Source organism: Euwallacea similis, chromosome 8 (assembly GCF_039881205.1).
Source record: "Euwallacea similis isolate ESF13 chromosome 8, ESF131.1, whole genome shotgun sequence".
Classification (NCBI taxonomy): domain Eukaryota; kingdom Metazoa; phylum Arthropoda; class Insecta; order Coleoptera; family Curculionidae; genus Euwallacea; species Euwallacea similis.
Window position 1 is genome coordinate 5,631,357 of NC_089616.1, and position 72,089 is coordinate 5,703,445.

The 72,089-nt window shown below is 35.3% G+C and overlaps 2 protein-coding genes and 2 long non-coding RNA genes across 4 annotated transcripts; 1 reads left to right on the forward strand and 3 right to left on the reverse strand.

Annotated features, from left to right (window-relative positions):
• Window positions 1-6,277: 6,277 nt before the first annotated feature.
• Window positions 6,278-7,661, reverse strand: LOC136410548 (uncharacterized). Its single transcript, XR_010752254.1, has 3 exons — window positions 7,544-7,661; window positions 7,280-7,444; window positions 6,278-6,489 (listed from the first exon to the last, which is right to left on the reverse strand). It is a non-coding gene; the product is annotated as an uncharacterized lncRNA (long non-coding RNA).
• Window positions 7,662-13,423: 5,762 nt separating this feature from the next.
• Window positions 13,424-34,380, forward strand: LOC136410358 (uncharacterized). The gene is made up of 3 exons (XR_010752230.1): window positions 13,424-13,531; window positions 16,134-16,449; window positions 33,486-34,380. It is a non-coding gene; the product is annotated as an uncharacterized lncRNA (long non-coding RNA).
• On the reverse strand, window positions 20,948-22,543 carry LOC136410504 (jerky protein homolog-like). Its single transcript, XM_066392695.1, has 3 exons — window positions 21,908-22,543; window positions 21,344-21,832; window positions 20,948-21,273 (listed from the first exon to the last, which is right to left on the reverse strand). The coding sequence occupies exons 1-3, from the start codon at window positions 22,541-22,543 to the stop codon at window positions 20,977-20,979; spliced, it is 1,422 nt and encodes a 473-aa protein (XP_066248792.1). The 3' UTR covers window positions 20,948-20,976.
• Window positions 34,381-36,250: 1,870 nt separating the features above from the next.
• Window positions 36,251-39,217, reverse strand: LOC136410505 (piggyBac transposable element-derived protein 4-like). The gene is made up of 2 exons (XM_066392696.1): window positions 37,348-39,217; window positions 36,251-36,902 (listed from the first exon to the last, which is right to left on the reverse strand). The coding sequence occupies exons 1-2, from the start codon at window positions 39,003-39,005 to the stop codon at window positions 36,251-36,253; spliced, it is 2,310 nt and encodes a 769-aa protein (XP_066248793.1). The 5' UTR covers window positions 39,006-39,217.
• Window positions 39,218-72,089: the final 32,872 nt, after the last annotated feature.

Sequence of the window (72,089 nt, forward strand, 5' to 3'; positions counted from 1 at the left end):
CTATGCAAGGATTGTTTTTTTTTGTATTTACTTGTGCATATTGTAGAACAGATGTAGCTTAATATATTAATACTCTTGTACTTCAGATCATTGTTCAATGAAAGAGGTTTACTGATAACCAATCATTTTCTTGCAGCTGTATCATTTTCACTTTGAGCCACTGTACTTAAGAGAATGTATTTTCACAATATCTTCTCTTGTCGTTAAATCCCTCTGTGATTGCAATAATGGTGGCGCGTTTTCAATTCTTTTAATTAATATTTTTATTTGTCTATAAAAATAAACATCGCATGGCTGACAAATTGGAGTGCATTTAGGGGGTATAACCTTTAAAGTACATGAAACCTCCCCAGTATCGTTTCCAAATACACTGTGTCCTTTTAGTTGAAAGATGTTGACGATCACGAATGTAGTAAAGAACTATTTTTATTTAATCTTGACAACTACTTAAATAAACTAATTTGACAAGAAGTAACTATTCGCAAATACTCTAAAAAATAATAATAATTGGTGGTTTGCCAGACCTATCTATGACAAAAACCAGATTATAATATACACTGGCCCGCAATAGTCTTGGTACCCTTCTATCAAACGTATATTACTGCCTATTTCTTTTTAACAACTAGTATAATTTTTATTTACACTTTACATATTAATTCATACACTTCTGCTACATTAAATAATATAACTAAATAAAGATATAATTATCGGCATGTTAAGAAAAAAATACATTTTCGTCCGGCGGGCAAAATACAACCTCGCAAAAGTCTTGGTACGAGTAAAAGTATGTTTATTTTTATTTTTGATGATATTGCAAAAAAAAGAAAGAACAGCCAAGGTAGGTCTAAATATGTACATAGTATATTGAAATCAAATTTGTTATCAGTTTAAGTTTACTTCTATTAACTTTAAAATGGCACGAACAGAATTAAATATTAGTGAACGCAAAATTGCAATAAATTTGCATAAAGAAGGAAAATCCTATACTGAAATTGGAAATATTTTGAAAAGAAGTAAATCCACAATTCAAAAAGTTATTAATCGACATAATACTGAAGGAAGAATTCAAAATAAAGTTCGAACGGGCCGCCCACGGAAGTTAACGCAACGAGAGGAAAGATGGATACTCATGGAAGTCAAAAAGAATCCCAAACAAAGTGCTCCAAAAATTGCTGCTGAGTTGCAGCAACAATATGGAAAGATAGTGCATGAAGATACAATTCGTCGAGTATTACATCGAGGTGGTTTTAAAAGTTGTACTCCTCGCAAGAAGCCATATGTTAGTAAGCAGAATAGGTTGAAGAGATTGAAATTTGCTCAGGAGTACAAAAATTCTTCTCCTGACTTCTGGGATAAAGTGATTTGGTCAGACGAAAGTCGATTTAATGTTTTTGGATCTGATGGATGCATAAAAGTGTGGCGAAAGTCAAATACGGCATTGAGTCCAAGCAACACTATTAAAACCGTGAAACATGGAGGTGGCGGTGTCATGGTTTGGGGTTGTATGTCAGTAGCTGGAATCGGTAATATTTATATAATAGAGGGAATCATGGATCATAAAGTGTATCTCAACATTTTAAAGACAAATTTAAAGCAAAGTGCCCAAAAGTTAGGGCTTGCTGAGGATGTTTACTTCCAGCAAGACAACGACCCCAAACATAAGGCATACAATGTACGTCAATGGCTCATATATAATACCCCTCATTTGTTGGAAACACCTCCTCAGAGTCCAGACTTAAACCCGATTGAACATTTATGGAGTGTCTTAGAGTCTAAAATTCGTCAGCACCATATTCAAAATAAAGAATGTCTAAAACGGATTATTTTGGAGGAATGGTCTAAGATAACCGCTGATGTAACAAAAAAACTTGTTCATTCAATGCCAAATAGGCTATTACAAGTTATAAAATTAAAGGGGTACCCAACAGGGTACTAATAATTATATGTACCATAAATATAACTTTACTCTGTTATAGGTACCAAGACTTTTGCGAGGTTGTATTTTGCCCGCCGGACGAAAATGTATTTTTTTCTTAACATGCCGATAATTATATCTTTAATTAGTTATATTATTTAATGTAGCAGAAGTGTATGAATTAATATGTAAAGTGTAAATAAAAATTATACTAGTTGTTAAAAAGAAATAGGCAGTAATATACGTTTGATAGAAGGGTACCAAGACTATTGCGGGCCAGTGTATCTATGACAAAAACCAGATTATAATATATCTATAAATAAACTAATTATTAACAATTAAAAGGGAACAAGTAACTAGTAATGAAGTAATTCAGGTACTCACAATCGGCACCTGACTTAAATTACATGCACCACAACTGTCATGTAATAATGTATGCATGTCATATTATCCCAGAGGCTTACAGGCAGACGCTGCATCAGCAGCCTGGATCAAAGGGTGCCGCTTCGGCCATAAAACAGATAGCGGAGCGATAGAAGTACCAAAGACAATTAATCAGTTAGGGACTTTTTCCGTGTGAGATTCGTTAGATTTGCTTAAACTTTCAACCTGTTAACATCACAGTAATAAAGCCCAAAAATCCAAGAATTTTAAGTCACTAACTCCCACCAACCAAAACCCACAACATTCGTTATAGTAAAATATAACTTGCATACATATATGGTAATGATGGTTTACCTGCTCCAGCCTTTCTCGAACCTCAATGAACCTTTCATAAGTCTCCAAATCAATGAATTTCCTTTTATCAAAATGAGTACCTCCACACTGTACATCGTTTTTCCAACCATATACATATCTTGGCGATATTTTAAGCGTGACGCGCCGCGTGTTTAGAGGCTCTTTAAGGTCCATTTTGAATGAGCTTCGGCAAGAGCAACCACTTTTTCTTTGTATGCTAAAAAAATGTATTTTCGTAGTTCTTTCACCAACTCATCAGCAATAAAACCGTCATCATCTCCTTATGCACCAAGACACTTCGTGCCAAATTATTATTAAAATATATCATTAAGGTAAATAAAAAACACAAAACGAACAAAAATTACCTCTTCATATTCATTGAGCTCGTCGGGTTCACTCTCAGCAATAAGATCCTTATCGTCAATAATTTGTCTTTCATCCAATACTTCTATAATAGCGTTGAAAAACGCCTCCCCCATAGTGAGAGATCTAGACGAAATTGTCGATGAGGGATTTTCAATTAACAATCCTCTGTCTTCTAGTAGGGATTTGCAATATTTAAATGAATTGACAATTTCACTTTTTGTTTTTATACTAATAGACTGTTTAAACACTTCTTCACTAGTTTCATCAGACATGGCGCTTGTTAATGCCATTTGTTGATCAATTCAAGCGGTTTCGAAGATCTAATTCAGGAAAATTTTAGATTTGTCCTTTTTAGAATAGTGTCTAGTCACTGATGATTTCAGGAGTAAAACTGATTTCAAAACGAGTTGATACGTAAATCATGAGTTCCCAATCCCCCTTCTACTGTCCTCCTAGTGACCATAAAGTTACTGCCTTTTGTCGGTATCTAGTTTTTTACCTTTACAACCATCAGATGTTGTTTATAACATCCTTTGACCTTCGGAATTCCCCAAAAACTGTTTTTAGACAATGATAGTTGTTGTACCGATTTACGACAGAGAAAAAAACAAGAGTTGCAATTACAGAGTTAAGCACAAAAGAAAATACCGTGAAAGTACATTCTCTTATATTACATCAACTGTCCTTTAAAATATAAACGTTTTAATTATTGTTTAGGTGCAATAGTATCAGAACCCATAAAGAGAATGAACTTGTATTAATTATTAAATTTTAAAAAAATCATTGGACGTGAGCGGATTCGAACCCGCTGATGGACGAAGTATAAAACAAATACGCCGACACTCATCCCATTCAGCTACGATAGCTCTGCGAAAGACGTCAAAGCGTCCGGTATGTGACTTACGTAAAAAAACTTTAGACCTGTTTTTCTTGTAATCTAAAAGCCATCTGATAAAATTCTTGTACCTGCTGGTAAAGGGGAGTTAACTATATAACATACAGTGGGTAAAATAAGTATTTGCACACCCATGATTTTTTGATTATTTCAATGTATCAATAAAAATTTGATTTTAACAATACACCAATAGATGCTTTATAAATAATTAACTAATCATATGATAATAGAACTCAAAAAATATTGTTAGTGACTAATATAACATTAAATAATATCAAATATCGGACAAAAAAAGTATTTGCACACTATATCCGACTCAAAAAAATGCAGTCGTAGTTTGTGTCTTTATGGAACGAAAATTTATTTTATAGCAACACAAGCAAGTCAAAACTTGTATGATGCGTATGTAATGTTGCATTAGTCGATAAAGGTTTATTTGTAAAAATGTCTCCGAAGAGAGCTGAATTGTCTGAAAGTGTGCGCGCTCAGATTATTTTATTGCGATCTTAACAAACAAGCTACAGGGAAATAGATGATTTGCTGAAAATCATGTTTTCTACAGTGCGGTACGTGATAAAAAAGTATGAAGAAACAGATTCTACCGAAAATAAACCGCGATCAGGACAACCAACTGTCCTCACTACCAGAGAACGGAGGCAAGTTTTAAAAGAAATCTCTATTAGGATTATAATCAGTAATATATTTGAAATTTGTGCCGATGCCGACCGATAAGGTTCCACCCGTAATCATATTTTCTTTACAAACTGCAAGTTTGGCGACAGCCTTATATGATTGCTGGGACAGCAGTATGATAATTGATACTCTGCCTATATTTCTTTTAACTCAACACTTTTGTTTTTTTTAGTTAGTCACAATAAAGCTTCGATCCCATAAACTTGTTTTCTGTTAAAACACTTACAACGAAATCGTACGAAGGACTTTGATTTAACAATCTCCAAAAATCCATTTTCTTCTGCTCAAAGTTTGGCCAATAATATCGCTACAACATCTAACAAAATTGTCAGTGCTCAAACTATAAGAAATATTCTGCATGGTTCCCAGGTTTTTGGTAGATCTCCTAGAAAGAAGCCCTTTATTAGTGAAGCAAATCGCCAGAAACGTTTAACATTTGTTAAAAAATACGTCAATGAACCAATAGAATTTTGGAAGAATGTTATATTTTCCGATGAATCAAAGTTTAATCTATTTGGTTCCGACGGAAAAACATCTGTATGGCGTAAACCAAACAAAGAATTGAATATCAAGAATCTACATCCTGCTGTCAAACATGGCGGAAGAAACGTTATGCTTTGAGGGTGCATGGCATACAGGGGAGTTGGTAAAATTGAATTTATTGAGGACAAAATGAATGCTGTACACCATATAGCCGTGTTGCATCGTAATTATTAAATATAAAAGCGCAGCAAAATTGGACATTGCTGAAACCAAAAGGTTTCAACAAGTCAATGACACAAAGCATACGGCCAGAAAAACTGAAATATGGCTGTTGTATAATGCAAGACGTCGGCTTCTCACACCCCCACAATCACCAGACGTCAACCCTATAAAAAATGTGTGGCATTATTTAAATACTTAAATTCAAAAAAAAGTTACCAATAAAACAAGTTCGAAGAATATCGTAACTGAAGAGTGGGACAAAATACCCGAGAATCTTACTAAAAAATTGGTGAAGTCCATGCCCAGAAGGTTACAAGCAATTATTAATGCAAATGGATTACATACCAAATATTAAATTAATATTATTATGCTTTTCTAATATTTTTTTCGCATTCACTTTGCTTAGACTACCTACTGTGCAAATATTTTTTTGTTGGATATTTAATATTATTTAATGTTATATGAGTTAATTGTTATATTTTTCCAATGTTGTTGTACGATTAGTAGATTACATATATAAATAATTTACTGGAATAATATTAAAACTGAAGTATTCATGATTAATTGAAATAGTCACAAAATCATGGGTGTGCAAATACTTATTTTACCCATTGTATATTAATTTCAAAAAAATCCGTTTGTCACAAATTTGGCATTCCCCTTGTTAGATGAAGTTCATGATGACGAAATACAAAATGGATATATCCAACAGGGTGGAGCTACTGTCCATACTGCCAAAAGAACATTAGAGTTTATTGAAGAGTTTTATAGTGAGAGTCATAAGTCAAGGACTGTGGCGCCCAAGATCTCTCTCAAGACTCCTCTAGATTGTTTTTTTTTCGGAAATTTAAAAAACAAAAAGATTCCATACTCTTGAAGAATTGAAAGAGGAAATCAACAGGGAAACAAATAATGTATTACAGGAACGACTCAAAAATATGTTTAAAAATTTAAAAAGACGAGTGTGTTTGTGTGTTTAAATAACAACGGTGAACATTTTCAGCATCTGTTATAATGTGGTATAACATGTATTATGTATTAGACGTTTCAATCATTTTATTCCTTATTACAAGAAAACAGCATTTTCTTTTAGGTCAGCTTTAGGTTGATTGTAATGGACCATACCATTCTGTAGCTGTCCACAATACTTCTGTAGATGTCTCTCGTAGTCAAGAATCTGTAATAAACAATCATCCGTGGTTAATAATGATTATGATATTTTGTGGATGTTTCTCTAAAAAAGGAAAAGTAACACTTTTATAAATTTTCTTTTCACTTACAAGGTCGATCAAATCATTTTCCGTGCGCTTTTTTGACTTAATAAGGACTCATAAATTGCTATTCATTAATAGATGCAACCAGAAAAAAACAAACATTTGTTAAAAGTGGAGTGCTGATTCAAACTATCAAGGTATGAAAATTTGAAGAAAAATGGTATTCCTACAGCCTTACATGGTCAATAAACCAAGGGAAGGAAATCTTCGGCAAGACAGTGATGATGAAAACCTAACGTAAAATTAAGAAGATAATGTCTGATCTGCAGACATAAAGATATTTTAAAAGAATTAAATATGCAGCAACAAAATGAAAGTGTAGAGGATGAATTGCAACCACAAGGACTTTTTTAAATTGTTACCTGCAACATGAGTTACATCTGCATCTAGTGCAACCCTAAAATCGGCTAAAAAAGTTAAGAAAAATATGTGGTTGTTGGACACCACCATGGACAAAACACAAAGAAAAGGCAAAATTAAGATAGGAAAACAGAAATAAATTATTGGAAAATTTAAAATCCTCAGAAAATGATCCTCTATTATTCAGACAATTCACTATTAAGCCCCATTAATGTCCTTGAGGAACAACAAACTAATGGCTCACATAATCTGATCACCTATATAAATAATTTAATTGCACATTAATTTGAATAATAATAATTAATATGTACATTACATATTAAAATGACTTACCTTAAAAAGACAGCTAGCTTCTCTTCACTTCCAATGGGCCTTGTAACGTTGCATCCTTTGTCCGTTTCATTTTTAATAAAATCATGCACTTTTTTGACCTGATCACTGTTTAGTATAATTTTAATGCATCACGTCTCGAAGTTGCGTCTTGTTTTGCCGCTGACCCTACAGATAAATCGGAATTTCATAGGTAAATAAAACATTTTCCAACAAAAGTACAAACTTTCGCGTAACATAACCATAATCTCAAAGTTTAATGATTACCTCGTTTCCTAACCTCCACGCCGCCTGTGACAAATTTTGTCAGTTGATTTTATTTAGTGAATTTCTTTTTATGTAACTGAACAGTTTAACCAACCGATGCATGGTTGGTTGCCTAAATTATGCGAATGAATAAATGTCTATTGTCCTACCGTCGTGGTATGGAATCACTAGGCGTTTTCCATTGGGTGTCAGAAATAGGATTGCCACACCAAACTCGTAAAACAGGAACGTGATGTGTTTTATTACTAAACTTAGAATAAACTTATTTCTACTGTGTACAGAGTATGATTGTTACCAGTTGGAGTACATGTGGAGGGTGCGAGGCCCGGAAGAGAAAAGAGACCGTTGGTGATGTGATCAACGGTTTTATATGGTTTGGATCGAACTATCCAGAATGTATTTCCGGAAACCGTTACGGAAAATGTTTTCCCGCCGTTGTTTTAGTTCTCTACAGAACCGAGATACTGCTCAGGTTCGCAGTGCACTGTCACTGTCATTATTAGACGAGTGACACTGCACGCGCTGCTGGCTCCGCCACACTATTAATGACTGTATAAATGAACCTGTACTTTCAGTATTCATTATCCCAATCTAGGTATTTTGGAACGACTGAAAATTTTATTAAACAAACTCGTCTCTGAACTGACTTGAGTTGTTATCCATTAGTTTTCAAATTATAAAAAGTAAATTGTTAAATTAAATGATGTGCGCATACGCAAAATCCTGCGCGCAGCAGAGCAGAATAGACCTTAATTTTGCTTTCATCCTCTTGTCGTTTCGCTGTGTTCTTGTGTGTTTGAGACGAGTTGTGTCCTAATTTTCACTGTACAGCAACCATTTTGCGCAGTACTGCTTTTGCATTATAATGGTAAGTAGTAAGTTTAAATAGACGATAGTTTTATTATTTCTGTTATTGAAGATGTTCACACAGTAAACAGTAAAATATGATACGTGTAATTCGTGATCTATTAAATGTATTATTAATTTATTACACATAAAATTTTAAGTAGTACCAAAAATTATCAATCTCTTATTTCTTACAGGATAATTTCGTTACTAAAGTTCCCTGTCCAAGGGTTTTAAAACTTCCAGAAAAAGAGACGAAATTAGCTGTAATAACGTTCTTCAAAAGAAATTGCCTTCCGCATCCCAACGTAAAGGTGCTGAACGTCAAAGAATTGATCTCAACTAACAGACCATGTGGGTATGTGTTATATTGCGAGCACAAATTTCAACCAGAAGACAAGTTATTAGAAGAAGGATTGGTCTTAGGAACAGAAAAACTCGTACATCAGATAATTGAGGAACAAAAAACGAAATGTATGATAAATATTTCTGATTATACTATAGAATTTTTCGATGAAAACAATTTCCAAGCCTCCATTTATCTGCACTGTCAGTGCAGCAAACCAACTTTTTGTATCATTGACAAAATTAATAAGTTAATAATTTAATGGCTATTGGAAACTTGTATATATCAATTAGTATTTAACACGTTCACTGCCACATTTTTTTGTGATTTTGCCCACAGTACCAATTAATTTTTTTTTCGAAACGTTACTGTTTTGCAATTAAATAACGTTAAGTTTGATAGATTAAGATGTTTTATACTGTTCTTACTTATTTTTATTTTTTTCCCTTTCTGACTCTTTAAAGAGTCGGAGGCACTCACATTCAAATGTGGTTCCTGTGTGTCACTTGGCTCTCATAAGAATTGAGAGAAAATGTAAGTTTTTTATAAATATATATAATTTAGAAGTGGAAATAAAATAAAACAAATTCTATACTTATTATGAACAGTCTTTAAAAAGGAACTACATCTAACCTTACATCTAAGTTGTATGAATTACAAAACATAAAATAAATGAAAATTTACAAAAAAAACAAAGAACAAGTAAAAAATATTTTGGCTGATAAAAACCTAATTGGTAAATCAGTCTAAAAATAGTAACTAAGAAATCCCACATTTGATATAACATATAAAACAGGAAATAAAAGGAAACTGTTTGTAATAAAAATGCTAAATATTAGTTAACAAAACAGCATAAATCTTTTGCAAAATTATTTATGCTAAATATCACATTCCAAACAAAATCCTGGAGTATCTGGGCATGTTCGACATTCAGACATAATTTGGGTGCGCTTTCCCTCCTTACTACAAGACCGACATCTTCTGAATGTTTGCTTTTTATTGCCTAAATTCCGTTTTACTAATTTATGTCTTTGGGAAATTCTCACATGAATATCGTTAGCAATTGGAAGCATTATGTTAAGAGGGTAGGTTTTATTTTAATAAAATGCACGCACGTGTTCTCAAACAACTTTGTTCGGGTTAGGGGGTTCGTTCCTCGATTGGCGCGAGTACCACCCTCGTGAATATTTTACAGGATTTCGTGACTCGCGGACAATGAACTCGGGAGTACTTTACAATTCATTTATTGTACTATTGAGCAATACACGAAAGTAACGCACTTAACTGACTTAATAATTCACGCCCGGAGTAGTTGTTATAAATCGGAAGAGGACGCGCGAGGTAGCTGAGGAACTCACAGTGTCCTGGTCGTGATGTTGTTGCACTGAGAGATGATAGATGAGGGAGCGATTTCTATATTTCTAGGTCTTAAATAGTAGAGCTAAGGGCCGGTACTCATAGGCGTACCCCTAACTTGGAAGCAATGGTCGGCTTCCCGGCTACTCATCGTGTTAACGCGCAACGTCCAGATGAATAGCCGATTGGACCTTCCTTGGCCATGCCGGCGGAGCGGCGCTTAAATTGGACCGACATTATAGCTCCGACAGGAGCATTGTTGGAAATCCCAATCATAAAACCACCACCATCTGGGGATGATGGATGCTAACATTGGGAATTCCTTGAATGCACGTGACTATCGCTAAAATAACTTATAAAAAAAGGACCTAGTAATATTCGGGAACTAAAACGGAATTACAAATACATGGGCGTAGCATCGGGTATCTTAATCAAGGAAATAGTCTAATATGACTAACTACAGAGTTAACAGAGTTAAATCAATTTTTTACTTCTAAAAATCAAGGCTTTTTCGAACGCGGAATTTTCCAACTTGCCAAAAGATGGCAAAAGATGGTCACTACATCATTGATTAATATTTATTATTAATATAAATATATTCACTTTGAAAAAACATAAAAAATACGATATTAATTATCGAACAACCCAATAATTTTTACGAAATTTCTAGAGGGCGCTAGTTACAACCCACCGCTTCGGTATATTTGGTCATATTTTTTTATAAGTGCAACTAAGGTCAAATTTTATTCAATGATTGAAAGAGCGTCTATTTTTACGCAAAAAAGGTATTCTTGTTCAATCCCGATATCTCTCTTCGTTTACGAGATTTTTACCTATAAGCTAATTCGTGTCGTGCCATTTCAAATCCTCAAAAACGGAGGTGGCTGTGATTCACTTGCATAGCAACGCATTACTTAGCCATTGTTACTTTAGCTTGTCAAAATAATTAGACTCTTTTCTTGTTATTTGCTCTTTTTAAGTAAAAAATAGTAATTTAAATGTAAAAATGCCAAGACGTAATGACTTTTCCTTTAGTGAGATGCGCGATGTGATTTGTGTTTTTGCTCAAATACATTTTAACGGTCGTGCTGCAGCACGTAGTTATTTTAAATTATATCCCAACCGACAACAACCCAATCACAAATTATTCAGAAACCTGTACAATCGTTTGGGAGAAACAGGCTCTTTTCGCCCTCAAAGCCAAAACAATGATGCTCGAAGAACTATCCCGGTTGAACAGGAAGAAGAAGTTTTAGTACGAATTGCTGAAAGTAAAACATTAAGTACACGCCGGTTAAGTGCAACGATGGGAATGAGTCAATCGTCTGTCTAGATAATTTTACATAAAGAAAAGTTCCATCCATATCATTTAACACCTGTTCAAAATTTGCTCGCTTAAGATTTGCTCGATTTTTGCAAAAGAAACAAAACGAAGATTCAAATTTTTTGAACAAAATTTTATTTACTGACGAGGCAACTTTCACATGCCGTGGAATTTTCAACTGGAAAAATAGCCATTTATGGGATTCTGAGAATCCAAATGCTGTACGAGAAACACATTTCCAACACGAATTTAAGATAAACATTTGGTGTGGTGTAATAGGTGACTTTTTTATTGGTCCTTTCGAACTTCCAGCCAATTTAATGGCCTTCGGTATTTAAATTTTTTGCAAGAACAACTTAATGAACTTCTCGAAGATGTTCCATTATATTTACATCAAAATATGTGGTTCATGCAAAACGGAGCGGCTCCACATTTTTCTCTCCAAGTGCACCAACATTTGAACAATGTTTTTCCACATCGATGGATTGGTCGTGGAAGTGAATTTCCGTGGCTTGCGAGAAGTCCAGACCTCAACCCATTGGACTTCTCAATATGGTCAAGTATGAAAACAATTGTATACAAAAAGACAATTAATACTCGCGAAGAATTATGCCAAAAAATTCAACAAGCAACTGATGAAATCAAGCATAACGTCGATATGCAATTTAGAATAAAAAGATATTTGAGAAAAAGGTTAGTAAAGTGCATTGAGGTGGAAGGTGGTCATTTTGAACAGCTGCTTAAATAAAACTTATTTTTCATTTGATAATGGCTTTTCATTTATTTAATGCGGCAAAATATTTATTTGAAAATTAATAAAACCGAGTTGAAATGGAACGACACGAATTAGCTTATAGGTAAAAATCTCGTAAACGAAAAGAGATATCGGGATTGAACAAGAATACCTTTTTTGCGTCAAAATAGACGCTCTTTCAATATATTGAATAAAATTTAACCTTAGTTGCGCTGTTAAGGACTTTTGGTTATTGTTTCTTGGCGTAGTTTGCTTAGTTAATTTATTTTGTACTTTCATCCCTTAAGTTACGCCCATGTGTATCGATACGTATTTGAAGGATTCCATCTGGGCGCCAGACCATCGTGCCCATCAGGCCATATCGAAGGGCTCTTTATGGCTGGGAAATACGCTATTCGTCAAAGGAAGCTTTCTAAATTAGACCATTGCCGCGATATGCAGTTCGGCGGATCTGCAATACTTCAATGAAAGCGACTTGTATAGGTATTTGCCAGATGGCGGCGATTTATGACCTTAGGCTCGACCATTGCCCGTAAGGGCTTCTGGTATTGGTGCGCCCCTGGTTGGAGTTCCTCGGTTTTAGTACTTAAGGGATGATCGCAGTAATTTTGCTCTCTTTTTTGAACAGTGCTCGCTCTAGACAAGTGATCGTAAACGTAGTTCGTAATCTCCAACTAAGCAAACTCCCACTTCATACTTAGACCAATACTTTACCATTATTTATATAAGTGAAATTTAATACAGTCCACTTTCGTAAATCAAATTGTTGTTTTCGTGGTTTTCGTTTATCGAAGGAACCTCAACATGCACTCATAAAAAAATATGACCAAATATACCGAAGCGGTGGGTTGTAACTAGCGCCCTCTAGAAATTTCGTAAAAATTAAATCATAATCCTTATTTGGCATCTTACAAAACCTAAGTACACCGATTTTGATGTTGATACTATGAAAACACAAAAAGTTATAAAGGAATTTTAAAATAAAATTTTAACTTTTAACACCTTGTAACTCTGAAACGCGCAACATTGGTATAAGGTATGTTGTGTCCAATCGTCATATTTTGGTGTCTCCTATCTCGGGTTTCGTCATGTCCCATTCCCAATGAATCACCGTGTATAAACGAAACATAAAACCTAAAACCTTACAACTTGCGCCATCTCTTGACAAGTGGACGAACCTTTACCTACTATAATTACGTGTTTCTCTTCGACGTATTATGCTGTTTCAGCTGTAGTTGACGTTGACAGTTGACACGAACACGCAAAATATTCCTTGAACAAAAATTGTGAAATTCTTGATTTGTACATTTTGTTATAACGTTACATTTGCATCTTGAAACATCGGCATTGTTTTGATAAAAGGTAATAAATTTGATATTCTGTAGTTTTACATGAATATTTAAGATAACATCTTATTATATACAGTTAGGTGCAGAACTGAGTCAATACTTATAAAATTCGTATTAATGGTGGCATAAACAAAATATCTAACAAGTATTCAAAGGAAGGCTTTTATTTTCAAAAAGTACATTAACATTAACATTAAAACCATACAAAACATTTGCCGAAAATAAATGGGGTACATCAAATAATCCTAAATAACATTGGTTCAGTTTTGCACCGTCAAATTCCAGCCATGAACAAAAACGATACGATCGAGAAACTAGTCGACAAACAAGTAGAAACTCGCCATAAAATGCAGTGTGCAGCTAATATAGACGAGTACGAACCATTTAATCGCATATCCTCCGTTAATAAACATCATAATTCAAAATCTTTAAACAATGAAGCCGATTTCAAAGTTTCAAAGAAAATTAATTGAAAAATCACTGATTGATGGAAGATCCACACGGGAAATCGCATTTCAATTAAATATAAGTCAATCCACAGTACAAAGGGTAAAAAATAAGTGCAAAATTTCCTTAAAAATAAATAAAGGTGGCCAACCAAAAAAGATGTCTGTGCAAGATACTAGAAGAGTAATTAGATATTTGGGCAGTGGTGAAGCCTCTTCGGCCTCCAAAGCAGCCGTGTTGCTGCGAGGGGATACTGGGAAATCGGTGAGCAAATGGACAGTCCAACGAGCTTTACATCAATCCAAACTTGTTGCTGTGGAGAAGAAGAAACCCCTACTTTCTAAGAAGAATATTAGGGCACGACTAGATTTTGTAAAAAGATATGAGGCATGGACCGAGAAGGATTGGATTAAGGTTATTTGGTCTGATGAAACTAAAGTTAACAGATATGCAACAGATGGTCGACATTGGAGCTGGAAACGAGAGGGAGAATCCATGAAACTAAAAGATTTCATTCTGACGGTGAAACATGGGGGAGGAAATATTAAAGCTTGGGGCTGTATGTCGGGATATGGGGTTAGCCCATTGAAGAAAATAGATGGGATAATGAACCAGCACATCTATAAAGCCATTTTAAATGATCACCTAATAGATACTGTTAATAATATGCCTTATCCCACTAGCAAAGTAATTTTCCAACAAGACAACGACCCCAAGCATACCGCAAAATCTGTGAAGGAATGGTTGGGTACCCAAAAATTTCAGGTTTTGCAGTGGCTGGCACAAAGTCCCGACCTAAATCCCATTGAGAATCTATGGGCTTACGTGAAATATCATCTGGTCGACGACTACGATTCGCCACCATCTTCACTTAAAGTTTTATGGGAGATAATAGAAGAAGTATGGGACCAAATTCCACCTGATTTCTGTGAAACACTAACAAAAAGCATGCCAAGACGTCTACTAGCTGTTAAAAAAGCTAAAGGTCTCTGGACCAAATATTAGTGTCAATGTCGACCAAAGTGTTCAATATTAATATTAGTGGAGCAAAACTGAACCAATGTTATTTAGGATTATTTGATGTACCCCATTTATTTTCGGCAAATGTTTTGTATGGTTTTAATGTTAATGTTAATGTACTTTTTGAAAATAAAAGCCTTCCTTTGAATACTTGTTAGATATTTTGTTTATGCCACCATTAATACGAATTTTATAAGTATTGACTCAGTTCTGCACCTAACTGTATGTCGGCGCCATCATAAATTTTGCGATTAGCGAATACCCCTAAATAGACAGACAGACGGACTGTTTGTATTGGTAGGACCCTATGTAATCGATCGGGGTTCTGGTTTTCTCGCTATTCTGTCGACCAAAAACATTCATTATCATTCTTTATGGTATGACTTCCAGGAATCCCGGGAATAAGGGACACACTTGTTTTTAACATGCAAGGGGGGCAAAACGGGGCCAGCGGACAAAAAAGAGGAAAACATGAAAGTTCAGGAAGGGAGGACAGTAATTATCGAGAGTTGAGATTGAGAGGTCTGGTCCAGGATTGTCATGTTTCTCATCCTTTGATTTGATTAACATACGGTCTACCTTTTGTGAAAGAGATCATTGGCACAAGACATTTATCACCATATACAGTAGTCAGTAAATATTCGTGTAAATATAAATTAGTGTAATTTTAGTGACATTCGTTCTTAGTAATAAGTTAGTGGTATTAAGTGACTTTTTCTAGTATTTAATTTGCGACTCATGGCTTCTGGAAGCAACTCGCCTTCGGGTCTTCTGACATATATGTGAGCATTCCTTGCTTATGTTAAGACTATCAAGTAATACCATGTGAGAATGATATGGGGATTAGCCGTAAATTACTTCTAAGATAAGCGTGAGAAAACGATAGAGGGTTGTTTATGAATTCCTTAACATAGGCGAGAGAAAAATTGATGATGGGTCAGGGAATCATGGAAAAAAGCCTGGAATGTGGCTTATCAATGCTCTTAAAAAGGGAGGGATGCGCTTGGGAGTGGATAAGACATGTGTATCGGGGGGCATTCTGGCTTTGATTTTTGACAAGGATTACCTTAAAACTTGCTTTGTTTTATTTTTTCTCATAACGATACTGAAATCTTACATATATTATACTAATTTGGTTTTTGTTTTAGAAAAATGAACATAAATTATTACATGATTCCTTGCCCACGTAATTGGTTGCATCCACTTCAACCATTGGAGAATGAATGTATTGATGAAAATAGGATAAGGCCATGAAATGAATATTTACCAGGTTTTTGAATCCATAATGTAACTGCTTTCAATTTTACATGCAAACTGGGATGTGCATGGCTTGTAAAATTTCAACATTTTAAATCAATACAAGATGGCCTACATCGGCGGATCTTTGACACGTTGGATACATGGAAACCAAGAAATACAAACATCAAGTTATGTAATCTCATGGCAGAAGATGAAGCTAACTTGGTAATTATGTATTCTATAAGATGCCAGTGCGCAAAGTTAAATTTTTATAAAAATGACGAACCCGAATTGGTGAATATCTCGGATTTTCTAAACATTAAAATAGAAAACTAAATAAAAAGTATCAATTTGACTAATGAACTTTTAAACTGTTTGTAGTGTTAATAATCTGTAAGTGGTAAAATTAAATACACGTATCCCTCGAATTACACGGAAGATAGGTTCCGCACAAAATCATGTAAATTGAAATATTAGATTTTGCTAGGTAAAACTGTAAAACAAAATGTGTATAACTCAGTCGTTTCTTTATGTAAAACAAGAGTAAGACATCTTGGAAAACTTAAAATTATACTTTGTTTATAAAACCAGAAATATATTTAGATAATAGGTATGTACTATCGGCCACAAAAGTGGTCGACCAGTTTCAAATCAAAATCGCTTGCGGTACTGTGGGTCGGATACCTTTTTTTGTCACACTTGACCTACATTACTTTTTGTTGGATCCTCCTTTTTGTGTATATACATCAATATTTTGCACAAAAACATGTATTGCTGGCCCAATTCATTGAGACAATTTTATTTTTTGGTATTTTCTCAGTTTATCATTAAGGCGCAATGGCTCCGAATCTGAGCAAAGACATTAAAAGTAATATAGTACTTCTGTAGTATAAGTAATTCTGCTTTTTTCTCTCAATAAGCTAGGCCGGTCTTGGAGTGCCAAGCAAAAAATGCAATTATTATGCCTCAAAAATTTATAATCGTATAGCTTGATTGATAATTAATTTGCCTGCATAACATTTTTGAGTCCCGGTGAACTGGCAATTTTTCAAACAAGGGCGAATTCTATTGAGTACGTTCGGATGCTCGACGAAGTTATGCTTTCTTCTGTTCGTACTTTGTATCCTGTGGCAGAAATGCCTGTCATCAATTATGTTGATGACAACTCTAGGATACATCGCGCAAACATCGTGAAGGACTGGTATCACGAGCATCCAGACATAAATAATCTTCCCTGGCCTGCATATTCACCAGAACTAAACCCCATAGAAAATTTATGGGGCCTAATGGTTCAAAGGTGGCACAATAACAATGAACGTACTACCGAAGATTTGATGGCACATTGCAACCAAATCTGGAATGCGGTTAGAGATTCACCCTTGTGTCAAAACCTTGTGGGTTTAATGGGCCGGAGGCTACAAGATGTCATCGACGCCAATGGGGGAGTAATCCGCTATTAGAATTGTTTATTTTTTATTTTGTCATTTATTTATATAAATTTTAAGTTTATTTCCTCTGGATCGTAGTGTATTTCCGAAAAAAATGTGTCTTGAAATTTTTCCTTTTAACGTACGCATTACAAAAAACGCCGTTTATGTCATCTTTTGTCTAAAGAACTTTTGCGACATAAAAATCACTTGATTGTTAAGAGAGGTAGAAAACAGTCGGACTAGTTAATTTCTAATTCCCAGCAAAATATTATTGTTAATAAAAGTCTTGAAGTTTAGTAAGTTGTTCTACAATGTTTTATAAATTGTTGGTCTTGTTTATAATTGAATTTAACATGTATTTTTTTAGTTTTTATCTTAAACAATTATATAGCCATATCAACTTTTGCAATTTACAAAATTCAATGTTAATATAGTGATGTTTTCATACAATTACTAACCGAATTGATTTATTTGAAATTAGCAGCCTTAAACTATCCTTGCAAACTTGATATTAGATATAAAATTCTAAATTTATTCGCTCGACACAACGTTTTTATTGTGGATCATTTTTTGTGAACTGATAAGGCGCCTTCGCTCGGAATACGCATCAAGCGATTTTGAACCTTAGCATGGTCTACCACTTTTGTGGCCGATAGTACATATAACAAGAAATAAAAAATCAAAAAGATCCTTAGAAAATGAATTGTAAGTTTAATTGCTGGCATCACTTTTGAGAACTGTCAGTCTTTTCTTCTTGATTGGTGTGATATGACTTTCATCACTTGAAATTTCTTGATGGGATTCTGGTTTAATGGTTGACGAATTAGGGAAGATCTCAGATCGACAAGACTTTGTAGTGAAATCTGTAATTAACAATTGCGTAGGTTTTTTTTCTAAATTTTTATAGACCTCATATTGATTTAACACTAAACCTACCAGTATCGGTCAAATTGACCGTTTTCAAACTTTGGTATCATTTACATATGTTTAAACGTTATCGTATCGCTACCAAACTACATGACTTTTTTTAAATGTGCATACAAAGTATTTTTTAGTCCTGTAGTTTCCATTTTTTTTTTCGTTTTCTTATAAAATTTTTGTAGTTTGCCTTACCTACCGTGGTCGGTCAATTTGACCGGTGAAAGAAATGTTGACAATATTACATAAATCTATGCATATGTACATTCAATGCAATTTCCCCATTCTTTGGGATGACCGCCGTTGGCGACGCTGGTTTATGGTCTAAAATATTCCCGGTGAATCCCCGGTGTATGAAAATAAAATAGTCCCGTATTTCGATTTGTCGAATTCCCCCGATGTAGGCTGTAAAACGGTACCAGTGAATCCTCAGTAAACCAATTTATAAAATCAATGCGATATCGAGATCAAATGGACATTGAAAAGAATAGACAGCAGTACTAAGAAAGCATCAAAACTTGTTTGCAAATATTTTCTTCCGTATATAGTGTAATGTTTTCTAGTGAATATTTAGTCTCCAAACATGTCAAAGCGTAACAAAATTATAAAGTACTTAGAAAAAATAACAGACATAGAAGAAGAGTGTTCAGTGTGTGATGAACAAGAAATTTCTGAAACTGAAAAAAACTTGGAATCAGATAACCAGCTACTTACAAGTGAATCAGAGTCAGACAGTGATAATGACGAGGGGGATATTATCAATCAGCATTCGGGGCGAAAAAGGAAGAGATGTTTATTGATATCTGATAGTGAGATCGATGTAAAGGACCGAGGCATTAAAACAGCAGTGGATGGGACAATTTGGGAAGAAATAGACGGAAGTTCCAAACCTGGTAGGACATCAATTTATAATATATTTAGGGATAAGTCAGGTCCAACAGGATATGCTAAACGACATATAATGAAAGGGCAAACAAAAACGGCATTTTCTCTTATCATTGATCACCGTATAATAAATCATATTATAAAATGTACAGAAGAAGAAGCATCTAGGGTTTTGGGAACCAAGTGGGAACTAAGTGCTGCAAAATTAGACGCATTTATTGCTTTGTTGTATGCTCGCGGCGCATATGAGGCAAAAAATTTAGATGTCTCATATTTGTGGAATAAAAATTGGGGACCCGCTTTTTTTTCAAAAACAATGAGCCGAAATGATTTTACTGAAATTTTGAGATTTATACGATTTGATAAAAAGAGCGAAAGAAGTCAGTGTTTGCAAACCGATAAGTTTGCTATGATATCTACAATATGGGACCAATATATTGATAATTCACAAAATTGTTATAAACCTGGTGCATACATTACTGTTGATGAACAGTTGTTTCCGTTAAAGTCAAGGTGTAGATTTACCCAGTATATGCCCAACAAACCAGACAAATTTGGGATAAAATTCTGGTTGGCATGTGACGTCAATAGCAAATATATAATAAATGGTTTTCCTTATTTGGGAAAGGATAAAAGCAGAAAACCTTCGATTCCGCTTGGGGAATTCGTTGTTCTAAAACTGATGGAACCATTCACGGGATACGGAAGGAACGTAACGACAGATAACATTTTAACAAGTATATCACTGGCCAAAAAGCTACTTGCAAAAAAGACTACAATTGTTGGAACAGTCCGTGGAAATAAGAGATATTTGCCAAGGTTGGCCAAAGAACGAAAAGATAAAATGAGTCGATTTTCAAGCAAATTATATAAATCCAATGATGTTACTCTTACTGTATATAAAAGCAAACCAAAAAAAAAGTTCTTATACTAAGTACCGTACATAAATCAATAGAAATTGAAAAAAGTAAAAAACAAATACCGGAAACCATAAGATTTTATAATGATACAAAATTTGGTGTAGATGTGGCAGATCAAATGGCAAAGAAATACAGTGTGAAGTCGAAAAGTTGGAGGTGGCCCCTTCAGGTACTTTTCAATATTTTAGATCTAGCTGGAATAAATGCCTGGATTTTGTATAAAGAAACAACAGGTGAAAACATTTCGAGACAGGAATTTTTGTTCCAATTAGCTTCAGAGCTCGGAGCTGCCTATAAGAACCTACGTGAAGAAAAATTAATACCAAAACCATCTATAAGTTCAAATTCGTCAGTACGAAAAACTTGTCAAATAAAACTTTGTAAAGATTACAAAACTTCGAAAATCTGTTCTAAATGCAAAAAATATGTGTGTGGCAAATGTGTATTTCGGAATCAAATACAGTCCAATCGCGATAGTGTGAACACAAAAAATCCTAGGGTAGTTCATACCAACGAGGGTGTTCACAGAAAAGAGGGTGTAACTAAATAAGTTTTTTTAATAATAGTTTATTAATAAATACCAAACCAAATTATACATTTCAAAGATGAAAGAAATCAGTAATTTTTTTTTGGACATTTTTTTGAGAAATTTTTGCCATTACTGCTTGTTCGAGAATCTTTTTAAGAGTGATTATTTCACTTATATTCATTGAATTTTGATTGCACCATTCTATGGCCATATTTAATGCTCTAATTACATCGGAATGGCTAATTTTTTCAATATGTGTACCACTTTCATTGTCATTGTCGCTTTCATCTGAAGAAACATCTTCCAGACCAACAACTGCTTTCTCGTCTTTAGTCCAGTCTTCCACATCTGCAGCACTGTATTCAGCCTAAAATTACAGTTTATCATTATTTTGTCGACCTCGGAGAAACATGTAATCTCATTGTGTATTAACTTACTGGAGCAATTTCTTGTAACAAATTTATTGTATCCTTAATGGCATCAGGGACAAATGCCTTTTCATTCCTTAACTTTAGCTGTAAAATACTTAGAGGAAGGTTATCTTCATCTTCATTTTCCTTATCTCCATCAAAACCTGAAAAAATGTTTTTCCAGCATTTCTTAATAACTGTTACATCTAATTTATCCCATGCTGCAGACAAATGTAGAATTGCATCTTTTAATGAAATTTTCTTGAGAGCTACCGCTATTGCTTCTTCTGATGATACAATAGAACTAAGCAAGCTCTTTCTATAGTACACTTTGGTGAGCCTTAAAATATTTTGATCCATTGGTTGTAATAAAGGAGTAACATTGGGCGGCAAGAATTTGACGAAAATCATCCCGTCTTCAGTTGTTAGTTCTGTTGCTGGTGGATGGGAGGGTGCGTTATCCAAAAGGAGAATTGCTTTCTGTGGCAACTTCTGAGCACGTAGAAAGCATCTCACCTACAAATTAACAATTTTGGAATATTGGCATAAACAGCATATATCACAATGAACACAAGTGATTTTAACTCTTACCTCTGGTACAAAATGTTGAAAATACCATGTCTTGAAGAGGTCTCCTGTCATCCAGGCATTTTTATTGCTTTTATAAACGACTGGGTTAATAAAATTTTTGAAACACCTTGGATTTTTGGATTTCCCAATTACTAGAGGTTTCAATTTATGACATCCTGAAGCATTTACACACCCCATAAATGTCAGTCTTTGTTTTGAAATTTTTAAACCAGAAGCTGTTTTTTCAGCCAATGCGACATACGTTTTGTCAGGTAATAACTGCCAATACAATCCTGTCTCGTCAGCATTGTAAATTTGGTGACAATTTAATTCATGTTCTTCGATCATTCGTTTTAGGTTCTCTTTGAAAGGATCCACTACATCTGGATTGGATGATAATTTCTCTCCTGTGATTTTTAAAAATCTTATGCCACGACGATGCTTGAATCTCTGCAGCCAACCATCACTAGCTGTGAAAATTGTATTCATTTTTAAATCTTTGGAGAGCAACAATGCTTTTTGTTTCAACATATCTCCTGATACTATTAAATTTTTTTCCCTCTGCTTAAGAAACCAGTCGTACAACTTTTGCTCCAATAGCGGAAATGCTGACTTCTTTAAAGTACATTTTTTCGATGGTTTCAACGTGTGAGTCATAGTATCCATAATCAAAATTTTCTTTTTTTTTATCCCACAAATTGTCGATTTTGCTACTCCGTACTTTTTGGATAACATCGTGACAGACATCCCTTTATTATGCTCTTCCAAAATGTTGGCCTTTTCTCTCAAACTTAAAAAGGTTTTCTTTAATTTACCCATCTTGAGCTGAGTATTTACAGGACTATATTTTCTTCTGATACGTACGCGATTACACATACACACACGACGTACACAATATTTCGAGACACATAAAAAGAAACTTCCCGCAGCAATAAACAAATGTTACACACGATCACTAGAAAAATGCTGAAGTGTTAAATAGGTTTTAGTAACGAAAAAAAGTACGTCTCGTAGTCTCGTCGGAAACCGAATGTCACATAATGTTAAGGACTTTAGGTTATTGCTTCTTGGCGTAGTTTGCTTAGTTAATTTGTTTTGTACTTTCATCCCTTAAGTTACGCCCATGGGCATCGATACGTATTTGAAGGATTCCATCTGGGCGCCAGACCATCGTACCCATCAGGCCATATCGAAGGGCTCTTTATGGCTGGGAAATACGCTACTAGTCAAAGGAAGCTTTCTAAATTGGACCTTTGCCGCGATACGCAATTCGGCGGATCGCAATACTTCAATGAAAGCGACTTGTATAGGTATTTGCCAGATGGCGGCGATTTTATGACCTTAGGCGCGACCATTGCCCGCAATGGCGTCTGGTATTGGTGCGCCCCTGGGTGGAGTTTCTCGGGTTTAGTACTTAAGGGATGATCGCAGTAATTTTGCTCTCTTTGACCAGTGCTCGCTCTAGACATGTGATCGTAAACGTAACTCGTAATCTTCCCAACTAAGCAAACTCCCACTTCATACTTAGACCAATACTTTACCATTATTTATATAAGTGAAATTTAATACAGTCCACTTTCGTAAACCAAATTGTTGTTTTCGTGGTTTTCGTTTATCGAAGGAACCTCAACACATAATATAAAAATGCATCAGGTTCACCCCAAATGCATATGTTTATCTTAAAAAGAATTAATAAACAACATTCCACATCCTTTTCATGCCTACAACCCTTCATTATTTTTCTCACACTTACAAATCTCCAATCACTTTCTTCACACTTACGTTAAAACGAATTGATAAACAAACCCTCATCTTTTATGATCAATGATTTATTATAATCATAAGAGTTGCAAATTTATTCTAAAAATATAAAAGAACAATAATAAATAATAACTACTTGGTATTTATAATAAATGATATGCAATTAATTTATAACACAAGCAAAAACTGAGACAGAAACGTTATAAATGCACTTGTTCACACAATCGAAAGTGCACGCTGTTCACAGTATACGGCGTTCAATGTAAATAATTTCGTGTTCATACCACCGAGCTGTTCATATTAACGCATGTTCACACTACCGCGATTGGACTGTAATTTGTAAAAAATGCAGTGAAGTCGAATGAGTAATATACATTTGTATATGTCGGAGATTTATTAGTCCTTAAGTTAGAATTGTGCCATTAGAACCGATAATAGATGAGGGGCAGACTGACAAAGCCATCTTGAAGATAAAGCATTGTCAAACGAGGTCACTACTACCGACATAATTAAGTGCCCACATGTGGGATTTGTCCACGAGAAACAGGGACTAGCAGGTACTCCCTTTGGGTCTTAAGAACCACCCGATCGGGGAAAGTTAAGAAGAAGAAAGGAACAGTTAGTTAAGAGATAGAAGGGCAGAAGGGCGGTCGAGTAGTAGTGAATTCGTTAGTTTGCCTTTCTACTTTTGCTTTCTAAAATATTATAACGTTAAACATGGAAAACGTTCCTAATATTACCCCGACATATACTATATAAATAATTAAAATTAAAATTTGTTTTTTTTATAAATAATTTCATACGTATATGCATAATATAATATTATTTTTTGTATTTATGTATAGGAAAAATTATGTTTTAGTTTTTTAAAGTTATAAATGTAAATTTCAATAAAGTTCATAATTTTATTAGGTGTACAACTTTGCTTCCGCCGTTTTTGAATAGATGTATGTAGCGGTAAGTAATGATCGAAATAAATAACCCCATGTGGGCATGCAGGAGCCTTGGGCACCTGTTAACATAACCTCATAAAAATATTAGTCTATTTGTGTCTTCATCATAAAGTTATTCGCAATTGAAAATGTCAGTGTACGAGCCAAATTCTCGTCATTTGCGGGAGGTTTTACTTTTCTGCTTCAATATGAAGAAATCTGCTGCTGAGGCTCATCGAATGCTCTCAGATACTTATGGGGAAGCCGCTATTAGTGAAAGGACATGTCGTGAGTGGTTTCAGCGCTTCAAGAACGGTGATTTTCACGTCGAAGACCAACATAGCGGTGGAAGAAAGAAGGTTTTCCAAGATGCGAACTTGGAAGCATTACTTGACGAAGACTCGTGTCAAAGTCAACAAGAATTGGCACAATCATTGGGAGTGACTCAACAAACAATCTCAAAACGCCTCAAAGACATGGGAATGATTCAGAAGCAAGGATATTGGGTGCCGTACGAGTTGAAACCAAGAGATATTGACAGGCGTCTGTTCGCTTGTGAACAGTTGCTTGCAAGGCAAAGACGGAAGGGATTTCTGCATCGTATTGTGACTGGGGACGAGAAATGGGTTCATTACGATAATCCCAAACGCAAAAAGACTTGGGGATATCCCGGCCATGCTTCCACGTCGACGGCCAAACCGTCTATTCATGGTTCCAAAATCATGCTCTGTATTTGGTGGGATCAACTCGGCGTAATATATTATGAGCTGTTACAACCAACTGAAACAATCACAGGTGCTCTTTATCGAACCCAATTAATGCGTTTGAGCCGAGCATTGAAAAAGAAACGGCTGCAATACAACGAGAGACATGATAAAGTGATTTTGCAGCACGATAATGCTCGACCCCATGTTGCGCAAGTGGTCAAGAAATACTTGGAAACATTGAAATGGGAAGTCCTACCCCACCCGCCATATTCTCCTGACCTAGCTCCTTCTGATTATCACTTGTTTCGATCCATGGCACATGGGCTAGCTGACCAACACTTCCGGTCTTATGAAGAAGTAAGAAATTGGATAGAATCGTGGATCGCTTCAAAAGATGTCCAATTTTTTCAACACGGGATTCGTATGCTGCCCGAAAGATGGGAGAAAGTAGTGGCCAGCGATGGACAATACTTTGGATCCTAAAGGTATAATTAGTTTTTTACAATAAAATCGCGAAATTCGGAAAAAAAACGGCGGAAGCAAAGTTGTACACCTAATACATATCTTCAGAAATAAATCAACCATTCTCTGCGTTAAATACTAAAATGGATCATTTCTTTAAACAACGGTCAATTTGACCGAGCGCTGTAGGAATAGGTATACAGGGTGTTAGTGAAATAACTTTCGTAAATTTAACCAGTGATTAAGAACATCATTTTGAACAAAAAAGTTCCTTACAACAGGGGTCGAAAACCTAATAGTTTTTTCAAAAAAAAATGTCAAAGTTGGTAACCGAAAAGCTATAATAAGGTTTAAAATTTGAATAAAATGTGGAAAAATGTACTTGACACATTTTGGTTGTTTGACGCGTAACAAAAAAACTTAAAATAATTCAACAATAACATTGCTAAAAGCAATTGAAAACTTAATTAATAACTTAAGCGGTAAAAAAAAACGTAAGTGGCAACGCCGCACTGAACGTTACCGAGGAAGAGAAGTTTATTTTCGTCAGGGTTGTTTTTTATGGCCCTTATGAGGGTCGCTCACCCACGTTGCGGGTAAAGTGATAAGGCATTGGAATGCGCAGTAAACAGATTGACTTAGTACCTCAATAGTACATGAGTTATGTAACCATCTGCACTTTATCCCATTTTATGTGACATATGATCCTGGGCAAACATGCCTGGCGCCATGGACATGTGGAACCCATTAGTGACCATCAAGAAGAGACAAAAGACAAAAAAGTTCGGCGCATTTACTACGGTAATCGTTATCCAGAAAGAAAACTTCCAGCTCGACAAACATTATGCGAGTTTCCCAAAACCTTCTGGATACAGGGAGTATTGTTTCTTTATATCAAGAACACGAGGTCGACAGAGAAAAGTTGGTTCTGAAGCCGAAAAACAAATTTTAAATCTTGTTCAAGAGTTCAACAAGGAGACCCGGAGTAGAGCATGCATGGACTCAGATGGTGAACATTTAGAACATGTAATGTACCAAAAACAATAATAAATTTGTGTTTTTGAATGTGATGTGAGTGGTGTAAAATGTGTAATGTGTCATGTTAAGTTAATTAAAGATGATAACAATAATTTCAAGGTAAATGGCTTTTCAAAATAATAAAATAAGAATCATACAATTTTTAAATTCCATGAATTTAGGACATTTTATTAATTATGTACTGTAAAATCTATCAGACCCAAAAAAAACGTGTAAAAAGCAAACCCACTTCATGCGGCTACTTAGGTAGGTGTGAAAATGAAATAAATACTAGGCGACGTTGCCAATTTTCAGAAAATGTTTTTTTGATTTTCCAGGGAAATGGTTGTATTTACGACCCCTGTTGTAAGGAACTTTTTTGTTCAAAATTATGTTCTTAATCACTGGTTAAATTTACGAAAGTTATTTCACTAACACCCTGTATAAGAACTGTCGGTAGGTTTAGTGTTAAGCACTTACTAAGATCTCGCTGAAATCGGAGAGCTCGTTCCACATTGGTGTCATAGTGTAAAAAATGATTGCCCAATTTTTTTCCCATTTCAAGTTCTACACTGGTAACTTTTGCTGTGAACGCAAATGGTTTAGATTGCTCTTCATCAGGATCATATTTTTTATCAAGTTTATTTATTTCATGAATCATGTTAACTAACTCATCTTCATTTAGTTCTTCATCAGCCATTATTTCTTCAATATCTGCCTCAGCTAAATCCTCAAAACCTTCTCCTCCTATAGTGTGAGCAAACTGAATGATTTGAGAATATTCATGTTCTAATGGTGATTTATCATTTTCATTTTCAACAGCATCCGGCCATGTTGCTTTCCAGTAAGCATTGATCGTTGATTTTGTGATCTGAGTGTATAATAGTCCAACATGCTTAACACAATCTAAGATTGTAAATTTCTTCCAAGTATCCATAAGAGTAAGAGATTCATTATTTTCCATTTGTTCTAAAATATATCTGAAAGTTTGCTTGATGTAAATTGCTTTAAAATTTGAAATTATCCCCTGATCTAAGGGCTGTAATAAGAAAGTCGTATTCTTTGGTAAAAAAACAACTTTTACATTTTCGTGTTGTAAATCTGGAGGATGACCTGGTGCATTATCGATTAATAGAAGAGCTTTAAAAGGCAATCCCTTTTTACTTAAATAACTTTTGACATCTAGGATAAAGAAGTTATGAAACCATTCATTGAATGCTATGGCAGTCACCCATGCTTTCTTATTAGCCATTCAATAAGCGGGAAGGTTTTTGATATATTTTTTTTAATGAGCGTGGTGTTTTTGATTTGTTAATAACCAATGGTTTCATTCATATAATCCCCTGGAGCATTGCAACAGAAAAGAACCGTTATACGACTTTTCGCTGCTTTATGACTACTAGTTGATTTGTGAGTTTTAGCTAAATAGGTTCTTTCAGGCATTTTCTTCCAGAATAACCCGAAATCGTCAACATTGAAGACCTGGTAAGAAGTATAGAAGTTGGCGGCAATAATTTCAGAAAATTTTGCGGGATATTGTTGTGCTGCATCCGAATCAGCAGATGCATTTTCACCTTTCATTTTTAGATTATGTATAGAATGTCTTCGTTTAAATTTTTTGAACCAACCATGGCTTGCTGAAAAAGGTACCTTCTTTTCATCAGACGAAGTGGACGGCGACTGATTCTGAAGTGCTTGATACATTTTTAAAGCCTTATTTGTGATAGCATTGGTATCAATTGGGATCCGTTTTTGAGTTTGGTCTTCGATCCATATCACTAGTGCTTTTTCCATATTTTCCATTGTGACATTTCTTACATATGAAATTGTACTCATACTGCTGCATGTTCCAGCAGTTCCAATTTTTCTAATAGAGTCTTCATTTTTTCTTATGGTCCTTATTGTGGCTTCATTCATAGAGTAAAATTTAGCAACATCCGTTACTCTTTCTCTATTATGTAAACGATCTAATATTTTAATTTTTGCTTCTAAAGAAATAACTTTTCTTTTCATTTGATTTTTTCCCAAATCTTTTGGCATTTTAAAACCTTAAAAAATTTACGCCAATTATAAAAATACTAGAAAAACTATAAATGTTGAAAACTTAGTTACTTAGTTAGGAAAATACTACTTAATACTTATACTTACTTAATAATTAACTAAACTATATAATACTTACTTAGTTAGGAAAAGTAATTACAGGAAAAAACCGAAATTGTGAGGTCTAAGTGGAATTAGGGAAGACGAATTTGGAAGATTTAGTGATTTTGTGCTTTTGAAAATTTCTAAGAAGCTCAGGAAGGGCTGGAATTGGTCAGTGGAGATAAGATTTTTTTCTGAAAGATGAGGAAAACTGGAAAAAGATTTGGAGGAAAAAAACATTGGACAAGTCAAGTGAGAATTAGAGATTGTAGCACGAGGGTGCAGTATTCATTGGAGAAGAGAAAAGACAAATAACATGATAGATTCATTTTGAAGAGAGTTTGAGTATGTGGAATAGCGTGTGAAGTAACAGGGTGAATTTGAACGATATGGCGAATAAGGTGTTCTTAAGAAGATATTAAAAGGAAGATGGTATTTTTTAGATTCTATTCTTTTATAGGGGGATTATAGAACATTAGATTTTAGAAAGTTTTAAAGAAATTGTCTCGATTATTTTTAAATTAGCATACTATGTATGATAATTTTTGTATAGTTCTTATTATGTATAAGTGGGATATTTATTAGTTTTTAACTTTTGTAAATGTAACACGTAACATTAAAAGAGACAATAAGAGGGACAGGGGGGGTAGGCTGACGGAGCCTTTTTAAGATAATAGGATGCTTCATATAATTTGCACACAAGTAGGCCAAGTGTGCAAATTATTGGGGTAACATTAAACTGGCACTAGCAGGTACTTTCACGGTTCTAAAGGATTTATTAGAACTGGTAATTTGCCAGTCTGTTTTTCCATGTTTTTACTACATTTTATGATTGATTAGTATTTTATACTTTGTTTCCTACAGTAGTAGATTCTGTATGTAGTGTACATACTGTGCGGGTGAGGTATAATTTGTGTGTTTTACGTATTATTTAAGAATTTTATTAGTGCTTTAGCCTATTGTGAGATAGACTATTAGGACGTATGTTCTATTTTAATTATACAGGGTATAAGGAAATAACTTTGACAAATTTAATTTATGATTAAGAACATTATTTAGAATTAAAAGTTCCTAGAAACGGGAAAGAGGAACAACTGTTTCTTTTGAAACGAAAGATATTTGAAGAATTGGTAATGTTTATTCCTTTATTTCATTTCGATGCATTTTTGCAAGGTTTTTTTGGGTGTGGTAAGATTTACAATACATAATTAAAGAAATGTGTTAAATTGATAAATTATTATTTAGATTGGAAAATTAGAATGGCTAACCCGAACTAACCAGGATTTAGGATTGGGATAGAAAGTATGAAAGTAGCAAAGTTATCTCCCTAACACTGTATATTTACGGCGGGTTCTGATTGACGAACTTTAGTTTAGCATTAGCAGTCAGCTGTGGAATTTTATATGAGCGAAATAGAAGATGGGAAGTAGGTCGCAATTCGATCATATGATTTTGAATGACAGAGGACGGAGTGAGGTTATATTGCATTATTTATTATTTATTACTACTTTTAACTTTGAAGATTTCGATTCAACTTTTAGGCTATTTTCTAAGAAAAGAAATCTAATTATTTAAAAAATTAAAAATAATTGTCGAAAATGTGGTCCACTCATTTGAAAGTTCAAGTTTACCAGAACTTTGATATTTTTGAAAACATTGTCAAGAACTTTTGGGGTGATGACTGCACACTGCCCTAATTCGTTTCTTGGGACTTGGATTATGTGTGCCGATTGTCTCAAAAGTAATTTTATAAAACTGGGGACAAGAAGTAACCCACTGGTGTAAGGTGTGGGGGCCGAGGTGGGTAGATATGCTTGATATTTGAACTTATTAAAAGATTGACTACTTTCTCGAAGATGAACTTAGGTTATAAGTCATGGCTTCATCACGTTGGACTTAACCCTATTGTATTTTGTCAGGGTGTGTGATTGAAGGTATTTGTCGAAAATGTAATGGAGGTTTTTGAATTACAGTAGAACCCCGATTATCCGAGCTCCGGATTAACCGAGGCAATCTACGAATCTAAAACTCTGATTATCCGAGATACGCGTGGGTTTATGCTCCGTATTAACAGATCTTCTAAAATATATATGTGAGCATTTCTTCTTATTATTAGAAAAAAAAAGCTGTTAATTAATATTATCTGCAAGAAAAGAGGGTTAGTTATAAATTCGTTTAACGTAAGTGTGAGAAAAACGATAGAGGGTTTAGTTATCAATTCGTCTAACGTAAGTGCGAGAAAAATTATGGGGGTTCGTTAGTAGGAAAAAGAATGGAATGTTGTTTATTAATTCTTTTAATGTAAACATAGACGTTCGGGGGTGGCTCCAACGTATGTGGATCTAATCTATTCCCGATACTTGAGTAGTAAACGATATCGCAGAGACCTACGCGTTTTTTTAACTTTTCCTTATAAGAAAAATCTTTCTTGCATTTAAAATCGTCGGAGCTGTCGAGGAATCCCCCTGGCTCATATGAGGGGTTTACTTATTTATGTTTTTGAACTCTTAGCGTGTAAATTTGTGCGTGAATGCAGTGCGTTATTGCGTTTTTATGAACTATACTCACATTTGGTTGGAGTTTTGATAGTTAAGTGTAATACGAACTGTTTTGTTTGAATTTTCGTTTGCCGTATTATAATGGAGCAAAACAAACGTAAAAGAATTGTCGTTTCTATTGAAGAAAAATTAAAAGCTATCAGAAGAATTGAAGCAGGAGAGACAATTAAAGTTGTTGCCCGAGATTATGGAGTAGGTGAGGTAATAGTTGGAGACTGGAAAAGAAACCGCACAAAAATAGAAGACTGGTGTATAAATCAAGCTTCTTCGTCCTCAGGAAGAAAATCAATGAAAACTGGCGACTATGAAAAGGTTAACGAAGCTTTATTCATGTGGTTTAACCAGCAAAGGTCAAAAGGTATGTCTCTGTCAGGTCCAATTTTACAACAGAATGCATTAATGATTAGTAGACACTTCCTCGAGATAGATCAGTTTACCGCCAGTTCTGGATGGCTTGACCGCTGGAAAAAACGGTACGGTGTACGACAACTGACTGTATGTGGAGAAAATCTTTCTGCTGATGTATCATCAGTTGATAAATTTAAGCAGGACTTTAAAAAGCAAATCGAAGATTGTGGGTACACATGTGATCAAATTTACAACTGTGATGAAACTGGTCTGAATTATAAAATGCTTCCATCAAAAACATTGGCATCTCGACAAGAAAAATCAGCTCCTGGGCACAAACGAAGTAAAGAAAGATTAACCATAATGGCATGTTCCAATGCATCTGGCAAGCACAAAATCCCACTGATGGTAATTGGTAAGTCTGCACGTCCAAGAGCTTTAAAAGACATCTCACCCAAAGCCCTACCAGTATATTACAAAAGTTAGAAGAGCGCATGGATGGACGCGACCTTATTTACTAACTGGTTTAAAGAAGAGTTCGTGCCATCTGTAACTAAATTTTTGAACAGGAATCGTCTTCCTATTAAAGCAATTTTGTTAATGAATAATGCCCCCTCTCACCCTGGAGAAGGACTTCACGTAGGCGAAATTATTGTAAAATTTTTTCCTCCAAATGTAATCAGCACAATGCAACCAATGGATCAAGGAATCCTCGAAAACATTAAAAAAAGTTATAGGCGTTTATATCTTCAACATCTGTTAGAATACACAGAAAAAGAGGATGTTATTAGTGGGATGAGAAAGATGACATTGAAAAATGTTATTTACTGTATAAGTCAAGCTTGGGATTCTGTGCGTGGTACCACTATTCAAAAATCTTGGTCACAAATTATTGATTTTAAGGACTATAATGACAGTGAAGATGATACTCCATTAAATAAATTAGCTTTGAAATTGAGAAGCCGTGGGGAAATGTCCTGTTCAAATTTTGACAGCAAGACAGAAGAAGAAAAAAGTTTACTTGAATTAATGCAAAACTTAAAAGGTTGTGAAAATGTGACAAAACAAGATGTTGTTGAATGGGTTACAGCAGATGATTTAGAAGAAGAAATGAGTATTGAAGAAATAACGAATGCCTTTCAGGAATCCGAAAAATCAGATGACAGTGACGATGACGAAGCGGTGGATGAACAGCCTCCCACTAAGATCTCTCATCAAGAAGGTTTTGTTTCTTTGGAAAAGCTTTGAAGTATATCGAACAACAACCAGAGGCAACCCCAGCGAATTTGCTTTTTCTTAATAGATGGAAAAACATTGCAGCGAAAAAAAGAAGATGCAATATGAAACAAGAGCGGATAGATACCTATTTCACTGTTTTATAATATACTTATTTACATGTTAAAAGCGTTAATAAGTCGTTTAAAGTATTGGTGTTTATTTTTTGAATGAATAAAAAATAAATCTGGATTATCCGAGAAGGGTGTACCCTCACGTTACCTCGGATAACCGGGGTTCTACTGTATGTGAGGATTATTTGTATTTTAGATTTGCATAGTTTGAGAGTTTGCACATTCCGAGAAATGATACTAGGTTTTATGACTAAAGAATGATGGATTCAGAAGATTATGTGCTGTGTCATCGAACTGGGTGCAATGAGTTGTCATTGTTTCAGATTTCGAAGGATGGAGTTCTCGAAACACTTGCATTTTGTGATAGGTGCCAGAAGATAAGTCGATGGGACAATTTCCTCAAGAAAGTATCAGAGGTTTCAAGTTGCTTTATTAATTTTGTTATAAAACAGATGAAATGGATACAATAGTGGAGATATAGAAAGGCCCAATGGTAAGTGATGAAAATAATAAGTAGAGATAGGGCGAGGGATTTGGGAAGAGTATTTTGAGTTACTTGGGTAACCTAAAATAAAGGAACGAAAAGTGACTTGTACTTTTTCCAACAAATTTCACAGTCGAGTAGATGTGTAATTGGTACTCCTACGGTACAGTTTATGATATTATGTGGTTCTTTATCATTGCTTATGTCTCGTGTAACAAAAAATGGTGGATTCTTTTGAATTGAGAAAGGGGTTAAGGAATAAATAAAAAGAAACATTTGAAACTATATTGAAAGGTACTAGTTTGTTAATTAATTTTGGAGAGAAATGTATGAATTTGGTAAAAGTGCAATGAAACTTTTCGTTCCTAGATAGGAAATTAGTTTGTTTTCGATTTTATGATTATAAAAAGTGTTTGGATATTTTCATTTATTAACATTTTTTTTTAACTAAAGATTAAAGGTAAAATTGAAAAGAAACTAATTTTCCATCGTTTATGTATTATTTTATTGGGTTTTTATAACATTTTTGTTTGTAATTTACTAACTGGAAGATAAGTTTATTAAATTTGTGACTCTTTTTGTATTACTTTTGATGACTCGAAATAGTACTTGTTGAGGTGATAGATTAGAGTGGTGGTAAATTTAGTAACTTTTTGTGTATTTATTGTTTTTTAAGAAGCTTTTAGACCTAAAACAAGGGTGTTTCTCCTGACTGCAACTAATAAAAGCAGAATTGAAGCATTTTGTGTGATATTATTTCTAAACCTGTTACCTGATAAATAGGAAAGTGGTGTTCTGCGGATTGTGAGAGGATTGGGTTTACACATTTTTTTCTTATTTTAGGGAAATGTAGTAATTTTTTATAAGTATTGTCTATATTTTTGGAAACATTTCCCGTAGTGTTATGATTTAGAGCTTGTACTTTGATATTTTGTATTTCCTCATTGAACATTATTGCTTTTTCTATAAATAAAGAAGAGATACATGGTCTGCATTGAATTGTGAGATGGGTAAAGTATATTTAAAGACATGTACTCTTATTTATTTTTGATTAGGAGAAAGCTTAGACATTAAAAAAAAAATTACACATTAACGGGTAGTTTATATTGATTATTAAATTGGATTCTGAGGGTCAGGGTGCATTGTGGAAATTTTGGGATACAGGGAAGACAGCATTACTGAATAAGATGGAGTAAAAAAAAAAAGTAATTTGTATTTTTATGATTTGACTGTTTATTGGGAAATTTAATAACTTTGAATTTTGGACTAAAGGGGAATTTATTCTTGGTGAAAGGTCAACAAGTGATTTTTATTTTTTTACTTAAAGTGTGTAGTACATTTAGGGGGATATTTTCAGTGTAATTTTGCATTTTTTAGATTCTCACAGATGTTGCTATTAATTTATAGTCATTTAGATAGAACTATTGAGATTTTTTTCCTATTTCTTTATTTTTGAGATGATGTATCATTTATTTATTTGTCTGATACTGCGGGGGAACATTAAATGATTTGAAAAGTAATTAAAAAAGAGACATTCTTAGGGAGGATAAGATTTGGGAGGGGAAACTGAGGATTTTACTAATAAAAGGGGATGAGGGAATAGAGGAGAGGATAGAAGAAGATGGGGGGATTAAGAGATATTATAAAGGAGGGGAAATGGAAGGTTTTATTAATAAAAGGGGATGAGGTATAAGGGAGAGGAGTATTTAGATATTATGAAAAAGGGATGAGGGGTAGGAGTATATGGATACTATGGAAGAGGGATAAGGGAAAGGAGTATTCGGATATTATAGAAAAGGGATGAGGGATGGGAGTACATGAAAAAGGGATGAAGGATAAGAGTGTACTAAAAGGATGGAAGGAATAGAGGATAAAAAGAAGGGATTAAGAGGGAGGATAAAAGGGGGACTAGAAAGGGATGAGAAATAAGGTGAGTATTAGAAAGGAGATGGAGGAAAGGAGTAGAGAAGATTGGCAGAATAGAAGAAGACGACGACGATTGAAGCAGAAAAGGGAGAATTGGGGCTTTTATGAGGGATGAAGGATGGGAGGATAGAAAGGGAAGGATAAAGGGGGCTTTAAGGGAAAGGGAATTAAGGCTATATGGTAAGTATTATAAAAAGGATGAAGGATAAGAAGAGTTTAAGAATAGGGAGGATAAAAGAGAGGGGAATTAACGACTTTTGGAAATAAGGTGGGTATTATAAAAGGGATGGAGAGGATAGAAGAATGGAGCAGAGATGCTGGAAGGGGATGAGGACGGGGGGACTAGGAAGGGATATATGAAGATGCGAGTGGGGAAATTGGGACTATAGGGATGAGGGAAAGGAGTACTTGAATTTACTGTCAGGACTCGTTTGTGGTTCTGCCCTTTCTAAACCCGTATTGTCTGTCGGACAAAGGCCGTTTGGCCGTTAGTTCTTCCTCTAGGCGCACTTTGATCATGTGTTCGAAGAGCTTAGCTGCCGTGTCGATCAGACAGATTGGTCTGTATGACCCTGGTTCCTCTCCGTCTTTTTTTGGCTTGAGCAATAACATCAATTTCGCAGTTTTCCATATTTTTAGGAATTCTTGATTTATCAGCAATTGATTGAATAGACCTAATCACATTTCCGGGTGAGACTCAACGCTGAACTTGACAGCTTCAGTGGTGAGTCCATCCGGGCCGGGAGACGCGGCGTTCTTTAATTTTTTTGCTGCAGTTCGTAGATCTTCATCCGTGAAAGGAGGGACCATGACCGGAAAAACTTTTGGCGGTATGAAGCCTAAACCGTTAGGAAAGAGATGTTTTGCGATCTCCAGCTTCCTCTCTGTCGTCAGTTCGAACGGGTTTCTTCCTGGCTTCAGGAATTGAATGGCGATTTTGTATCCGTCGCCCCAGATGTCTTCCTCGAGGTCACAACAGAGCTTTCGCCACTTTGTTTTCTTCTTTTTTGCTATTTCTTTTGTCAGTATTTTTCTGGCATCTTTGTAGATTTGCCATACTGCATTTCCCTCGGTATTGTCGGCAATCCTCCTTCTGTTCGTTCGGAGGGCACGTCTCCTGAGCCTGATGGTGTCTAGCCTGACTTGTTCGATGTGAGAGTTCCACCAGTAAGGCTGACTCGGGGGTGAATTTGCGGAGTTACCGTATGTTTTGCGACATGCCTTTTTCATCATCCTGACGATTTCTTCTCCGATATTGATCGGATCGTTGTTCATGCTTTGTTTTTTTGACAGGAGATCATCGAGGGTCTTGCTGTACAGTTCTTTAACCCTACGTGGGTCGCGTTATATTTTGAAACGTAACGGGTCGCGCGATATCTAACAGATGTATGAGTATAAAAATGATATTCGATTGAAATACTGTATAAATAATGAAAACAAGACATTGTAAAATACTTTATTTTAGTGAATTAAATAAGCCAACATAAATTTTTAATCATTATATAAACTAAATATACAAAATAACTCAAAGAACCAACAAATCCTCATACAAACTAAACGTAAACTTAAACATTCAGTACAAATTTGAAATCATGTTTTTTTTTTAACAAAACTTGTCATGATTAAAGTTGGAAAATGAAAAAAAAATGCAATACACATTTCAGTCAGTTCAGTTAGAATTTGAACTTTCACTATTGTTCTCATCTAAACAGTTTTGACAGATCATTTTAGCATGTTCTAAGCAAAAGTAATCATTACATTTACGGCAACGATACTTCGTAAGTCTCCTTCTTTTACATTCTAAATAGCAAGGTCTACATGTTTTCCTAGTGCTGTCTAACTCTTCTGCAGATCGTTCATTTCCTGGAACAGGATTATATTTTTTGAGCTTCTGTTGCAGATGTATTGGAAGGCTTTTTATTTGTCCTCTTCTCTGAAGATATTCTGCAGTCAAACTGTGTACTAACGTTTTCAAGTATTCTCTTCTATTTGCTAAGGCATTTTTATTACCAACAAAAACTACCATTCCATTGATGGCTGCAATATTCATCAAAGAAAAGAAAATTACCATTGGCCATCTCCTTGTATTTCGCGCACAGTTATAAATGGCACATAGCTGATCTACAGTATCAACTCCTGATTTTGTGGCATTATAATATGACATCATTTCAGGTTTATGTAGCTCCCTTGTTCTTTGATCAATTTTATCGTTAAAATGCATTGACGACAGCAGGAGTACATTTTTTCCTTTTTTTGGCACATACGATACCAAAGTGGCGGTTTTGTTGAAGCCAAACATTGATGAGTATACTGCTCTTTCTTTGACATTCAAAAAAATTGGAGGAATCTGTCTTTTATTTTTCCTGACAGTTCCAACAAATGACAGTTTTTGGTTTTTCAGTTTTTCTATAAGTTCGAGATTAGTAAACCAATTGTCTTCGGTGACATTTCTTCCCGTGCCATATATAGGTTTCGCAAGACGTAGTACTAAGTCAGTAGATGAATTGCTAAGATCAAAACGCCCCTTCGGCTGCTTTCGAACATATACCTCTAGATTGAGAGTGTAAAATAATTTGGAATCTACTAGCGCAAATATCTTTATCCCGTATTTATTCGGTTTTGAAGGAATGTACTGCCGAAATGAGCATTTTCCTCTAAAACTTTCAAGCTTTTCATCTACTGTAACGTTTTGACTAACAGAATAGCATGCTTTACACTTATTGACAAATAGGTCGAACAATTCACGAATAGGTGCTAATTTGTCGATTTTTCTTCTTTCTTCTCTCGTAGATTTATCATCGAATCTGCAACATCTATATAGAAGTTTGAATCTCCTAAGAGACATAGTACTTATAAATAATTCAACGCCTATGCCATCAGTCGACCACAAATCTTCTAAAGATTGTCTACCACTTTTCAAAAGACCTGCTAGATAAAGAAGGCCAAAAAAGGCTTTTATTTCGATTGAAGTCGTCATTACATCCCTTTCACGACTATAATTCGACTGTATGTTCTGGATGTATAAATTTGTGCAACTGACTATCATATTTATTATTTCTTCAGAGAAAAAATGCATCCATGAGCCGAGCACTGTATTTATACCTTTTGATGGTCCAACGGGTCCTGGTAGTTTTCTAATAATGTTATGTGGCATTCTTTTTCTTGCTGTAGGAGGGACGAATTTCCCCCATTTTGTATCGTCTTTCCCTGAAAAATTGTATCCTGCAAAATTCACTTCATCCAATTCACTATCACTATCACTTTGTGTATCTGAGTGAAGAATTTCAGTTTCAATTATATTATTTTCTTCATCATCGCTGTCGTCTATAACTTCATTGTTAATATTAAAAACTTCATCGCCTTGAAATGGTAATTGTGTAAAATATTCTACATCAGACGAATTTGTAACATTAAATAATTTTTTTGATCCCATATTTCCAGATGATATAAGTTTTAATACTTAAGGTTGCACGGTATCTGATGGATGTAAATCAACCAATATGAATTTAAAATCAGTTCTATATAGGTCTCAATCACACAGCATCTTACTGTAAACTGCATAGATACGTACGAGAGATATAGATGAAAGAATAACAAAGCGCATGTTGTGAAATTCGGGGAATCACACGCGTAATTACAAAATGATTATACCATACATCTATAAGATCGCATGCGACCGTTGCAGAGTTAACGAGATGTTTTCGCTGTGCTACAGGGTTAGTTTTTTGTGTCCCCATGGCGGTATCTCCCACGTCGAAACGGATGTGCTTGTGTGGTGAGCACGGTTCGTTGTCCAAAACTTTCCAATTTGTTGCATGTGTAGCCAGTTGCCGGCTGACAAAGGTGAGGACTATACACGACCGCTGTTCCCTCCTAGCAAAAGTGTGTTCTCCGGTGTTTAGCACTGTCATGTCCAGCCCGGCGCACATATGAGACAAGGCTGCACCCCGGCGGTCCTCCGACAGAGAGCCCCATTCAGGGGACTTGGCGTTAAAGTCTCCTAAAAGAATCCATTCTCCACTCATGCCGCTTACTTCTCTTTGTATGGCGTCCAGGCGTTGTTCATACTGTTGGGACGTGCAATTGGACGAGATGTAGCATGCCACTATCGTGAAGTTGTCTCCTTGTAGGAAAATCATGCCTTCGTGTCTTTTCGCCTTCGCGAACTTGGTGGATTTGTTTCTCACCAGCATCGCGACATCTCCCGCTAGGCCTGCTATCCATTTGCGGCTGTTTTCGACCAAATTTTTGTTTGGCTCGCTGGCAATAATCACGTCTACATCTTGCTTGTATGCTTCAAGGTACGCCATGTCGTGCGCCTTCTTCGAGCGATCCGCATTTATCTGAAGGAATTTGCATTTTTTTAAAGCCTTAGTTGTCATTGTCCTTGGTGTTTCGATGACTGAACTATTCTAGAGTGTTTACGCACAACAAACTTAAAACTAGCAGTAAAGGTAGAGCTTATACACTATTTATTGGTTTGAAGCAAAACGCGGTCGAGTCAAGTTCGTCTTCTGATTCGGACATTTCTCCTTCTGAGTCTAGGAGGATCGTGGGACCAGTGTCGATAACATTGTTTTCCTCTTGTTCTGAGTCGTTCACTGTAGTAAGAGCGGCTCGTTGATTGCGCAATTTACGTGCGAATTCGGTTGCTACGCGCGTCTAACTTCTTTGGTCGCTGCGAGGGCCTCTTTAAACTTGGGATATTTGCCACTGTCCGCGTGGTGTCCTTGCATCTTGCAGAGCACGCAGGAACTCTCCTCCTCTGTTTCCTTGCAGGCTCTGCTAAGGTGGTCTGTTTCTCCACACCGGTAGTACTCTTCGTGTCGGTCAGCGTTTTTGCAGGTGGTTGTACGATAATCATACGCTCAGCAGCGAACGCACTTGTTAATGTCCAGATGTTCCTCGACTCTGCATCTTATTAAACCAATTCTGAGACATGAACTCGTAACAAGCTCCGCGGCTTGTTTGATGGGTAGCCTTACTGTCACCGCTTCTTCTGATCTGGCGTAAGGTCTCATGTCTCCTATCTTCACCTCTGCCTTAGGCAGTTCAGCGTCAAAGTGGCTCAGGATGGCTTCCATGACGTCCTCTTTGGTGGCTGATGCATCCATCCCTTTGATGACTATCGACACCTTGTCACTCCTTTTTTTCAGTAGGTGCACATTTCCTCTGCCCATGGCCTTTTGAATATCGCTACCTAGGGATTCTAACGCTACCGCATCTTTGTCCAGGGTTATAATCAAGTTTCCCTCGCCGTTAGTCTTGATGGACTTGATCTTTTCCGTTTCACTGTTACTTCCGATGCATGATTTTACCGTTTTGATTGTGGTCGCCGTGGCTTCGGTCTTGTTGTTCCTGTTCACTATAATAGCGTAAGTCGAGTGGCTCTTTTTCTTCCGAATGCTGTAGATCCCGTTGTCGTCTTGGGTTGTGAGGTCGTGGCAGGGGGATTGTCCTTGCGAAGTTTTGCGGCTGTGGTAAAGATCCTAGTCTTTCTGGTTTTGTCCCTGAATACAAATTGTACCATCTTTTTGAACATGTTCGCAGTCAAGCTATTGATATGGTGCATGACTAGGCCTGTTTCATGTTTTGTTTCAGCTTCTAGCTTGGTCAGTAGATCGAAAATTTCCTCTTCGGTCTCGGGGAGGAGGGTTTCAATCACTTTTGTCCCTATTGGCGTTTTTTTTTCTGTGTCTGGGTCCTTGTTGGATCCTATTGTAACCTTGTTTTCAAGCATTTACATATTTCCCATTTCGGTCAGTTCGGGGAAGCGGCTCAAGAATAGGCTTTGAATGCTCAGTTTCATGTCTGGGTCTTCTTTCTCGATTAACACAATCAGAGTCTCATTCGGCTTCTTGTCTTTTAAAGGGTTACCTTGTAACAATTCAGTGTTTTTAAATAGGGCCTGACCCCATTGTTTTGACGCAGATTTGCTCCAATTGAGGAAAGAGACCATTTTCGGGAGCTCCAGCAAAGACGATGATTCGCCCGTTTGTGCGCTCGTCTCCCTGGTAGAAGGTTTATTATTACAATCTCCTTCGGTTTGTGTGCCAGCATTCCTGGTGCAGGATTTCAAGTGCTCCTGTTGGTCAGCCATTTGTTTTAAAACGGCTGGAGTTTGGGTGAAGACCTTCGCGAGGCGTTTGCTTTTTTTCCTGGTTTGAGCTGCTTGTTCCAGGATGAAGCTCTTGCCCTGATATAACCTATCCACTAGTCGACTCAGTTTTTTGACCTCTTCTTTAATGTCCTTTTTGGTCTTAGGGTTAGTTGATATCAGATCTACTAAATTGCTACCCGTTGCATGGATTGACGAGATTAATTTCCACAATTCCTCAAAATCCATCTTTTTTTTCCTGTATTTCTGAAAGTTGGGCGAATCACCTGCGCTTCGTTCCGAATCAGAAGACTCGCCTGGGTTGAAAGTTGGTCGGGTACACAGGTCACTACCGTCCTCGCTCTCCTCAGCCTTATCCATTTATATATACAAACTTAAAAACTACGATTACAAATACTGGCCCAGATTAACGTTTGCGGGTCGGGATAGAAATTTAAGGGCAAAGATCCAAAACTCCTAATTCAATAGACCTACCTTGCGAAAACTCTTTTATGTTATGATTAGGGATGTCTTATCAATGAAAGGCCGCGCCGCCTTCAATTAAAAGTTCGCAGTGTTTTATAGCTGTTAATTTATTACCCTTTTGGTCTATAAATATTGTTTTGAACTATTGACGATGGAACGGGCTTACTGAATGGTAGAGTTTTCTGGATTTTTTCGGAAAATCCGAAGATGCACTTGCACAGTTTCTTCACGAGTTGAAGTAAGGAGTTTTTCCCTATCCGGGGAACGAAAAAGCGTACGGATCGAAGCACTTTTACCGCACTTGCTGATCGATTTTCCACGAGCACACTGAAGCACGTGTTGATTGTTCGGGTGCACGGGCTGAATTCCGACCAATTTGGGTTTATTTCGGCAAAATTTGGTAAAACTTGATTCAAATAGAACCAAATTGATGAAAACGTGCCGAAATCAGTTCGGTTTCGGATGTGGAATTGAACAGATGTGTCTGTAACGCTCCGTGACGAAAGCGGCTTTCGACAAAGAAACCCATTAGCGGTAACACAACGTACGAGATTGGCGGTATTTATCGTCAAAAGAAGCAATTAAGGCGGCGGACGCCTTTGAACACGACCGCCCCACTGATTGTCGAGTCAGCGCGCTAGGCGTTAAGGCCTGTATTAGTGTAGGCTCGACCCCTGTCAAGCCCTGTGCCGATTTAGAGGCTGGACCATTGAGAGGGACGACACTACATTGCATTCTTGTGTTGTTTAAACACAGACAGCCGTTTAAGGTATTTGTTTTCCTTTCAGGTGATAATACTTTAGATTTTCAGATTCATTAGGTAAAAGAATAGGAAAGACCAAGGGCCAAGTTTAAGCCTGCAAAATGGCTGAACTTGGACCAAATATAGAAAGGGATTCGATGTTTGCGTTAATGACGGAGGAGTACCGACAAAACCCAGAGATGCTGTTTGAGATAAATCGGTGTCTCTGTGAGGATAACCTACAGAAATCAATGAAAATTGAAGAATTAGAGAAAGCAAATAAAAGACTGATTTCTGCTCTAAAAAAATTAGAAGAACGAATGGAAAAAATGGAAAACAACAAGAGGAAGAAGAAGTAAAGGGGAAGAGGAAAAAGAAACTAAGCCAAGAGGTAGAATCGGAAATAGAGACAAACGAAAATGAGGATTCAGATGAAGAAATTGGAGAACCGGATCTGAAACAGATACAAAAACAACAAAGAAAGGAACAAAGGCAAGAAAGTGAGCTTAAAGGAGAAGAGGCTCAAGCGAGACAAAATCGCCAGGCGAGGTAACAAACACACGACCAGATCCAGCAGGGACAAAGGGAAAAGAAAATTCCCCTTATTATTATAAAAAATGTCGAAGACTGGACCACTGTCAGTAACAGATTACGGTCGAAGAAGATTGCCTACAACAAGGCGAAAATGAGAGGCCAAAGGGTTGCAATTACCCCCAGCTCAGCAAAGGATTACCGGGCAATGGCCAGGCTTTTCAGAGATGATAAAAGAGAATTTTACACCTACAGCTTGCCAGAAGACAAGAAAATCACGGCAGTGATTGGACTTCTTCCGCAAAACGTAACGGAAGAAGATGTCAAAACAGACCTACTGGAGCAAGGCATAAAAACTTTTTCCGTTCAAAGGATGAAAAGTAGGGTGGATAAGAGGACATTACCATTAATGCTGGTACAGGTAAATGCAGAAGATAAGGAGAAAATATTTGCCGTCCAAATATGTTGTGATCTTAGCTTGAGGGTAGAAGCCCAAAGACAGCAGGCCGGACTGGCTCAATGCCACCGTTGTCAGAGATTCGGGCATTCTCAGACATATTGCACGGTCGCACCAAAGTGCGTGAAGTGCGGAGAAGACCATCATACAAAGGACTGCAAGAAGGCCAAAAACGTCCCGGCCAAATGCGCAAATTGTGGAGGACCATATCCAGCCAGTTACAGGGGATGCAAAAATGTCCCCCAACCCTCTAAACCCTTCAAGGAACCTCCAAAGAAAACGGAGAAGAGGACAGTAATGAAAGAGGCTCCAATCCCTCCGCCTTTCGAGCCAGGAACCAGCTACGCTGCAGCAGCAAAAACAACGAAAAGTGCCCCCAAAAAAGAAGAGCCTGTTGACTTCCAGCAGGCTCTAAAACAGATGCAGATGATGTACTCAGCAATGAGTGCATTCTTCGCCAATCTTCCAAAAGTACAAGGTTAATGGAAGCACATCCAAAACCTTCAGCACTGCAGATAATATCATGGAATATAAACGGTATTAAGGGGCGTAAATCAGAACTGCAGGAGCTGCTACAACGCCAAAACCCCGATATAGTAGCCATCCAGGAGACGAGGCTACGACTTATGGAAAAGTTCAGGATGCCAGGATACCAAACACATAGGAAGGACAAGGAAAATCAAGAAGTGGCACACGGAGGAACAGCACTTCTCGTCAAGAACAACGTCCATCATGTCCAGTTGCCGCCAATAGAAACGGAACGAACGGAAGCTATAGCTGTGGAGGTTATTACTGCCAGGGGTAGATTAAGAATTGCCTCTTGCTATCACCCACCGAACCTAGGGCTCTTGCAAAACGACTTGGATAAAGTTCTCTTTAAGAAACAAAGAGGACAACACATAACCATCAGGGATTTCAATTCGAAATCTCCAGACTGGCATAGCAGAGTCAGAAATCGAAATGGAAAGTAGCTAGAATACTTTCTAAAAAAGAGAGAAGACGTGCACGTAAGGGCAACGGAAGAGCCTACACATATGGCAACTGTGGTGACGAACGACGTCTTGGACATCATGCTAGTTAGGGATCTAGCCATGGGAGTAAAGATGGAAGTTCTACAGGAAGGATCCTCTGATCACAACCCAATCCGAGTTCTACTCGGAAACGGACCACAGGTAGAGGACACAATCGAGCTCAGAAGGACAAATTGGGGTTTGTTCAAAACAACGTTACAAAGAGATCTATCTGTCATTAACAGAATAGAAAAAGTAGTTGAAATCGAGGAGGCCGTTTCAAGTCTGGAGGAGGACATAAGAACAGCCCAAAACGCGAGCTCGAAAATCACCAAAAAACGGAGGATAAGGGATTACTTGGACAAATTTCCGGAGGAAACCAAAGAGCTGATTAAGCAAAGGAGACGAGCCAAAAAAAAGGCATTTAGGACAAATGTCCCTGCCGACAAAAATGCTCTGAATCAACTGAACAGAAGGATTAAAGCGGCTTTGCAGGAAGTCAGGGAAAAACAGTGGCAGGAGCACTTGGAATTCCTTAACCCATTAGCGCCCAGCGATCTATTTATAGATCACCAGATAAATGATGCTGAATCGTCAACTTCGGAAGCAAACACTCTCTTTTATGGTAGGGTAATATTAGGATAAGCTATAAACCCTTCATTTATTCTTTTATTTAGATTCTGTGACCCTAGGCATTCAGTTAATTTCAGCGCTCTTTTTAAGGTTTTTTTTTATACACTGCGTATCAACTTATATCATTGTATATATTGGAACCCTGATAAGGTATGTTGATTATATTTTAGATTATTGTTTATAAAGGTTAAATCATACATATTATATAAAAATTTCTTCAATTTTTTTTCTATCTTGTAGTTTAGAGAAAGGTTTTGCACAATGATCTATAAATAGATCGCTGGTCTTTCATGACTATATTTCTCTAATTTCTGCTGGTCAATAATTTTTGCCAAAGTAATAACAAATATCATAATAACCAATATTATTTTGATAATAGTTAAAATATTCATCATAATATAATTATTTAACATATTATTCATAATTATTTAATTTAAATTTTTACTAATATTTACTAATGATACCATAAATTTACATAGAAGTAAAAATGACCACAAACCCGGTGTTTAAAAAATTGCAAGACGCTGTAGATTACTTCTATTCGGAAGAAATAGAAGGTGACATATTAGCACTCCCACCCGACGTCGACGAACTCACGGATGAAGAAGTATTAGATGACGAAACTACTGGAATTCCTATCGTTACCGACATTGCTGGTTATGTCGAAGTACAGCACAATGAAAGGGAAAACAACAGCGATGAAGAGGATAACTTACCATTGTCACTTCTAGTTCCTAAAAAGAAAATGAAAGGAGAAAAGTTTCAGAAGCCCATCACCAATTGGATCAAAGCAAACCCTGAATATAATGCCGATCCAGTCAAATATAATTGTCGTGGAATTGAAGATAATCTAAAAGGCTCATTGCATCAGGCATCACCATTGGAAATTTTTGAAAATTTTTTTGACGATGGTATCTATGACCTCATCTGGAATGAAACAATCCGATATGCCACTACCCAAAAAAACAAGCAAGGATGGTCAATTCGAAAGGAGGATATAAAAATATTTATTGGTTTTCTCATATTCAGCGGCTACCACACGTTGCCGTCTGAAAGAGACTATTGGTCTGATGAAGATGACTTGGGCCAATCCATTGTCAAAAATGCGTTGAGCAGGAATGCTTATTTGGAAATTAAGTCCCTTATTCACTTTGCTGATAATACAAAAGCTCTGGACAATAGAACTGACAAATATTTTAAAATAAGACCCCTGATGGAAAAAATGCAAACAAATTTTAAAAAGTTTGGAGTTTTCCAGGAAAACCTGTCAATTGATGAGATGATGGTGAGGTATTATGGTCGGCACTCTATGAAGCAGTTTATTAGAACTAAACCAATTCGATTTGGATATAAACTGTGGGCATTATGCAGTGAAGATGGGTACTGCTTCTCTTTTTCACCGTACGCTGGAAAAGAAGACAATCAGTCCAATGCACCTCTAGGAACCCGAGTAATCCTATCCATGTTGTCAGTGGTGAAAAATCCAAAATGCTACTGCATTTACTTTGACAATTTTTTTAGCAGTCATGCTTTATTTGTAAGGCTAAAAGAAATGAAATTTAGGGCTACAGGCACCATTAGAGAAAATCGAACTGCCCGCTGTCCTGTTCAGCCTACGAAAGAACTGGAAAGACTGCCACGTGGATCATATGATTTCAGATTTGATACCGAAAACAAAATATTAGTTGTCAAGTGGAATGACAATAAATGTGTGTCAATCGCCTCAAATTTTGACACCATAACTCCCATGGCTACCGTAACTCGGTGGAATGGCAAAACTAAATCTCGAATGCCAATTCAACAACCCCGAATTATTTTTAACTATAACCAGTACATGGGAGGGGTCGATCACCACGATTGGCTATTAGAGAAGTATTCTATTGCCATTCGTGGTAAAAAATGGTACTGGTGTTTATTCACGCGAATTATTGACATGGCAGTGATAAATTCTTTTCTATTGTATAGAAGAGTAAATGGGAAGAATTCGATCACGCTAAAAGACTTTAGACGAGAAATTGCGATTTCATACTTAAAGTTGGGCCATGGACGAAGTGTTATGAAAGGCAGACCATTGAGCTTGCCTTCGACATCAAAAACTTATGTTCCAGATAATGTTAGGCTCGACGAAGTCGGCCATTTTCTGGAGAAGCGAAAAAATCAAAGGAGGTGTCAATATCCTTCGTGCAAAAGTCGTCCTTAAACATTTTGCAACAAATGTAATATTACCCTTTGTACAGGTTGTTTTGTCAAATATCATAAGAAAAAATAAACAAAACTCTTTATCTCCATTTAGCGTCTGTGCTCCATATGCCCAGCGATCTATTTATAGATCAGCAATTTCCAAAAAAACTAAAACAAAAAAATTTTAACAAATATTTTTTTTAGATAAATGTCGACCAATAAAATTCAAAAATAATATTTGTTTTTTAGTTTTCGAAAAAAAATTAATTTGGGTGTTAATGGGTTAATCCACAGGACAGGAGCATGTGGAAAACGCTCAAGGCGATGAAATCAAAAAGGAAACCGATTTCTCCCATCCAATGAGAACGAGGAATCGTGTACATTACAGAAGATAAAGCAGAGGCTTTTGCTGACAGCTTGGAAAAACAATTTCGAGAAAACGAAATTGAGGACGACGACGCCGAAGACTGGGAAGAAGAAGTCGACAGACGCGTCAGACAAATGGAAAACATGGAGGACCAGGAAATCATCAGACACGTAACGCCAAACGAAATAAAGGAGATTATACGGCACCTGAAAGTAAGAAAAGCACCCGGATGCGATCAGATCGGAAACCAAATTCTTAAGAAGCCGCCAGTACGAGGGATAGCCGCATTGGTGAACATCGCGAATGCGGTTCTGAGGCTACGGCACTTCTCGGAGAACTGGAAGAAGACCGATATCATCTTGCTGCCCAAACCAGGAAAAAATCACCTCCTTCCCCAGAATTACAGACCGATAAGTCTCCTGTCACACATGGGAAAAGTCGTGGAAAGAGTAATTTTGAAAAGACTAAGAGAATGCGAGGAAGGCTTAAAAACCATCCCCGACGAACAGTTTGGGTTCAGAAAGCAACATTCTACAGAACTTCAGGTACTGAGAATGACGGAATTCATCACGCAGAGTTTCAACGGGAAACAGACTGCAGGAGCAGTACTGTTGGACATAGCAAAGGCATTCGATAGAGTTTGGCACAACGGCCTATTGGTAAAGATCATAGACGCGGGATTCAAAATCTCGCTGGTCAAACGCGTCGGAACTTTTCTCCGAAACAGGATATTCCTGATCAAACTGGATCGACATCATTCGACGTACAGGGCAATAGAAGCAGGAGAATCTCAAGGAGCGGTACTATCCCCGTTCCTGTACAATATCTACGTGTCAGACCCTCCTAGGACAGAACACACACAATTGGCACTATACGCCGACGATACGGCGATACTGGCTAGATCCTGGAACGGGACAATGCCGGTCAGGCATCTGCAACAGGAGATCACAAATCTGGAGAAATGGTTTTCGAAATGGAAAATCGACATAAATCCGGAGAAGACCCAGGCTATCGTCCTCAAACGGAGAAGAAAAATCAGGACCGAAAGCCAACTGGTGATCAAAAACGAACAGATACCGTGGAGCAACAAGGTCATGTACCTGGGCATGGACATGGAAGAAAGGTTTACGTGGCAGCAATACGTAGCCAAAACAAGGAAAAAAGCAAAAATGACAAGAGCAAAACTCTACGCGATGCTAAGAAGGAACTCCAAGCTACCTCTTAGGAACAAGATCACGCTCATTAAAACAATTATACAACCACAGCTAACGTATGCATCAACAACATGGGGTTATGCAGGCAGGATGAATCTGAAAAGTCTTCAGGCAGTGGAAAACATTGCTCTGAGGACGGCCCTAGGTGCGCTTTGGTTCGTTAGCAATGATACAATAAAGAGAGATCTGAATTACAGAACAATGACGGACGTCATTAAGGATCATGCAATCAAGACGTTCCAAACAACGGAAACACATTCAAATGAGCTGATCAGGAGTGCAATCGTCTACAGTCTGGAAGATGCCATACCACACAAGAGACCAAGACATCAGTTGCTGGACAACGGATGATGAAGGGAATCAACCCACACAGGACCAAACAAGTAGAAAGACTTGAAAGAAAAACAGAAAAAGGGCCAAAAGGCAACCCCGCAATGATGGAAGGAAGAAGACCAGATAGCCTTTCTGGTACTTCAGACTCATCATTACGAACCAGCAACCAACGAGGGAGACAACCGAAGAAGAAAGAAGCGTCCAGAAGGACAGAAGAAGGCAGAAGAACCCCCTGTCGGCGGGGTGACTCACGCCAAAGATCCGGGCGGTGACTTGACACACCTACCGAGCAAGGCAAGAAAAAGGCCAAGAGCGATAATAGAGTAAAAAGCGATAGCTTAACTCCGTTATCTCATGCCAAAAACCAAAAGCGGCCCAAAAGCGCGATAGAGGAATTCGGGCACAGGCTCGAAATCCTCTGCAAACACGGGGGTTTTTAGTGTGTGAAACCCCACACAGGCTGGTAGTACGGACTCCAGTACCGTCTTACCGACAAGATTTTTTATCCCCGGGGTCGCGTCCCCACAAAAAAAGAATGTTTTCATTAATTTAGTTCTATTTGAAACTAGTTTCACCAGATTTGGCCGAAATAAACCGAAATCGGTCAATTTGAGCAAATTCCATGACGAAACGATGGTTTCTGACCGATTTCTACCTGTTCTAGTCATTTTGGCACGTTTTCATCAAATTGGTGCAATTTGAATCCGAAAGAGACAGATTTGGCAGAAATTAGCCAAATCGCTTGATTTGAACAAATTCCGGGATGAAACGATCGTTTCTGACCGATTTCGGTTGTCTCTGCCTGTTTTAGTCATTTTGGCTTGTTTTCATCATTTTGGAATTAGGCAAACTGGAAGAAAATTTGGGACCAGATAAATTACCTATACCAGTCACCCCTGAAACCACCTTAATGTTCGAAAACCTGATCAACATAGAACGCTTCATTTTGAATAATCGGGTCGTATATACATGTAGTATCGGGTATTGATACTACTGTAGATATAGGATGGTGTTTATATCTTATAATAAAATCACAGATAGGAAAGGACTATAAGTATGCGTTTATTAATGTAAAGTGAACAAAAGAGAGTATAAAGTAACTTGTGAGTTTAGCGAGCGCGGACGCGACTTCTGAGTTACCAACGACAACCGAACCCAGAAGAAAAGAGAGCTTGTATATGCCCTGCAAAATCTTAAATACTAAAACCCATGGTGATAAACCATGGGCGTACCCTGGCTAGGGTGCCGTCTGCACCACCCGCCGCATCAAACCGTTACGTCTTAAGCTGGGAATTGGAACTGCCACTATAGGGCCAACGAAATTTATCAAGGGCAATTCAAATGCCGACAAAATATATTACAGGTAGTTCCAATGCCGACCCAGTTTATTGCGGGGATTTCCAACACCGACAAGGCATGGCATGGGAACTTCCCATGCCCCAACTAATGCCCATCAGAGTCGTACCCCAGGGGTATAACAATCTTACAGTTAATTCCTACTATCTAATATGTATCCAACTTAACAGTAACACACAAGGGACGCGATCCTACATACATATAATGCATGTTACATATTCAACCTCTACAACGATAAAAGATGGGAACCCGTAATGAAGATCCTTTCCCAAGAGAGTACAAAACAACTATTTCCTAGGAATTGGCAGAGTCAACAAACCTACGATATAAATTATAGGAATCACGGAAAAAAGCGTTTTTTTAGAATTCAGAATTAGAATAGTTAGTTGAATGTTCTTTGCGTTTTTTTTTAAATCCCTTTTTCTGGAAAGAAAATCTAACTGGCGCAGTCGGTATGATTCATCGAAAGGATACGACAAAAATTGCGTAAAGTTCTGTATTAACGGTTAATTCGGTGATCCTGAAAATCAAGATTGTCCTGTGAAAGGGAGAAGACAAGCATAGCTGTCGAAGAAACGCAACCAGGGAGAAGACAAACATCGAGTTTGAAGAAACGCCACCAGGGAGAAGAAGAAAAATCGTTCAATTCCTCTTGGAACTAGGACTATAAGGGCTAAGATTAGGAAGAGGCAGAACGAAAGATTCAGGAATGAATATCTTCTTTGCTATACTAATGTAAATAATTGACTGTTCATTTTTATCATAAGATAAATTGTTTGAGAAATAATAAAAAATAGGAATTTATATAAATTGAAATAGTTAAACTAGTTATTCAGTGATTGAACGCTTAATGTCAGATTCGGAAACGGAACTTTCTGAAATTATAAACAAATTCGGGTTAACTCAAAATCAAAATTTCCATACTCGATCTAATAGCACTTCTGTATATCAAGAATATCATAAGATGGCTACTCCCACACAAAATCCACCAGCAGCTGTTAACTATCAGCTTTTACGTCTTTATGTCGATACGATTCCTTCGTATGACGGAAATCATCATACACTCCAAATATTTTTAAACAATTGTACTAGCTTGATTAACACATTTTATAGGCAGGGTGATGAAGCCCATAATAACTTTATCGTAAGAGCAATAATTGGTAAACTATCGGGCCGTGCTTTAACTTTAATTGGCACTAGATTAAACGAGCTAGACAAGTGGTTAAAAATCAAAAATGCTTTGGAACTCACTTTCGGCGATCAAAGAGATTTGCAATGTTTAATTCAAGACATGTTGGACTTACGTCCTAATAAAAACGAAACTCCATATAATTTTGGCATGAGATGTCAGGATTCTCGTTCATTAATTTTCTCAAAATTAAATGCACTAAACTTAAGTGATAAATCTCGTAGAGCAAAAATGGAAGATTGCGAAGATTTAGTTTTAAAAGCTTTTATTAGAGGCTTAACAGGCCAATTACAGAATAATATTCGTTTAAAACAACCCGACAGTCTAGAAAGGGCAATGGCACTTGTAATCGAAGAAGAAAACTTCATGTACGGACAACACCGTAGTAATTCGTTAAACACCCAAAGCTTTAATCCTAATGTTAGAATAACATCGACACACTTTCAACATTCGGTTTAACAAAAGCAAAATTCATTTGGACCCAGTATCTTCAATATAAAGGTACCAAGTAACTCTCAAAATTTCTTTCAATGATCAGCTTTCAATAATAATTTCCCAAGATTTAATCAACCAAATTTTCGACCTCCAATGATGAGACCAATGAACTTTCAGCCAAGTGCGTTTCAAAATAGTTTCAGACCTCAGAGATTTTCACAGTTTATGCCGAATCAAAGTCAAATAACTCGTAATGAAACAATAAAGTCTACTAATAAACCTTTTCTTAATTAGAGATTTTTACCACAAATTAACGAGCCAATGGATATATCATCTGGTAATTCTAAATTATCTTCAAAAGTGAATCCAAAATATAACTTTACTGAATTGCACCTACAGAATATAGGAGAAAGTGAAAATACTTTTTATAACCAACCCTTCGAATATTACCAAGATGAAAATTCCAATCTTGAAGGAGAGTATTTTAACAATTACACACGATTCGAAGATATACCCACGGACTATTACGGGTCGTGCTATTATGCTAAAATGGCGAATTCATACTAACGCGAGCCAGTAGATGAACGACCTTGCGACAATGACCTGTTGATTAACGCTGACACAAATACAGTGGGCCGCATTAATATTTGGACACTATGGTAGTTAAGCATTTGTTGCTTTTAACCTAAGCTGTTTGTGAAACTAATAAATCCCTTGTTTTATAATAAATTAAATCACACATTCTAGATACTCAAAACATAATTTTTATTCCCCTAGATTATCCACATTTTTTATTAATCAATATTAAGTGAAATACTGTTTAAATTTAACCGAGCAAAAATATTCGGACACTTCACGAATTATTACTTTTTAATTAACAATATGATATATTTTAACAATTTTAATACTTGGTAGGATAACCCTTTTGTTTAATTACCTATCTCAATCGTTTAGACATTTTAGAAATAATTTTATTTAAGTATGATAGGGGAATACGTAACCATTCTTCAGTCAATTGTAGTTTTAATTCATTTTTGGATTTTATGGGTGATGTTCTGATTTTACGATCCAAGTAATCCCATAGATTCTCTATGGGATTTAGATCTGGTGACTGTGGAGGAGGATGTAATACTTTTGGACAATTATACAATAAATATTCCTGTACAATACACGAATTATGTTTTGGATCATTATCCTGATAAAACTTGAAACATTGCCGAATATTCATATTAGTAGCACTTTTAATTAAATTTTCTTTCAAAAGAGTTAAATAATAATTTTTGTCCATAATTCCATCGATGAAAACTAATTCGCCCACTCCAGCAGCCGAAATACAGCCCCAAACTATAACACTTTCTCCGCCGTGTTTCAGGGTTGGTCTGAGATTTTTAACAAGAAGCTCTTCATTGGCTTTACGCCATATAAGTTTATGTCCATCTGAACCAAACATATTATATTTGCTTTCATCAGCAAATATCACATCATTCCACCAAGTATATTCTTTAGAAATGTATTGATTGGCAAACAATAATCTTTTCTTTCGATTAACATCGTTAATATATGGCTTTTTCCGTGGAATTCTACCATGGTATCCATTTTCATTAATTATTAGACACACTGTAGATGCATGAACTTTCTTTCGAGTTTCTTGAAACAATTCTGCTGCTAATGTTGGAGCACTTATAGCAGGATTATTCTTCACTTTTTTCATAATATTGCGTTTATCACGTTCATCCAATAACTTTGGACGACCTTTTTGAGGGATAGATTGTATTCTATCCTCGTGCTTATACCTTTTTATGATATCAGTTACAGTGCTCTTACTCAATTTTAATAATTTACCAATTTCTCTATATGATTTTCCTTTTTCTTGATTATAAATCACAAGTTAGCGTATATCAAACGTCGTATTTTTACCCTTACGTGGTATTTTCACAGCTAAAGCAATTCTGTGAGGTAGTACAGTTATATGGATATTTTGCCTTACATTGTAAGATTTAGATATGATTCATCATCTATTGTACGTGTTAAAATGACGAATACCAAGTTTAGCCATATCAGCAACTAATTACTATAAAAGGCGAAACCATGTAAACCAACAGTTAGTTATAAGTTGACATTCAAACTAGATGTAGTTATCTAAAAGAATCTTGTATCGCTCTAATGAATAAAGTTTTAATATTTTTTAAAACATTCATTTCACGATCAGAAGTATAATTGGCGCAGTCGTTTGGATTCTTTCGGAAGTGTTTTCATTAAGTGATCATTCGAGATAGTGAAGTTGAATCGTTCATTCTTCCACTCTACGACACTGTGACGACCTTCTTCTGTGTTAACAGTTAAGAAAGAAGTGATAACTACAGCAACTTGTAACCTCCTGGATTCAATCGCTTAGTTCCAGTATTGGACGAATTGGCATAGCTAGCGTCCACTACAAGCAGCTATTGGTGCTTTGGATAGTTTATTTCTCCTTCATCACAGTTACTTGATACAGGCACGAGACTAGAGATAGAATTTACTGTAAGTTTCGATCTATTCTCTTATAGTTGGATAACCTGTTAGTTAAGCAAACATAACATTGTTTATGAAAAAAATCAAAAAGGAATTACTAGGTGATATTACATATCCCAAATCAGTAACACTCAAAAAGAGTGAGATAAATAACGAAGATCAAAAAGAACTTCAAGGAAATTTAGATATAAACAAAAAGGCTGATGCATTAAGGTCAACAGTCAGTCTATTAAAAACTTTTGACGGAACACCCGCAAAGTTAGAAACATTTATAAATCAAATAAATATTTTTCATGCTAGATACTATAATACGGATCCTTCGCAACAAGAATATGTAAATTAAGCTATTAAATCAAAAATAATTGGAGAAGCTGAAGATTTTTTCTTAACGAGACAAGACTTAATATATTTGAATGAAATTAAAATAGCTCTCAAACAAAAATTCAATGACCCACTCACAAGAGCAAATCTCCAACAACAACTAATATTTCTTACTAGAAAAAATGAGTCGACACAAGACTACATTTTGAAGTTAAAAGCGTTAGTAACTCAGATTAACACAAAAATATGTACAGAAGTTAATAACATCGAAGCCCGTGCAATATTAATTTCACAAAATGAGTTAACTGCTAATCAAAATTTATTATCAAACATTTCAAATGAATTGTGAACATTGCTAATCGTTCAAAATCCTCAAGATTTGGATCATGCAATCGACATAATCAATAATTATGAAATATTAACAAGCCAAAATAATTTCAAAAATCATTATTTACAAAATACACAAAATAAGTTTAAAACTGTACAATCTGAACAATCATACGTAAGACAAAGACCTAAACCTCCACCATTCACATTATCACACACTGTAAAACCACAATTTAAACTTCAATACCAAACCCCACAATTTCGATCCCAATATCAATTACCTAACCCACTTAACAAACAATTTCATCAACCATACTTCCAAAAAACGTTTCCAACTCAGATAAGAAATTCGCAACCTCAACCTATGTCCGGAGTAAGCACTATACCCCCAACGCAAAATATTTCATTAAATAGACCACAAAGCAGATAATTCCAAAAACAATCTTTTCAAAACCAATCTCGAAACCCCAAATTTACTTTTCAAGAATTAACCCATATAGAAAATAATCAAGACAGTAATTCTTATCCTGACGAGATAGATTTTTTGCCAGATGACGATGCAGGATTTGAAGAAAATATAGAAATCGCAGGAAATCAAAATGAAAATTTCCAAGAAGATGAAAATTTTTATATGATAGCCTCTCAGTCAAAACCTCACACTTAAAAACGAAACCGGCAAATCAACTACCATATATTGAATTACCACACCAAATACGTTTATTAATTGACACAGGTTCACACTCATCAATATTACGCCCTTCAATTGTTGAAACATTCTATCCTGAAACCATAATTCCTTATACCAGTACACTATACACTTGCACAGGATCAAGAAAAGCAAATGCAAAAGCAAAAATCCCACTACTATCTTGCTATGGAATATCTAACCCAATAGAATTTATACTTTATCCCTTCCATGACTATTACGATGGCATAATAGGAATAAAAGATATGAGAAACTTAAAATTAACTATCGATTTAAAAATTAAACAATTAAAAAACGAATACTTAAAAATACCTTTCGAATTTAGAACTAACTTTGATGAATTTCGAATAGAAATCCCAAGCAAAACGATTAAACAAGTTTCATTTAAAACAAATTTACCTAACAATACTAATTGGATAATACCTCAATTTCAAGATGAAACAATTGAATATCCAACGACTTTAGTACAAATCAAAAATTATCGTTATAGCATCGATATTACTAATCACTCTGAAAAAAGCATTGCATTACAATGTAACTCACAAGATCAACTACCAATGGAACAGATTGAAATTAACAACTATGAAATAATTGATTTTGAAGAAAAACAAAATAAACAAAATCCAATATTAAAGGAAAAAGATAAAATTAATGATACAGAAATATCACAATTAATCAGATATGATCATTTAAATAAAGAAGAAATAAAAGGCCTATTCCAAGTAATTAAATCATGCCAAAAAGTATTGCACAAACTCAAAGATCCTCTAACTTTTGAAAATAATGTTAAACATGTAATTTCAACCACAGACGAAATTCCTGTTTATACTAAAAGTTATAGATATCCATATGTTCATAAAGAAGAAGTACAAAAACAGATCGCACAAATGTTGAATGACAAAATAATAATACCATCAAACTCCCCGTGGAGTTCTCCAATTTGGATAGTGTCAAAAAACTAGACGCTTCAGGAAAACAGAAATGGAGACTAGTAGTAGACAATAGAAAACTTAACGAAAAAAACTATTGACGACAAATACCCGTTACCAAACATTATGGATATATTAGACAAATTAGGAAGAAGTCAATATTTTACGACATTAGACTTAGCAAGCGGCTTTCATCAAATTGAAATGGACCCTAAAAGTAAAGCAAAGATAGACTTCAATGTTGAAAATGGACATTATGAATTTAACCGTATGCCCTTTGGTTTAAAAAACGCACCAGCAACTTTTCAAAGAGCAATGGATAATATTCTCCGCGGTTTGCAAGGAAAAATATGTCTTGTTTACATGGACGATATTGTAATTTATTCAACAAGTCTTCAAGAACATTTAAATTCACTAAAAACAGTTCTCAATCGTTTAATTGAGTACAATATGAAAATTCAATTAGATAAATGTGAATTCCTAAAGAAAGATGTTCAATTTCTTGGACACATAATAACACCCGAAGGTATCAAACCAAATAAAAAGAAAATCGAAGCAATAAAAAATTTCAAATTACCAACCACACAGAAGGAAATAAAATCATTCCTTGGATTAATTGGTTATTATCGAAAGTTCATAAAAAATCTTGCAAAAATAACAAAACCAATGACTAATTGTTTAAAGAAAAATACGAAAATAATTCACAATAAAGCATTCATTGAATCTTTTAATCTATGTAAAAACATTCTAACAAACAGTCCTTTGTTGCAATATCCAGATTTCTCAAAACCATTTATCTTAACAACAGATGCATCAAATTATGCTATAGGCGCAGTATTATCACAGGGAACAGTAGGAAGCGATTTACCAATTGCCTACGGAAGTAGAACCTTAAGTAATACAGAAAGCAACTATTCCACAATAGAAAAGGAATTGTTAGCAATAGTATGGGCAACAAAATATTTTCGACCATACTTATTCGGAAGAAAATTTATAATCGTAACCGATCACAAATCATTACAATGGCTCTTCTCAATTAAAGAACCAAACTCAAAATTAGTACGATGGAGATTAAAAATTCAAGAATATGATTATACAATACATTATAAAAAGGGAACCCAAAATGCTAATGCTGATGCACTATCAAGACCTCCAAGAGAAATTGATCAGGAAATAAACCCTATTGAAGTTCAACCACCATTAACCCACATGTCAGCAATATGTGAAAAGGAAAAAGAAAATAATTCAGAAGATCAATATTTATGGCTTGACAAGATCAAATATTTCTTCGAATTACAAGAATTATTTGACAAACCAAAGAAAGTTTTCCCAAAAAAACAAAAAATTCACGTAATATCTGATATTCAAATTAAACCACCAGAAGAGAAAGAAAAAATTATTAAAGATAGTCAGCCATTAACAAGTAAACAATTAAAAGAACAAAAAATATCTACAAAAGAATCTGACACAATTACCGTACATTCAGCAACTGAAAACCCTATATTAGGAGCACCCTATGTTAATAAGAGTATTAACTCCTATAAAAGCCAAATAATCTTTAAATGGACAAATAAAGATCATCCTTACGTATAAATTAAACAATTATTTGATACAAAAAGAAGAATATTCATGTTTATCAACAAAGAACCTATAACGGAGGAAATCCAGACATTAATAACAGAATATTTACCACCAAACCTATATTGTATGCATTTCCCTGATAAAGAATTAGAACCTTTAATATTACGAATTTTCCAAATGACATTCAAAAATAATACATACCAATTATTCATCTCAAACTTACTACTAGAAGACATAATAGAATCAGATGAACAAAAAGAAATCATCGAGAGATATCACACAACAAAAACATCCCATAGAGGAATAACCGAAAATATTGCCAACATTAAACAAAAATATTACTGGCCAAGTATAGAAAAAGACGTGATAAATTATATTAGTACATGCGAAATATGTCAAAAGGTAAAATATGAAAGACACCCTCATAAAATAATATTCAAACCAACACCAACAGGAACAAAACCATTTGAACACATTTACATGGATACATACTCAATTGCAAAACAAAAGTTTCTCACAATCCTTGATAATTTTTCTAAGTTCGCAGCGGCATACCCAATTAATGAAAATGCCATTGAAGTATGTCAAAGTTTGATAAAACTATTTGCACATCATGGAACGTCAAATAAAATTAGAACAAATAATGCACCCTCTTTTAAAAATGCAATGGTACAAGAACTATGTCAAACTTATCAAATAGAATTACACTTTACCACGCCTTACAACCCAAATTCAAACTCTCCCATCGAAAGATTCCATTCAACTTTACAAGAAAGCTTAACAGCATTAAAACAATATCATAAGTCAAAGACAATTCAAGAATTAGTTGACTTAGCTGTATTAAACTATAATAACAGTATCCATACATCCCACGAATATACTCCATTCCAAGTTCTTAAAGGAAACTTAAATTATCAATTAAATTTTGAAAAAGACTTAAACCAGTTACAAACAAATTATATATATGAAATGAATGAAGTGTTGCAAGAACTAAATAATCATATCAATACTAAATTAAATATTAAAAAAGCAATAAAACTGTCACAATTAAATAAAAATCGTAAAAATGACCCTGAAATACCAGAAGGAACACAACAATTATTAAAAACACCTAAAAAATTAACATAGAAAATAGAACCCAAATATAAACAAACCACTTTTGTCAACCAAAGACATCCAAAAGATATTAAGACCCGTGTTTTATTTTCAGATGTTCCTTATATTCCTAATTTCTCTGCTGGTCAAAGCCCAGTATACGATAGAAGAAATCAAAAACCCATTATTACCAATATATCAAGGTCAGAGTTACGCGATAACCAATTATCATCATGTTTATTATCACGTAAACCTTACAAACATGCGTAATTCTATTCAAACAATAGAAAAAACCCTACTACAAATTAACACTACAATACAAAATCTTAATATTCCATCATATCAACAATTACTTATTAGAACGACCAATCTGTTAAAACAAACAGATTCTATTAAAGCTTTTATACAACACTACACTACCCCTATGAGAATTAGACGCGGTTTAATTAACATCGTCGGTAAAGCTCATAAATACTTATTTGGTACTCTTGATGCTGATGACGGCGAACGATATGATAATTATATTAAAATCCTAAGAGAAAATCAAGATACACTAAATCAAGACATCAGTACTACACAAACAATTGTGAAAAAATTAACTAAAGATATTGATGTTCAATTTAACAAAGTTAAAACAAATCAACAACAAATTCAGATACAAATTAATGATTTATCTAAAATGACACAATCAACATCTACAACTGTTTACTTAATTCTCCTACTTGATAATTTAGAGCATAATATCCAAACAATAAATGAACTAAAAATAACCTTACAAACTGCAATAAACTTTGCTGAAATAAATATTCTTCATCATAGTATTTTAAATTATAGGGACCTTCATCACATAATACAAAACATCCCTATAGATAAAAGAATTCCATTCAAACATCTTATATCTTATTACGAAGCAGCTCATACGGACGTAACCATTCAAAACAATTTAATAATCTTTTATATTGCTATACCAATGATAAAGAACCAGTAATATAAACTCTATCATATTTACCCTATACCAGTAAATAACCAAATGATAATGCCTATTAACACATACTTATTACAATCCAATGATATCCAAATCATATAATCTAAGAGAAAGATGCCCCAAGACAGAAAAATCCTATCTATGTTCAGAAAACCTATTGAACTCAAATGAACCATGTATATTTGAGACAATAAACTTAACTAATCATTGTCCACTAATCCCTGTCAACATAAGTAAAATTTCAGTCACACAATTAGAGGACAATTCTTTAATAATAATTCCACAGGAACAACAAATTCTTCAATTTAAATGTCCACAACAGACGACGGTTGAAACGATAACAAAGCCATCCCTCGTTTTACCCTCAGAAGGTACTGTTGAAACAAATAATCAATTGTACGAATCGCAAAAACCACAAACAGTTAATCTACGATTAAAGTTGCCAGCACTTATATTGAATACAACTTTAATACATGATATCAAACCTTTGGTACTAGAAAGTCTACACCTAGATGATATTCGCAATGATTTAGAAATGGCTCAAAATCTTAAAACAAACTCTTTAAAGAAATTCGATGTTATCAACACAAGTATTTCTACAACATTAATAATCATTGTTGTTCTAGTGATTATTTGCATCATTCTTTATTATAGTTATAGTTATTATCATAAATTTAAAATAACTAAAAAACCTGTACAAATAGGCATAGAACTACAACCCCTCGAAAAGTTACCCACCTTTTCTCAGTCTTAAGGAGGGAGGAGTTATATGGCTATTTTGCCTTACATTGTAAGATTTAGATATGATTCATCATCTATTGTACATGTCAAAATGACGAATACCAAGTTTAGCCATATCAGCAACTAATTACTATAAAAGGCGAAACCATGTAAACCAACAGTTAGTTATAAGTTGACATTTAAACTAGATGTAGTTATCTGAAAGAATCTTGTATCGCTCTAATGAATAAAGTTTTAATATTTTTTAAAACATTCATTTCACGATCAGAAGTATAATTGTACTTAAAGATATGTTTACAAACATTGTAATCCAGCAAAAAATTCAGCAGAATAGGACGTTCGAACTGCATAACATGTGACGTGTCCGAATATTTTTGCTCGATTACATTTAAGCATTATTTCACTTAATATTGATTAATAAAAAATGTGGATAATCTAGGGAAATAAAAATTATGTTTTGAGCATCTAGAATGTGTGATTTAACTTATTATAAAATAAGGGATTTATTAATTTCACAAGCAGCTTAGTTTAAAAGCAACAAATGCTTAACTACTACAGTGTCCGAATATTAATGCGGCCCACTGTACCTCTTAAAATTTTCACATAGCCAAGGCCGGGAACAACGAAACCTAATAAATATTAATACTACTACTTCAAATTTACCCTACATCATAATCCCTGAAATTAATGCTAAATTACTTATCGTACTAAAAGTTTATTGTCAAAAGAGATCGTCAAAAATTATTATAACAGGTTAATTTTCAATGAAGATTTCAAAATTAAAACCGCACACATGATAAGTTATCATAACCAAGCTATTCTTATACCAGTTTTCGATATATTTCAAACTAAATTACAACACAAATTCTACGTTTTTAATTTCAGTGATAAATATGATGGATTAATAGGCATCGACTTGTTATATTTATAATCCTGAAGAAAAGCCATATAAAATATATGATAATTCCCCGCACGTGAACTACTCCTTAACAATCCCCGGAAGAATGGGTCAGGTAGTAAAACTGTCGGTTCATATGACTAATGGAACTGCATTAATAAAACATATTAAATTTACAGATCAAGTCGAAAGTCCTCAAGCTATTGTTAATGTAATAAACAATTTTGCTATCACATCAGTAATTAATTCCAGTGAAAACACCATTACCATAAAATTGGAAGCTTCAGTAGAAATAGAACCGATAGATACAACCGAAATGAATTTTATTGAGAAAATGAAAATGGATGTTTTAACTAACGATGATACAACGACTTTCTATGATCACCAGTTAAAAGCTAACCTGAAATCATTTAGACTAGACTACTGTAATATTGAAGAGAAACGTTTTATTAGGGAACTATGCTTAGAATACCGTGACATATTCTATTGTAAAAAAATCCCTTTAACATTCAGCAACCAAATTACGCATAAAATAAATCTTACGGATGAATCTCCTATTTTTACGAAAACTTATAGGTATCCCGAAATTCACACATTAAAAGTAAAATCCCAAATTAAGAAAATGTTGGAACAAGAAATTATTCAAGAATCTGTATCCCCATGATTAAGTTTGATATGGATTGTCCCAAAGAAGCTGGATACTTCGGGAAAAAGAAAATGGCACTTGGTAATAGATTACTGAAAACTAAACGAGAAAACTATTGACGACAAATATCCTTTGCCTAATATTGCGGACATATTAGATAAATTGGGAAAATGTCAATATTTTTCTATGCTGAACCTAGCAAATGGATTTTACCAAATTCAAATGGACCCACACGATGTTCAAAAAACCGCATTCTTAACAGAAAATGGACATTACGAATTCAAAAGAATGCCCTTTGGACTTAAGAATGCGCCATCGACTTTCTAACGTGTGATGGACAATATTTTAAGGGGTATACAAAATGAAGAATGTTTAGTATACCTAGATGATATTGTCATATTTAGCAAATCGCTTCAAGAACATCTGGAAAGACTAAGGAAAGTTTTCGATAGGTTAAGACGCGCAAATTTTAAAATCCAATTAGATAAATCTGAATTTCTCCGTAAAGAAATCAGCTATCTTGGACACTTAATCACCAATAAAGAAGTTAAACCCAATCCTGACAAAATTGATGTTATAAAGAACTATCCTATTCCAAAAACTCAAAAGGAAATAAAAAGGTTTTTAGGCTTAATCGGCTATTACCGGAAATTTATTCAAGATTTTGCAAAAATTATTAAGCCATTAACTATGTGCTTGAAGAAGAATGCCAAAGTTGTTCATGACTCTAATTTTATTTCTGCCTTTGAAACGTGTAAAAACTTATTAATCAACGCCCCAATACTCCAATATCCAGATTTTAAAAAACCATTTATCCTAACAACAGGTGAGTCAAATATTGCGTTAGGAGCCATTTTGTCCCAAGGAACAATAGGCTCGGATAAACCCATTGCGTTCACTTCTCGTACATTAAACGACTCGGAAACCAGGTATAGTGCCATAGAAAAAGAACTTTTGGCAATAGTATGGGCCTGTAAATACTTCAGACCATACCTGTTTGGGAGAAAATTTATTATATATGTTAGTAGATGGATTGAAAATGAGACACTTTATTCCGCAGACAGCACTTTTTATTTTCACTTTTCAACAAAAACCGAGAAAAACTCATCTGGAGCCAAGAGGCCCGAACAAAATCATCCTTTTTACTGCTCTTCCCTCTTTTCCCTAGAACCACACTCAGGCCCTTGTTTATGTTAACATCATTAATATCGGATTACACTGGGCCGTCGACCCAGTGTATTAAATCAGAAAAAAAAGAAATAGGATCGACTTATAATTCTATTGGTAAAATATTTAATTACTCTAACATATATACCGATCACAGACCTCTAATTTGACTCTTTAATTTAAAGAAACTAAATAGCAAGCTAGTGCTATGGCGACTTCGCTTGGAAGAATTCGACTACGAAATAGTGTACAAAAAGGGAAAATCCAACACAAATGCGGACGCGTTGTCACGCATACGAATTAACGCTTTGGAAAATGAATCTATAATTAATAATCCTGGAGATCAAGAAGAAACCCTTGATGATCTGAAAGAAATAGGCGCTTTATTTGATCGATCGAATGAAGTACCGAAACTTTGAATAATCACGAAAACGACTTACAACTCGATCCCGACATAATAGAAAATTCACAACCCAGCACGAGCAAATCTAGATCAATTCAAATTATTTCAGATGTTTAGGTTAAATCACCAGATACAGCCATCGACACACAATATACAACATTCAACGAAACCACAAATCGAGGCATTCCAATTTTTGATGATATAATTAATATACAGGGTGTTTCATAAATATACCGACGAACTTTCAGGGGTTGTAGAGGTCATAAAAACAAATATTTAGAACACATAAAATTAGATCCAAAATCGCTTCGTTTCCAAGATACAGGGTGTTTAATTACTTTTTTTAAAATATTTTTTTAATATTTAAAAAACGGTTTGAGATGCGAACATGAAATTCGGGACATGCTATGACGGGATAAATGTGCATGTTCTGGAGTATGCAGACCATTTCCACCTACACCAGTGGCGTCCGTGTGGCCATTCAATGGAATGTTTTTAATTAAAAAAATGACACGCCACTGACTTTTTTTAATATGAATATTTTTTTCTTGATATTCGATCAATTCTTAACAAAAAAGGCCTCTTGGTACTTTATTGCCCAAGTGGCCGTTTTCGAGAAAAAAATAATTTCTCATTCATGTGCCTAGCAAAAACCGGTGTAGGTTTTCAAGTGTGATTTTTTTTAAGGATAAATTAATGTAATTTTCTATTAATAGAGGTAGTAGACATGAAGACAAACGGTGTACTACCGGTGTACTATTACTATGAGGAATATTGTCATTAAATTTTTGTTTTTACAAAATTTCACCGAACAGTGGCCAAATTGTCACAACATACCACATGGCTGAATTTGTCTCATCAAGACGAACAACTCTTATAGGGATGAAAATTTCAGTTGCCATTGGAAAAAATTGCAACATAACTTGCAGCATAAAGGCATAAACAATTATGCGCTCAAAACGTATTTTGCATCAGTTTTCCCCTTTCACACCCTCTAATTTTTACTTGAAATTTTTTTCGATTGCTGGCCTTGTTTAAGAATTATTCGACCGTGCACTTTTAAATGGGACACCCTGTATATTAATAACGTTCAAAATGAAGAATTTGAAATTATTTTGTTTGCTAATTAATTAATATTATACAGGGTGTTAGTGAAATAACTTTCGTAAATTTAACCAGTGATTAAGAACATAATTTTGAACAAAAAAGTTCCTTACAACAGGGGTTGTAAATACAACCATTTCCCTGGAAAATCAAAAAAACATTTTCTAAAAATTGGCAACGTCGCCTAGTATTTATTTCATTTTCACACCTACCTAAGTAGCCGCATGAAGTGGGTTTGCTTTTTACACTTTTTTTTGGGTCTGATAGATTTTACAGTACATAATTAATAAAATGTCCTAAATTCATGGAATTTAAAAATTGTATGATTCTTATTTTATTATTTTGAAAAGCCATTTACCTTGAAATTATTGTTATCATCTTTAATTAGCTTAACATGACACATTACACATTTTACACCACTTACATCACATTCAAAAACACAAATTTATTATTGTTTTTGGTACATTACATGTTCTAAATGTTAACCATTTGAGTCCATGCATGCTCTACTCCGGGTACTCCTTGTTGAACTCTTGAACAAGATTTAAAATTTGTTTTTCGGCTTCAGAACCAACTTTTCTCTGTCGACCTCGTGTTCTTGATATAAAGAAACAATACTCCCTGTATCCAGAAGATTTTGGGAAACTCGCATAATGTTTGTCGAGCTGGAAGTTTTCTTTCTGGATAAGGATTACCGTAGTAAATGCGCCGAACTTCTTCAGAATTTTGTAATTCCTCTACATAGATCAAAAGCATGTCATGATACTCGCGTACAGAATACATTGTCACGTAGGTACTATTAATAAATAGGGATAAAATCACTTAAAGCTCGCCCAAATTAACTTTGCGGATAATTTGTTGCGTGTACCGACAGAAGATGCATTCAGCGAGACCGAAATCACACTAAAATATTAAAAGTATGGAAGGACATACAGTCCATGACAAATTTGAAAAATAAGGGAGGTTTTTGTCTTTTGTCTCTTCTTGATGGTCACTAATGGGCTCCACATGTCCATGGCGCCAGGCATGTTTGCCCAGGATCATATGTCACATAAAATGGGATAAAGTGCAGATGATCACAGCATAATGCAGATGGTTACATAAATCATGTACTATTGAGGTACTAAGTCAATCTGTTTACTGCGCATTCCAATGCCTTATCACTTCACCCGCAACGTGGGTGAGCGACCCTCATAAGGGCCATAAAAAACAACCCTGACGAAAATAAACTTCTCTTCCTCGGTAACATTCAGTGCGGCGTTGCCACTTACGTTTTTTTTTTACCGCTTAAGTTATTAATTAAGTTTTCAATTGCTTTTAGCAATGTTGTTGTTGAATTATTTTAAGTTTTTTTGTTACGCGTCAAACAACCAAAATGTGTCAAGTACATTTTTCCACATTTTATTCAAATTTTAAACCTTATTATAGCTTTTCGGTTACCAACTTTGACATTTTTTTTTGAAAAAACTATTAGGTTTTCGACCCCTGTTGTAAGGAAATTTTTGGTTCAAAATGATGTTCTTAATCACTGGTTAAATTTACGAAAGTTATTTCACTAACACCCTGTATTTCAGCTTTCTAGTCGGGATACTTGAGGCACAGGTTCAAAAAACGATTGAAATTACAAAGGTTAAGGATAATCCCGGTATTATGCCCCTCAAAATAGGGAATGCCAGAATCAATGAATATGAACACACCATGTTACATTATCATGACCTGAATCCAATTATACGTCAAATAAACATCTTGCAAACAAAAACGACCAACATTACAATAACATTAAATCAAACTAAGCATCTGAAACATTATCTGGATGAATTTGGAAATTTTCTGGAGATGTTGAAATTTGCTAAAGAAATAACAGAGGAAAGGCTTGAAAGAATTGTACCTCATTCCCCCAGATTAAAAATAGGAATAATGAATGGTATAGGTTCTGTCTTTAAAGTGATTACGGGAAATCTTAATGCATCTAATGGGGATAAGTACGATTAACTTATCGCTACCCTTGAAGAGAACCAAAGAAAATTACAAACAGGAATTTTAAACCAAAGGTCATTATCCATCACCGTAATAGAAACATTTAATCAGACATTGAAAAAATTATTTCAAAATGATAAATTAATTGAAGATAAGATAAATAAGATCTTACCATATGTAAAAGACGTTATAGATGATAGAAATTGTGTATTTTTGAAAGAATTAATTGATGAAATAATAAACATGTATGAAATAATCGCTTCATTATTGCAGGATATAGAAAACTCGCTAGTATTCGCTAAGCTCAAAACGATACACTCTAGTGTAATAAAACCAAAAGATCTTTATATAGAATTAAAAAACCTGCAAAGTCAGTTGGGATCAAATCAATTACCACTTGCTATAACCTTTGAAAATATTCCTTTATTTGAAAAAATAATCGATTTAGAATGTTTTATTTTGAATAACAAAATTATATATATTTTACATATCTCCATAGTTAACGACCAGGATTTTAAATATTTTCATTTGTATGCCATTCCAATTTATATAAAAGGTCTGTTTAAGATTGTTGTACCGAAAAATAAGTTCTTATTAATTAGTCAATTGCACTACGCATATTATAAGAAGAGATGCCAACAGATAATACCAAAACTCTACTTGTATCCCAAAGAAAGCCCGATAGAAATCCAGGACAATGCTCCATATAAAGTTAAGCTGCTTAGTGTAAATTCAGCCCCGACGATCTGTAAGCAAACCCATGCCGAGCTAGCAAACGTAGTCATCGATGGACTAGGATCAACCAACAAGTGGATTTTGGTGTGTCCTAAGAAGAAATCTGTACAAATGCTTTGCCCAGAAGGACGAAGCGAAACAAATAACTTAGTGGGAACCTTTTTGTGCCAAATCCCTTTAGGTTGTCAAGTAACTGTTGGTTAGAAACTTGTACGTAACGAACTAGCAACCTCAAGGACATATTCGCAACCCATATTATTCCCAGACTTAAATACTAATTATAAAATTGAACAAATATTAAATTTAAGTGTACACCTTCCTGAGCTAAAACTAGATAACCTTCATGAACTAAAAGGTGAAATTTTCCAGATGAAAGAAGAACCATTTTTGACGTTTAATGAAATCTCTGCCTCTCCGAGCTTATGGACCATAATTATGTATTTAATACTATTAGGTTGTTGCCTAACTGCATTTTGAAGAAAATGCATACAACCAAGAATCCAAAAGGAAAAACAGACCCAACAGAGGAGAACATCAACAGAAGCTATCCAACTTCCTTGCTTACCTTAGAAGTTGGAACTCAAGGAGGGAGAAGTTGTATCATGGAAATATCTCGACAAAGCCAAAGCCTACTGCACTATTGCTATATTGATGACATGACAAGAAATTATAATAAATAGTTTATACATCCATATGACGGTATTCATTAGAAGCTCGTTCTTTAATTTTCAAGTAATCTTTAAGTTGAATTTAATAAAATTGGAAAATAAGTTTTAGTGTTGTGAAGTATTTTTTTTAAAACTATTTCGATTCCACGAAACATAACTCGGGTGATTATCAAGGACATAATTATAAATCGACCAGAGACACTAAACCAATGGATAGTGGTGGTCCCAAATACTGAGCCCGTGCTGATGCAGTGCCCTAACGAAGGAAGTGAAACGCGGAACCTAAAAGGAAACTTTTTATTGAAACTACTGGCAAGGTGCCGAATATCCATCAACAACCGGCAAATACACATGAAAGCTAACAACGGAGAGCTTAAAGCCCAACCTGTCTGGTTGCCAAAACTGTTAGAAGAATAGGGGCCTTCGCCAACGTTTAATTTGACCAGGCAATTACCAAACCTCAAGCTAGACGAATTTCATACCTGGAAACAGCAGATAAAACAAATACCAAAGCAACCCCTAAAGCTAGAAGAAACCATCCCGGTCACCCCCAGACTATGGCCCGTGCTATTGTATCTCATTATATTAGGGGGATGCAGCTTAATGATTTGGAAAACCTACATACTATCAAAACACACAAGAAGGGTGCTCGACCAGGGGGAGTCAAATCAACTTCCTCAAGAAATCGGAAGTTGAATCTAAAGGCGGAGGAGTTACCTATGGTCACGGACTATACACCAAAAGGAAGGAAAGCTGACGCTAGAACGTTTTTCATATAAATAAGATTCCTGTATATGGGATAGTTTAGTCCTCAGTTTTATAAAGTTATTTGTGATTATAACAGTTGATTTGAATAAACGGTTCGTTCGAGTTTAACATCCTTTTTTCCTTTCTTTAAATAATTTTTTTTTTAAATATAACTTCATTATAAGAAAATATAACTAGTGATTTCGGTCAGGAACGATGAGTTCGTCATGAAATATGTTCAAATCAACGAATTTGGCCAAAATAAGCCAGAAATGGTGGAAAACGGACAAATTGCACGTAAAATGCCTCAAACCTACCGAATAACGCAGATTTGCCTGGAAACATGAAAATAAGTCGAAATTTGTCTAAATTGTTCAAATCTGTCGATTTGGGCTTCAGATAACTCGAATTGTGTGAACACGTGCTAATGTGATTTAAATTCAAGTGAGTTTCAGTTACAAACTCGTTTTTAATTTATTTTTGTATCTCTTTTAGTTCCTGAGATATTTAAATTAAAATTAATAAAGATATTTAAGCGATATTTTTGACATATTTCAAGGTCACTTTGAAAAATTGACCCAAATTCAAAGGAAATGTTGTTACTACCAAATACATCTATTTTACACAAAAAAATTTGAAATCCGTTCTATAGACCGATTCGCCATGCTTATCCTGCTATACTCTTTAACCCAGAAAAAGATACCGATCTCCTGTTTTGGTGTTCTACAGTTGAACTTTGTCTGACAGACAATACGTTAGATGGAAGTGCCCTTATAATTGCTCTAAGCAGAGCTTTGAAGGAGGGTACTGCACAATGGTTGTCACAGGTATGCTTTCCTGAAATAACGTGGGCACAATTTAAGGATTTACTTGTTGAACGTTATCGTGGCATCGAAACTACAGCGGGAATGCTGATTAATATGTGGAATGATTTTCCCAAGAATGGGGAATGTCTTAGCACTTATGGCAATAAGCTAATGAAATCGCTAATGGCCCGGTGGAGAACGGTGGATTTTGAAAAAATAGCTGTGTCCACAGTGTTGGAATACAATTTAAAGTTTGACAGCAGGTTACATCGTTTATCTTTTGTAACGAAAGTCGCAACACGAGCTCAATTACAACAGGAACTAAAAGCAATGTCATTAAGAGGGGAAAATTAGTGCCACATATTAAATGCTATTTTTGCAGAAAATTATGACACAAGACTATCGACTGTCGTCTGAGAAGAGATAGGAAGAAACCCCCAATTTCCAAAGGAAATCAATCCGCCGTCGAAACATCACCACAAAGGCGGTCATTGACCTGTTTCAAGTATGGGGTGTCCGGGCACTTTGCTTCGGCATGTTTGAAGAAGCACAGCAACACGCCCTCGTCATCTGGAACCAACAAGTCTGTCATCGAAAGACGAGTCGATGTGTGTGAAGTTGCAGCTCCGTCAGGTATACTGTCTCAGTCGGGTGAGTTTTACTCATATTGTTTTGACTCGGGTGCCGAGTGCTTTTTGATGAAAGATGACCTATCGATAAAATTTTCGGGAAAACGAATAAATAATTTGCTTGTTTTGAAAGGTCTTGGAAACATAGCGGTGAATTGTACCTTAGAATTTTTAGCGAAAGTTAAGTTAGATAAGCTATTCATTAGAGATTTTATTTCATGTGATACCAAATACATTTTTAAAGCATGATGTCATGATTGGTCGTGAAATTTTTGGTCAGGGATTTGACCCTAAGTAATTTTAGTGTTTATAAAACAAAAGCTGTCGAGATCTGTGATAAGTCTGAACCAAAAGAGTCTTTATGTTTTGATAATGTCGACACCGATATTGTGGGTGATGACAAAACGCGGTTGATGCTTATTTTAAAGGACTTTTGTAGCTCTTTTATACAGGGATTCCCTGTAACTCGTGTTAGTACTGGTAGTTACAGATGCGTTTAATCGACCCGAA

Bases quoted from the DNA above. Each gene is read 5' to 3' on its own strand.
- LOC136410504 (XM_066392695.1), bottom strand. From the start codon at position 22,543: ATGACTCACACGTTGAAACCATCGAAAAAATGTACTTTAAAGAAGTCA. The intron at 21,833-21,907 runs GTAAGAGTTAAA...GTTAATTTGTAG, and splicing joins TTCAACATTTTGTACCAGAG to GTGAGATGCTTTCTACGTGC. The intron at 21,274-21,343 runs GTAAGTTAATAC...CTGTAATTTTAG, and splicing joins TGTTACAAGAAATTGCTCCA to GCTGAATACAGTGCTGCAGA.
- LOC136410505 (XM_066392696.1), bottom strand. From the start codon at position 39,005: ATGGGATCAAAAAAATTATTTAATGTTACAAATTCGTCTGATGTAGAA. The intron at 36,903-37,347 runs GTATCGTTGCCG...CGACCCACGTAG, and splicing joins AAAAGAAGGAGACTTACGAA to GGTTAAAGAACTGTACAGCA.